General features: G+C 54.7%; 6 protein-coding genes across 7 annotated transcripts; 2 read left to right on the forward strand and 4 right to left on the reverse strand.

Moving 5' to 3' along the window:
* Positions 1–381: 381 nt before the first annotated feature.
* LOC104253831 (histone H5) lies at positions 382–1261 on the reverse strand. The gene has a single exon (XM_009807410.2). The coding sequence runs from the start codon at positions 1130–1132 to the stop codon at positions 557–559; it is 576 nt and encodes a 191-aa protein (XP_009805712.2). The 5' UTR covers positions 1133–1261; the 3' UTR covers positions 382–556.
* Positions 1262–6674: 5413 nt separating this feature from the next.
* TRIOBP (TRIO and F-actin binding protein) lies at positions 6675–20964 on the reverse strand. Its single transcript, XM_059816203.1, has 14 exons — positions 20940–20964; positions 17295–17351; positions 16871–16939; positions 16214–16303; positions 15245–15354; positions 14209–14767; positions 13452–13562; positions 11288–11435; positions 10761–10872; positions 10136–10295; positions 9667–9780; positions 9271–9357; positions 8193–8356; positions 6675–7471 (listed from the first exon to the last, which is right to left on the reverse strand). The coding sequence occupies exons 1-13, from the start codon at positions 20943–20945 to the stop codon at positions 8195–8197; spliced, it is 1785 nt and encodes a 594-aa protein (XP_059672186.1). The 5' UTR covers positions 20946–20964; the 3' UTR covers positions 6675–7471; positions 8193–8194.
* A 12454-nt stretch (positions 20965–33418) lies between these two features.
* Positions 33419–37141, reverse strand: NOL12 (nucleolar protein 12). Of its 2 annotated transcripts, XM_059816914.1 has the most exons (7): positions 37059–37141; positions 36858–36963; positions 36603–36651; positions 35993–36132; positions 35154–35159; positions 34906–35006; positions 33419–34255 (listed from the first exon to the last, which is right to left on the reverse strand). In XM_059816914.1, the coding sequence occupies exons 1-7, from the start codon at positions 37133–37135 to the stop codon at positions 34084–34086; spliced, it is 651 nt and encodes a 216-aa protein (XP_059672897.1). In that variant the 5' UTR covers positions 37136–37141; the 3' UTR covers positions 33419–34083. The 2 variants fall into 2 exon arrangements, with proteins under 2 accessions (XP_059672897.1, XP_059672896.1); XM_059816913.1 differs by lacking the exon at positions 35154–35159 and having other exon boundaries at positions 35990–36132.
* A 1284-nt stretch (positions 37142–38425) lies between these two features.
* On the forward strand, positions 38426–44829 carry LOC104258193 (arf-GAP with dual PH domain-containing protein 1). The gene is made up of 12 exons (XM_009813183.2): positions 38426–38490; positions 38628–38784; positions 39778–39908; positions 40823–40914; positions 41004–41086; positions 41802–41914; positions 42343–42489; positions 42926–43009; positions 43354–43416; positions 43928–43999; positions 44482–44713; positions 44801–44829. The coding sequence occupies exons 2-12, from the start codon at positions 38694–38696 to the stop codon at positions 44827–44829; spliced, it is 1137 nt and encodes a 378-aa protein (XP_009811485.2). The 5' UTR covers positions 38426–38490; positions 38628–38693.
* Positions 44830–48258: 3429 nt separating this feature from the next.
* Positions 48259–49449, forward strand: LOC132316958 (urotensin-2 receptor-like). The gene has a single exon (XM_059817094.1). The coding sequence runs from the start codon at positions 48343–48345 to the stop codon at positions 49447–49449; it is 1107 nt and encodes a 368-aa protein (XP_059673077.1). The 5' UTR covers positions 48259–48342.
* Positions 49450–51936: 2487 nt separating this feature from the next.
* LGALS1 (galectin 1) lies at positions 51937–55417 on the reverse strand. The gene is made up of 4 exons (XM_009812027.2): positions 55377–55417; positions 54062–54141; positions 52540–52711; positions 51937–52145 (listed from the first exon to the last, which is right to left on the reverse strand). The coding sequence occupies exons 1-4, from the start codon at positions 55383–55385 to the stop codon at positions 52002–52004; spliced, it is 405 nt and encodes a 134-aa protein (XP_009810329.1). The 5' UTR covers positions 55386–55417; the 3' UTR covers positions 51937–52001.
* Between the last annotated feature and the right edge of the window lie 12114 nt (positions 55418–67531).

A 67531-nucleotide genomic window follows, 5' to 3' on the forward strand; every position in this document is an offset into this window, starting at 1 on the left:
CCAGTTATCTCCAGCACCAGCCAGACCTCACACCCAGCAGCCCAGCACACCTCTCCTCGGCCCCATGGTGGGGACCCAGGGCAGTGGAGGAGGGAGTAGGGAGCCCCTTTTCATCCTCCAGGGAAGGCTGCGGCTCTTGCAGCCGTATGTTCCTGCTTCCCCTCCAACACAGGTGGAGTCTTTGCCTGGCTCCAGCAAACACACAACCTCCCGGGAGCTGGGGCAGGATCAGGAATTGAAACCCTGTACAGCCTCAATGGACACACAGTCATCATCACTCCCAACACACAACAAGCAGCCCAGCATTATAAAAAAACAACAGACACACAAGAAATTTCTGAGACATCGAAATAAAAACCCAGACCAGTAAGTCTTAAAAATGGGAACTCTCCGTACCAAAGATGTTCCTTTTTTCTTTCATTAACTGCCTTGTTTTAGCTATTTCCAGACAGGAATAGATAAATTCTTTATAAAACACAATAGAAAGGGGTAAAAATAAAGGCAAAAGCTATTTACAGAAACCAGCAGGGAAAGTACCGAAACGCCTCTAAACTTTTCACTTCTTCTTGGGTGATTTCCGGGCGCTGGACTTGGCTTTGGGTTTCGACCGCTTTGCCTTCTTGGGCTTGGATGCCTTCAGCGACTTGGCCTTAACAGTCTTTGGCTTCTTGGTTTTCTTTGGGGTGGCCCTTGACTTCTTCCTGGCTTTCCTGGCAGCAGATTTGGGCTTCTTTGCCGGTGACTTGGCTTTCCTGGGCCTAGCTGCTTTCCGGGGCGACATGGATTTCCTGGCTGCCTTCTTCTTCCTGGCTGGGGACTTCTTCGCTTTGTTGGCCTTGGCCAGGCGGAAAGAGCCGGAAGCGCCGACCCCTTTGGTCTGCTTGAGGACGCCAGCAGCGAGCAGGCGCCGAATAGAGAGCTTGATCTGGGCATCGGCGTGCTGGCCCACCTTGTAGTGGCTCTTCACGTACTTCTGGATGGACTGGCGGGAGGAGCCGCCACGGCTCTTCTCTGCCCGGATGGCTGCCGCGATCATGTCCGAGTAGGTGGGGTGGGCTGCCGGCCGCCGTGCTGCCCTGGCCCGCTTGGGCTTGGGGGCCGGAACCGGGGCCGGGACCGGGTTCTCCGTCATGGTCAGTGCTTCACCCCGCGACACCCCGCGATCGCCTCACGGTGGGAAGCCTGGCCTGCCCCAGCCGGGAGACCCACCCCTGGGCAGGGAGAGGCTGGGAAAGGAGCGGTGGGTAACAACGGCAGCAGAGCCGCGCCGCTGCCGCTGCCGCTCCCGCCGCCGCCTCTGCGGCCGCGCCCGCCGCACACACCCTTTAAAGGAGCGGTGCGGACCGCGGGGAGGACTGCCCCGCGCGCGCCACCCGCCCGCGGTGTCCCCGTGTGTTCCCCGCCACGCCCCGACCCGCCGGGCTGGGACAGGGGCCACACTGGGGACGAGGAGGGACACTGGGGAGAGACACTGGGAGACAGGGAGGAGCGCTTGGAGGGGACACTGGGTGATAAGGAGGGACACTGGGGTGGTCACTGGGGGACAAGGAGGAGCACTTGGGGGAACACTGGGTAGGGACAAGGAAGGACGCTGGAGGGGATAACAGCAGGACAAAGAAGAGCACTTGGGGAGACACTGGGTGGGGAGAAGGAGAGACACTGTGGGGAAATGGAGGAGAGAAGGAGGGGCATTTTGGGGGACACTGGGTGGGGACAAGGACAGACCCTGGGAGGGGACATGGGGATGCTGAGGAGCACTTGGGGACACTGGGGAGACAGGGAGGGACATGGCAGGGACACTTGGAGCAACATCAAGACACATGGAGGGACACTAACGGGGGGCGCTGGTGGTCAGAGAGGGACATTTGTGGGGGACACAAGGAGCGACACAGGGAGAAGCATCAGAGGACTAAGAGGGACACTGGGGAGGACATTAGAGGGACAAGGAGGGACACTAGAGGAGACACTGGAGGGGACACCGAGGAGAAAAGGGGGAGCACTGGGCTCAAAATAGGCTCAGCAGCAGTACTCCACAGCCAAATGCCTCTGCTTTGCTTCCTCCTCTGCCCTCTTTGCTCCCCACCAGGTGCTTTGGGGACATCAGCTCAGCCCTCGCATGCATGTGGCATGGGTCACAAATAACCCCCTTTTTGGGGGACACACACAGAAGTCTTTGTGAGGGGACAGAGCAGGGACATATAACAGTGACAATCAGCCATCCTTTGCCAGCTGGGTGAGTGGTTGGCTGTTCCTGGGAGATTAAATGTAGCCGCTATCATCACCTTGCCCATAGGATTTAGGTGTTGTTTTCCCGCTTATTTATTAAAAACACACGGGCGCAGCTGCTTGGTGCCTATCAACATGCTATGCGGTGTTCAGAGGTGAACCCTGGCACCTCCAAACCCCCCAGCGCTTCAGCGGGGCATTAAAACACATAGCAAACACTTGTCTGTAACCTCAATGCGCCCTGGATGCCCAGGGGCATGAAAACCACTGGCCAGGGACACACAGAAGTCTATGTAAAAATAGATCTAGATATATAAATAAAAATAAATAATAGAAATAATAGAAAATAGAAATAGAAATATTTGATGCCCTTCCCTGACATACACACATACTGCGTGAGGCTGCGGCATGCCCCTGTCCCAGGAGCAGGCACTCAGCCCCCTGATGCTTTCCCACTGGTGGAAGGGCCACTGGGGGCATCCCTTGTGCCTCCCTCCCTGGTGCCGCTCTTTCACATGTCCTGCTTCATTTGCAGAGCAGGAAAAGTTTGCAGAAGCTGCAAACTGTTTGATTTTATTAAGAGCAAAGAGCTTCTAATTGCAGGGAGCAATAACCACCCTCCCACCTCCCGTTTTTTTTTTTTTTTTGCTTAAGACCTAATGAGTACATCACTTTCCATCCCATATGGAGCACACAAGCGGTGAGCTCTGATGGCCTCTGTACAACGCTTTGGCTGGCCAAAGGACCTCTCATTTTTCCTAGCTGGGAATAAACCGCCATCACTGGCTGCCTGCACGTAGGCAACCCAGGCGCGAGCAGATAAGGCACCATCTGCTTTTATTTGCATCCAAGTTTTTAACCGTCAGAAGCGGCTTGCCCATATGGTGGGCTCTGAGGGTAGACAAGGGCTGGGGGTATAAGCATCCGCCCTGAGCCCCCAGGGTTGGCACAGTGCCATGGGCTGACCGCAGAGCCTCCAGCCTTAAAAACCAGGCAGCCATTATCAGGGCAGCACAGTGACGGGGATGCAAGAGTAGGGGGAGGCAGGGAGGGAGGAGGACAGATGCTTTACCTTACTTTAGCCAGCTGAAAATCGGGGGTCTAATCTCAGCCAGTCACCTGGGCAGCCAACCAGGGGTGCTCAGCCTCCTTCGGCAGGTGCTGCTGCCAGCGGGCAAACACCTTCTCCCCTACACATGGGGGTTCTGACCCTCTCATCCAGACTAGCTCCCTAATTTTTAGCCAGTCAAAACAGTGTGAAGATCCCATGCCCCCAAGCGACTCGGCGGAGGGAAGGCATATGGGTGGTCACAGCTCATCAGGCTGCTGCTGGCCTCGCACATGGGGGGATACCAGTCAAGGTAACACCTAAGAGCCCTGCTTGATATTGCAAAGCACCCCTTGAACACTGCACTGTTATACGGATGCATCCTTAATATGAGGTGGTCAAGATCGAGAGGAGTTTTCTGGCCCCTGGCGGGATGCTGGGACTGGAGGTGGGGTGCAGATGCTGCAGGGCAATGCAAGCCCTGCTGCCTCTGGGAAGTAGGGTCAAGTGCTGCTGGCACCTCACTGCAGGCAGCACGAGAGGGGGCTCACCCAGAAGGAAAAATTATTCCCATGGGCCACCCCGTTCCTTGTGCTCAGCTTGGGCTTGTGCCTGTGTTTTTGGCCACAGGAACCTGCCACTGTGCGCACGGTGGGGTGGGTTACCCCCTGCACCCCCTTTTCTCCTTGAGGATAGCTACCCAACTGCTCCAAGCCTCCTGTGCCTCCCATTTCTGGCATTAGGTGGCAGAGATTGGGAAATACTGCTTCTCCAATGAACCCCAGAGGACAGACCCTGGCAGAGGAATCCTCTCTGTAATCCCATCTACCTTCCCCTCCCTCCCCGTACTGCGTTCAACCAGACCCTGAGGGGATTTATGCACTTCCAGCTTCAGATTTCATCTTAAATGGTCAAGCCGCGTCCATCGTGGACATGCTACGGATCCGCCAGGTTAACAGCTCCTGCCTTGTAGGGGCAGAACGGCTGCTCGTTGGTATCTGAGCGCACCGGGGCACTTCTGACAACTAATGCCAGTGACAACATTTGATTTTACCTCCTTTCCATTTTCAAAGAGGCTCAAAATCTGCAGCAGTAGGACTTGGCCTTGCTGCCACTCAGGTCCAAGTGCTGCAATGCTTTTTTAGTGGCAAAACAAGGAAATTAGCTGATTTTCCAGCTGTGCTCATCAGAGCTTCAGCCTCAAGCCCCCGGCATGCAATGCAGTGTGGTCAGCCTGGCACGAGCGGTTGCTCAGCCCAGCCGCTGCTAACAGCAGAGCGGGCTTTAACAATGCCAATAAATGGTGAAGGGGTATTTCCTTTGGCTGCTGGACCAATTACCACTGTTTTAAAAGATTTATGAGCTGTTTTTTAAGGGCAAGCTCCTTATGCGAGTTGGGATGCTAGTTTTCATGCAACCAGGGTGCTGCATGGCTATGTGTTTTCCGCATGCTGGAGGCTGAGACGTTTCTTGCAGCCACAACCTGGCTGAGAGCAAGTGGATGGGGTAAAGGCATCACTTTGGGATGCTTTATGGGCTCTGCTGGCCATCACGCCTATTGCCTGCGGGCATTTTGGTCGTCTCCTCTCCCCACTGCTCTCTCCCCACCCAGCTCCCCTGCACCCGGGAGATAGCAATGCGGAGAGGACAGGGTGTCCGTATCGCCCTGCTGCAGGGGAGATGGGGGCCGCCTGATTAACACTGCGCCAGTTTGGGAGGCGGCGGTCCCCTGTCACCACAGGATGACAGAACACTCCTTCCCGGCCAGCAGCTGATCTGCAGCCGCAGAGCCTCAAGGAGGGGCGGCTTGACTGCATGTCAGGCACCCACACATTTCGCCCGCACTTACGCGACATGTTTATCAGGGTCAGCAGCCCCCAGTAAGGAAGGGAAAAAAAAAACCCACCACGCCAACAAACCAACCCAAACAAATACAAGATACTGAATCCCCTGGGGAAGGGCCTGGCGATTCACCCCTTGCTCACCCTCCACTTGCCCCCAGTGCCCTACTTTTGGGGGTTTCCTTTCCCAGGGGTAGGTTCAACCACACAGACTGTTGCTTCAGCAGTTGTTTTTTCTTAAAACAATGCACGCATCCCCCAACTTGCAACACCGTGCCCTGAACCCCACTTTTTTTCCTCCTCTCTTGGTCCTTACATCCCCCATGGCAAGACGAAGCCCTGCAGGCTGGAAACAGTTGCCCTGAGCTGCTCTATCACCTCTTGCCTTCCTTCCCATCCCAGGCTCCTGGCGTGCCAAATGCTTGCCCTGTCCCGAACTCAACGGCAACAGCCATATCTTGCTGGGAAGCAGAGGGAAAAGCCTGGACCTTGGGCACTGCAGGGACAAGAAGGTTTCTAGGCTGGAGGCAGGAGGCCAAGCACCATTGAGAGCAAGCCCTGTCTCTGCATGAGTGCAATTTGGAGCCATCTGCTGAGCTCAGTACCTGGCCTCTTGCACCATCCGCTGGGTTGCCCAAGGGCCTTGTGCACTTGATGAAAGCCTGCAACCCAGTTTTACCAGAATTTGTGACTTACAGAGTGGCTTGCGTTACTTAGGGCAAGCAGTCGCTGCAGCCATGCTTATGGAGTGGGTCTGTATTTGCCTGCACCCCACTGCCCCAGGGGCCACCGATACCACAGCAAGGTTATCACATGCTGATTGAAGGTGTGCTGCCCTAACTCTCCTCATCGCAGCTGCCACCACATCCTTACACCCTGCTCGCATCCCCACGTCTCGCAGTACTCCAGCCTCCAAGCCAATGCATCCATCACCTCCACCCTAGGGTCCTCCTTGAGCCCTTCACCTTCCCGTCTTCAGGCAGTGCCTCCAGCCCTGGCACAAGCCCCCAGTTAGGGCTCTTCTGTAATTGCCAGCAGCCTTTCCGCAGAGCGACAGCTCACATTCACATTGGGGTGGAGCTGAATGAGGAGCAGTCACCCCCCAGGTCCTCCATCCTGCCAAAAAAGCAATGTGCTTCACTCAAAAATAGGAGGAAAGCATTTGAGATACCTCTGATGTCCCCCAGGATCTATATATATTGTTTACTCTGCCGGTAATTTGCAGTGCCATCTGCCCCCCCAATACCAGATTTACTAACGGAGCCCAGGTTCAGCTCTTCCTCCATGGGGCTGAGGCTCTATGCAGGATTTTCAGTGGTGTCATGAAGCAGATTATTTTCCCCCCAAACCCCAAGGTGGAGCAAATAGCTGGATAACGCACTGCAGGGCTCCTCTCACCCTCCAGCTGGGAGCACTCCTGCTGCTTTCCCACCCTGAATCCAGAGGGAGGGAAGTGATGGGTCAGGATGCCCCGAAATCACACAGGAACCTGGAAAAACAACCCCTCCCCACCCCCACACTGGGTTAGGGACATGTTCCTCTCGACAAACACATTTTTCTCAGCGAAAAGGGAAGATTTTATTAAGTTAAAAGTTGAGGGGCGCAGCAGAGCAGCAGCAGCTGCCACCTTGGGAGGGTTGGCTCCAACGGGTGCAGTAGCAGCCTCACACAGCTCATCTTCCCCAGAAAGGAGAGACCCCGTGGTTCTCGGCTCCTGCCAATTCAGGTTCTTGAAGGAGCCAAATGACAGTCATGGAGAGAGCTCGATCATGCAGACGCTTGCCAAGGTCTCCTCTTTCAAAAGTCCCAGGCAAGCACATCCATGGCAGGCTGCCCTGGTGGCTACCTCCTATGGCTTGCACGTCTTCTCTGCAGGTCCCTGGGGGTGGCACAGGGGAGGGAGCATGGTCCTCGCCGTACATCCCAGGGGGACCGCGGAGACATTTGGAAGAGAGGGAATATGTGCCAAAGGTGGCTGTGTGGCCGGGAGCAATGGGGCTGGGGCAGGGGTGAAAACGAGATTCTCTTTTTTAGGTTAGAAAACAGTGGTGATGTAGTAAAAGTTTTCCCCCTCCTCTTCCCCTTCTTCCCAGGGGAAAAAATTCCTCTATAAAATATAATTTTCACATATAAAATCCTGAAGAAGGTGCATGTAAGGAGCCAGTCCAAACAACGTGTTCAGGTACACAGGCAAAAAGGGTTCATCATAAAAGCTTTGGGAGGGGAGTGAGGAGGCTGGGGGGTGGGTGGGATTCCTCGTCAAGGTGGTAACGGATAGGATTCAACCTCCCCCTCCCCACAAGTGAGGAATGGAGCAAATACAAAACAAGAACAGATAAACAAATGAAGAGCAGACCTAGAGAGAGACAAAACCAGAAATGGTTTAGGAAGACTCCACTGAGCACAGAAATGCTGTCCCTTTCTGCTCCCCTGGGAGATGGCTGTCTGGCACCCTGCTACAGACCCACTCATCTTGGTGCCCACCAGCAAGTGCTGGCGGAGCAGGGTGACCCCAATCCCGATAGCCACGGCATCCAAGCAAGAAGCAGGAGTGCTTCGGACAACAGGACGCCCTCATTCTTGTCACCCTGATTCCCTCCCCAGCCGCAGCACGGATGCCTGCAGGTGAGCGTGGGAGGAGGACTGGGTCTAGTCAGGGCTGCTTTGATGGAGACCTAAAATTTCCGTGCTGCCATAGGGAAACCCCTTCAAAGGTGAACGCAGCAGAAACATCACCTACGTAGGTAGCATATAACTGCCCCCATGCTGTCACCCACACCAGAGGACAAAGGCCAACATGAGGCCAGCTTCCACCTCCAGCTTGGTTGAGCAGCACTTGGTGCTGGCTGCAGGACCATCAAGAGCAGCATGGTGAGAAGGGGGCTGGTGTCCTTGGGAGGACATCAAGGACAACAGGGGTGTAGGACAAGAGGATGCAAGAGGCAGAGAAGGAAGGGTTTAAGACCAAAGTTTCAGTGCTGAGTGGAACCGGCAGCCTCCATCCCCCTGCCAAAGCAGGGCAGCTGGTCTCAGCCACCTGTGCCCGCAGGGGACCCCGTGGTACTCCTGGTGCTCACCGTTACTCACTGACGCTGTTGCACAGTGACTCCTTCTCCTGCAGAGCCGCCATGGCCAGGCGCAGGTGCTCCTTCAGCTGCTCAATCTCTCGCTCCGAGCGCACCTTAATGTGATTCAGCTCTGCATAGACATCTTGGTATTTCCCTGAGGCAAATCTCTTATCCTGCCAGGGGAGGGAGGTGAGTCAGCAGGTTTTAGGGCTGATACTAGAGAGGGGAATGGCAAGGAGAGCCCAGCGGGAGAAGGGCAAGCAGGTGAGGAGGGGAAAGCCAGCCCCAGGTTTGAAGCCCATCCCAATACAGGACACACAGAAACCATTCAGAAGACGACCGTGGAGGTAGTGCTTCCCAGACTCTGGGGCAGGAAGGAAAGAAGAGTCACTGGTCCCGCAGCAGCGGGGATCTGCAGCACCAAATCAAGGAGGCGATGTGGGCTTTGCTATGGTTCATGTGCATTTGGGCCAGCTGTACGGGGAAAAACAAACCCCATCAGAGGCGCAGGCCACTGAAAGGGCCGTACCAGCCACTTACACGGCAAAGAGCTTAAGTGAGAAAGTTATAAACTTCTGGGGCATCACTGAGTCTCAAAGCCTCCTCTTTCAGGTTCCCATTTGGCAGAGGTCTTTGAAAATCCCTCTGAAGGAGCTGCTGCCAGCGGAGGGAGCAGCACACCCAGCAGCAGTGCCCAAGGAAACACGTCCACCCAGCATGGGGACAACTAGGGGAAGAGAAGGTGGCTGGGGAAGTGGAGTGCTGGGCAGGCTTCACCCAGGCTTCCCACCTGGGAAAGAAGGGCTCCAGACTTATCTGCACTTATATGTACATACATCTGGTGAAACCAGCAGCTAAGTCTCTGTGACATTTCCCTTGTACAGGGTAAGTCTATGCTAGCCCATGCTGTTTGGAGCACGTGGCTGCTACGTGCTCGGGAGTGAGCAGGTATAAGGAGCACAGGTGACAAGAGTTTGGCTTGAGCATCCCATCAAACCCAGCCAAATCCTGATGACATGCAGCCCTGGTGCTCCCCTCCCCTTCCCCTCTCCTACTGCTTTCCCAATGGCTCCCAGAAAACACCGACCTTTTGCATCATCCGCAGCTCCTCCCGGAGGCACTGCACCTCTTTCTTTAGGTACTGGAGCTCGTTCTCCTTCACTCGCAGCAGCACCTGGGCCAGGGAGGGGGGAGAGGAACCAGAGGTGACTCAAGAGCCACCGCCTCGGAAAGGCCGGCGGGCCTCAGCGCAAGCGTGGTGGTGGAAAAGGAAGGAAGGGCCAGGAGGGCTGAGGCAGGAAGCGGCACAAGCGCCCCGGGAGAGCTGCGGTGGGGAAGCTTGCGTACCTCCTTCCTGCACCGGCCCGCTGCTCCATCCGGCACCTCCCTCCCACCCGCTCCAAGCCAAAACCGCCGTGAGGAGGAGACCCCCGGCACGGGGTGAGGATGGAGGCAGCAAGGCAGCCTGAGGGCACCCCCGTACCTCCAGCTCACATGAACTCCGCTCATTGTTGTGTGGAGAGCGGTCCCCAGAGCCCCGCGATGAAATAAAGCTTCGCAGCTTCCCAATCTCATCCGAGAGGCGGGTCTGCAGCTCCTGCAGGAAAAAATGAAAGATGTTAGGGTAGCCAGAGCATGGGCCTCTCCTCTGTCCTGACCTCTCCATCTTCATGCCAGCCCTACTCCAGCTTAGAGACCTCCTTGTAACCCCCTGCCCATATGCGACGGTGGCACCTACAACCAGCAGCAAAGAATACACTCACTGTATTTAACATCATAGTTAAGACAGGCCCACCTACAACCTCTAACTCTTAATTATTTTTCTTTCTGATGATAAAATCTCAGAAGGGAAGAAATATGAACAAATAGGGGAGTTTTAACAGAGGGGCTATGCCGTGCGAGGGAGGAACGCACTCCGTGGTCTTTGCTGGCAGGGAAAGCCCCTCTCTTGCCTGGTTTTTCCGGAGGAGCTCCTTCCCCTCCTGCTGACAGTGCAGCAGCGTCTGCTCCCGCTCCTCTGCCTTCTGGGTGAGCTCCCCAATTTCCAGGCACTTTTGGGAGTACTGTTCTGAAAGCACCTGCAGCTCCCGCTTCAGGGAATCCACATCCAACCTGTCAAAGAGGCACCAGCTCATCGCTGCCCCACAATCCTCGCTGGCCCCTGGCCACCAGCATCACCTTCCCCCCACCACAGGCAGCCTCTACCCACATCAGTCACTGGCACAAAATAATGCCCCCTGTGGACCAAGGCTTCAGTTCCCACCCTCCCACACACAAGCGTGGTGCTCCTTGGAGCTTCAAGCCATGCAGGAGAAATGGAGGAGCTTTCCGTAAAGAAAATAGAGGGAAGAAGCTATAGGGAAAACGGAGGTCCTATAGGGAAAATAGCCAAGCAGGGGATACAGCCCTACATCTCCAGCAGCCCTGGCAGTCACCGCTGGGCAGCCACCACCCCCAGGGAAGGAGCTGGAGAGGTGGCAGGAGGGACAGCTGGGGGCTATGGCCACAGATGGGGTGCGGTGACACCAATACAGGGTAGTAGCATCGGGCAAGGGGAGCGGGGAGGTGGTTTCTTACTGGTGCTGCTTCTGGAGGGCATCTGAGATCGAGCTGCACTGCTGGAAGCTTCGTGTCCTGCCCAGCTCCTTATTCATCTCCTCCCGGTGGGCTTTCTTCAGTGCCTCAATGGCTGCAGAGGGGGACAACAGAAGACAGGGGATCAGGCTGTGCCAGCTCTGGCATATCCAGGGAAACCACGCCAGGGAACCAGCCAAGCTCTCACTGCTGCAGGCTCCCAGAGCTGTCTTTGTAGGTTCCCCCTCCATCCCTTCTGCCCTCGGGGCATCCTCCACCTTCTAAACACACCAGGATCATCCTGACGCACCAAGTGCCGCCAAGGAGACTAATACAGGACAGCGTGGGAGCTCCCTGCCATCTCCGCTAGTTCTGCCTGCCTACAAGAAGGTGCTGAGCATCAGTATCACACCAGTAGGGTCAGCAGCGTGGCTCCAGATGACTGGGATGACTGGTTTCTTGCAAGAGACATTTGGGAGAGGCGGAAGGGACCCACCTCAGCAGGGGCACGGCTTGGTGTCTGCTCCTACCTGCTGCCGTTGCCGCAGCCTCCTCTGCCAGAAGCCGCTCCTTCTCTTGCCGCAACCGCTCCAGTTCCCGCTGGTGGTGCCTCTGGAGCTCCTCCATCACTTGCTGATGGGACGACTCCATCTCAGCCAGGCTGCGCTCGCAGGCCTCCTGCCATGCCGATAAAAGGAAGCATGAGGGACCAGGAGGGCAGGAGGAAGGGCTTGAGCCAGGACAGGCACCTGGCTGGGCTGACATTTGCCTTTGCAAACCTCAGCCGAGTCCAGGGCCATTTTGAGAGAAGTGAGACTGCTTACCAGGAGGGTCTGTTCCTTCTGAAAGTGAGGTGGCACTTTTATCACTGAACACAAACATTTGACAGGGCCATGCATCTTGCAACCCTCTCGTGCTTTGCAGAGGAAGAAATGTTCCTCTTGCTCTTCTTAAAACTGAAGCAGCAAGACAGGAACGTCCGTCCCTCTTGGGCCAAGAGCCGGGAATAATGTGCCTGACTCCCCAGTCCAGACTCTCCACCAGGCTGCACTGCCTGGCTGGAGGAGATCAACAGCAGGAACTGTGTCTCAGTATCTGCCTTTTAAATGAAGCAGCACTGCCCGCCCCCCCCCCATCAATGAAAACTGAGCCACTTCTCCTGAAAAGTGACACCCTGCACTGCCCTGCGGCCCTATGGGGGCTGCCAAAGAGCCCTCCCCAAAGCCTAACGGTTAGGGATCCTCCTCATACAACTCGCCCTCCTTTCTGACAGCTCTGAGCCCAAGGGGATGGTTCTTTCAATACCAAGCGCTGTGGTGTTACAGCAAAGCAAGTGCTTCCCACCTCAGATTGCACCTCCGCTCTCCCTGCGGACCCCGGCAGCACCGCCCCAAGCCCCTTGGAAAGGACTTGCTACCACCAAACCATGCCAGAGTATTATTTTAAAAAGCGTCTAAGATGTCAGCAAAGAGCCAAGAAGCCATTGCATTCCCTGACAGCCCCTTGCTTTCCCATTCCTTCCCCTGCTACTAAGGCAAAGTCTGCTATAAAGGGCACTGCAACACACTGCTGGAATGCAAATCCTTGCTGGCTACTCCTCCCTACTGAGACTGGGAAGCTGGGAAACTTCAGAGATCGACCAAAGAGGGGAAAAGACAAGGGATCAATTTGGTGATCTGCCCATGGGCTGGCTGCGAACCTCAGCAGACTGAGAGAGAATGAGCCCTTTGGAGAAAGGCCAAGTTTGGCCTCAGATGTGAAATGTTGGCCTTTTGAGCCAAGTTATTAGGAAGGTAAGGTGCCATTCCTCCCCACTCCTTTTGCTTTTTTTGACCATAAAGAAGCCTGTGAGCTGTCAATATTAAATCAAGATGACAAAGTGACTGGTAACTGGTTGGGCTGGGTGCCATGGGACTCATGGGTTTCTTTCTCTGGACTAAGTACAGCCGATCCACTGCAAGGGCTTTGCCAGCCCCAATTTCCTCCTCCACTCCCAGTATCTTTCAACACATATGGCACATCCTGAAATCCCCACAGTCTGGTGGAACAGCAGTCTCCCCCCAGGAAATCCCTGTGGGATGTGACCCTGCTTGCTTTGGACAAGTCCATGTCGGGGAAAATAAATAAACGAAGAGAAGTGAGAGGCCAAAGCCTGAGCAAACTGCTTTGCAGGCTTTCCCACGTGCCGTCCCAGCAAACAAACGGGCTGTGCTGTCAAAGTGACCTTCAGGGCTCGGGTGGCTCTGGCAGGGACACAAGCTCCCCAGGGCCTGATGCACTGCCTTTAACAAGGGATTCAGTAGCCCCTGTTAGCAAGAACCACATGTGGCAAGCTGCAAACCGCCGAGGAACATGCGGGCAGCTTGGCAGAAAGCTGCTGACCCACTCCTGCATGGGGGGATGGCTTGCTCCCCCAGCCCAGGCCAGCATCTCACCCACACACAAAGCGGGGCACAGATGCACAGGTCCTGCACCCATCCCCTAACTCTCCTCCTCTTCCTCTGCACCATTTATACTCTGGCCCCTTTAAGGCCAGGCAACACACACGCCTTTATGTAATTAACATTGATTACATGCAGGCCCAGTCAGGGTCACCATGGCAACCCAATGATTAGCGATACCTGCTCAGCAATCAGCAGAGTTCGAGTCCGGCATTTCCCTGTTTGTGGTTTGTGTGTCCAGCACCCCGCTCACCTGTGAGATGTACCCCCGGGGCACATGGCTGTCTCCCTGGGATTTCCCTGCCTCCTGAAGGCTCTCATTTCTGGCCCTGCAGGACTCCAGCTGCGCCCGCAGTGACTGGACCTGCACCAGGAAGGGGAGAGAGATGCTCAGCCAGGGGTGGAAAAGTGCCATGATCCAGCCGACGTGCCGACATCTGAACCCCAGGCCTAGCGATGGGGAGGACCATGCATGGCCAATGGAGACGTCTGCTTCCCATGGGAATGGCAGCCTGCCAAGGGACCAAACCAGCAAAGCCAGCCCCAGCCTGGTAAGTGCTGGCAAGGAGGGGAGGAGACATCCCAACTTCCAGAGGAGGATCTGTGCTGGAGGAAACCACCGTTGCACCTGTAGCTGGGAGGACAGACAAGCGCACAGCTCCTTTCAAAGGCTGGCAGGTGAAGCACTTGCAGGCTTGGGAACAGCCAGAGAAGAGAGGCTGCGGATGTACTCCCGGGAAGCACAAACTCCACACAAGCAGTGCCACCAACTCACTTATCCTGGACCAAAATGTAGCCTGGGAACCTCTCCAGGCATGTGAGAGCAGGTCTCTGGCCTCACATTACCCAGCTGCAAAAGCTCCCATGCACTCAAGGGGTGGCAAGTGGAGCCACAAAGAATGAACATCTCCCTGCACCTCTGCCTTGCTCTTCTGCAGAGCCTCCTGCTGCCAGGGACCACACTAAGGGGCCACCAGAATCCCAGTTTCAGAGAGAAGGAATGCTCTTACCTCCTTTTTCAGTGCTTCGTTGGTGTCTCCATGGCCCCCCTTGCTCTGGTTCAGCAGTGCTGTCAAGGGCACCCGCCTCGAGTCCTTCAAGGGCAGGTGTTCCAGCTCCAGCCACTTCTTCTCTATCTCCTCATTCAGCCGAATCCGCTGGTCCTCCGAAAGTGGGGGAGCGGGGAGGTCCTGCTCCCCTGCCTTGCGGGAAGAGTCCCCTGCCAGGCCATCACTATTTGGGACCCTGCTGTCAGGGGTCTCAAACCATTTCTGCCTCTCCTCCGAACCGATGGCCAGATCCCGCTCCAGCTCCTCATGCTTGGAAGTTCGGTTGGAGATCTTCAAGCTCCCTCTTGTCCTCTGTGGGGACCCCTGATTCCCAGGGTCCTGTGGCAAGGGAGACAGCTCCACGTAGTCAAAGGCATGGCGCTGCCCATCCACCTTCCAGTGACCACCCTTCGAGTTCCCCTCGGAGCCTGAGCCTGGCCGCTGCTGCTCCTCTGACCGGAGCAAGCCCTTCTGGGGGATGCAGTTACGGAAGGAGTTCTCCTTATCACAGTCGGAAAGCCTGAAAGCAGAGTGGCAGTGGTGGCTGGTGAAGGAGAGGCACTGTGCAGGAAAGGATGTCAGCGGAGGCAGCACCAACTGCCCAAGGCTCAGCCCTCGCTCAGCCCAGCCTTACAAAACCCCACCCCGAGTGCAGAGCTGTGCCTGTAGCATCCCATCCCTCGGGGAAACGGGCTCCCCCACAGGGTGGGGAGGATTTACCCCCAGTTCTAGCTACACTGGCAGCGAAACTGGGCTAAACTGACTTGGCAAGGCAAAAAGCGGGTGCAGGAGTGGGAGCCATCAGGCTCTCAACCCCTGCCACCAGCTGGTGTCTCCAGGCCACATTCAGGAGGAGCAGAAGGCAGGGGGACCACCAGGCAGGCAGGGCTGATCTGGGAGCAGCTGAATTTCCAGAGGGACCTTCCTGGTCCCTGCTTGCTGCGGTACAGGGGCAGCGAGACAGGGAAGAGGAGAAGCGGTGTGGGGCAGCTCTTACTTGGTGACATCCGGAGCGCTGACCGGGCGCACATTCTTCCTCAGGGCCTCGATCCAGTTGCGCCGGATGCCCGAGGTCATTGCTGACAGGGTGAAGACAGCATCTTTCGTCTGCAACAGGGAGGTGACGAAGGCTCTGTCAGTGCCTGGCGGAGGTGCAGGCAGCTCCCATTCGCTCCCCGAGACCCCCAGGCACCTGCTTGCATGGGTGGTGGACAGTACTAGAGAGGCCACCCGCTGTCTCAAAGATTCTTGGGGCCAGGTGGAGAGGTGGGAGTGGAGACACGCCCTTTGCGGGGAAGCCCATTACTCATCCTCCATAAGACCATCTCCAAACAAAGGCAAAAGAAACTTTGTCAGCACATTTGATCAAATGTGAGCTGGTGCAATCCAGCCGTTCAGCTGCTGGGAGCTGGGCACCAGCGCTGGGGTACAGCAGCAGGCCAGAGGGAAACCCAGACTGTGAAGTTCCCAACCCTGCACACCCACAGAAATACATTTTTTTTGTGCTGCCTCAGCAGCCATCTCCTGCTGCTACATCAAGTAGCCAAGGACAGGATTGTACTGGGGCCGGATCCAGGGTACAGGTTGTTACTCTGAGTATGGTCAGCCAGGCTACACTGAGATCTGCAGTGCTCACCAGTCCCTCCCCACAGCTCTAGAGAAGCTGCCTTGGCCAACAGGTCAAGTAAACACTCCTGGCGTTTAGCTTGGCTCCTGGGCCGCTTCCAGCACAGCCTTCGGCCAGCTGTGCAGCGCCTTCTCCTCCTCCTTCCTTTGCAGGCAGGCAGCGCTCACGTCCCTGAGCACTGCCACCCATACATCACCAATAAACTTTGCCAGGCCGCCATCCCAGCACAAGGTTTGCATGGCTTGCCTCTCGGCATCTCGGCACAGGGAAGGAGCGCATATTCCCACCCGGTGTCCCTTGGTGCCGCTGCTCTGTGTGGATGTGGCGCCAGACACTCACGTGTATCTGGAAGCCATAGTTGCGCTGTACTGCAAACTCCGTCACGTCTGTGCAGGAGCGGAGGTCGATTTCTCCATCGAGGTCATCAGCCTGCAAGCACAGCCACCCGCTAGGATGTCAGTGCAAACCCAGCTTTGAAAAAGCCCCTGTCACCTGCCAGCACCCTAACCAAAGCACAGGCCACCTCTGCCTTAACCCCACAGCTCTCTGGGAGGAGGAGGAGACCCAGCACAGCTCGTGTCTTTACAGGCTCAAAGCACTCACACAGCCCACATGGACTGGGGATGACAGAGGCCAAACACGCTACAGCTGAGTCCACCAGATGCTGCAGTCTCAGCTCCCCGGTACAGTGTGGCCTCTTTTAAGCCGAGGGGCAGCCAGCAGCATGGACAGAGATGTCCAGAGCCTGTGTCACCCCTTCTCCTCACCTCCCACCACTGACAGCCCCACCAAGCTTCGCCACCCCACCGGCCCGCCTTCAGACACCCATCCTCTTTGTCACCCCTTGGCAAAGAGCAGCTGCCTTTCAGGAGGAGAGGACGCTGCCGCTTCTCCCGGGAGCACACTGGCCACACCAGGGCTGCACTCCTCTCCCCCTGGCCATGTGTGCAGGGTCAGGAAGGACGAGAAGGCTGGAGAAAGGCTGGCTGTGCTTACCTCCTCTGCGTTCGAGTCCCGGTAATACCTCAGGCTCGAGTCGGTCAGAACGAACCAATGTTTCTTCCACTGCAGGCGGATCGGGCAGGGGGACGGAAGGGAAAAGACAGGAGGGAAATGAATAGGATGTTACTGGGGGAAGTGTAGGAACAGGGAGGGACGCTCTGCACTGTGACCTCTCAGCCTTTTCTTCCCTCTCCTCCGTGTCCCTTCCAGCCCCCCCTCACGCCCCTTGGCTGGGAGAGGGACGCTGGGTGAACCTCCGTGCCCACACACAGAGTGAGGCACCTCCACCAAAGGCTTCCCGCTGCCTTTCCCAGCAGGAGCGACCTCAGTGAGGAAGGGGGAAGAAAAACAGCTGCTCACCGGGGGATCTCTAGCAGCAGGGGCTGGGGGAAGAAGCAGACCCCCACCTTGGGCTTACCTCTCCTGGCTCATCCAGGATGGACATCCATCCCTTCTTGAAATTGAGGAGATCCGGCTGAAGAGGAAAGGATAAAACAGAGAGTTACTGTCTGGGAGCAACTCACAAAAGAGCTTTTCATGCCAGGGGGTGGAAGGCAAGTCCCCAGCAGCAGAACAAGTGGGAATAGCCTGGCACCGCTTTTAGGAAACTCATGGGGGTGTAGGACCCTGTGACAAAGGAGGACTGGATTTAGCTCGCAGCAGCAGGCCGTCATTCCTGTAAGAGGAAGCAGGAGACAAGGAAAGAGGTTTACAAAACATTAAAGGAAAATATGCAGCAGGGAGGTTTCCACAAGGTGCCTCAGAGGTATTTATTCAGAGAGGGGAAAGGCAGGGGCAAGGAGAGCAGGCAGAAGGGAGTGCTGCACTGCTTGTCTCGGAGATGGAGACAAAGTCGCAAAGAACCAGACAGGCCTTGTCCAAACTCTGGCCGTCTGTGCCTCAGAGCTACGTCTCTCTGCTAACTTCACCACTGATCATTTATTAAAGATGCAAGCAGCTCTCTACGGAACAGCCCTCACCGCAAATGTACAGGAGGCAATTTAACAGCTGTGAAAACACATTGCCTTTAAACGATGTGCCCTAGGGCAGAGAAGAAATCAGAGTCACAACCAGCGCTCTACCCTCTCCAAGACTCAATCCTCTCTGAGATGTTGGGGGCTCCTCTCTTACTGCCCAGCTCTTTCTGCTCCCTCCTGCTGCAGAGCCTGCCCTCTACCCAGCCTCGGCCACAGCTACTGAAGACGAGGATGAACAGAGTTTCACCCAGATCACCCCATGCTAGAAAGAAGCTTCCCCCTCTCCCCGCCTCCTCCTAACCTCATGCCACTGGTGTGGCATCCCAACCAGTTTATCTCCTTCCCAAGGTGGAGTGCCGGAGAGCTGACTCAGGGGAACCGCTGGCTTTGCCCTCAGCCAAACAGGCTCAAGCTGGTCCTCCTCCCAACGCTGCTGGCTCTGGAGAAGTTGCACCACCAAATAATTCAGCCCAATGCCTCTTCTCTCCCCAGGAAGCCAGAGTCTGCTGATCTGCCCCTTCCTCCGCAGCTGAACCAGGCGGGGACAGTGCCAGAGAGGTGACGGTGCCAGAGCTGGACCTCCCAGAGGTCTGTGCCAGACCCGGGGTAGCCACCAGTGGTCCCTGCATGCTGCAATCACCACCCGAAACCAAGCTGGTAAGAAAGGGTAGCTTGGCAAGCCGACAGCCACTCTGCACCCCCAGAATGAGCCTTACGGCTGGCTGCGGCTGCCCTGCAAGCCCAGCTCTCTGGCAGCCCAGCTGGGCTGAGCCTTCCCCTGCTTTCGTCTCCCCGAGCTGCCACTCTTGGGTTACACCCAAGGTTATGGGGCGGCAAAAGCCCAGTACATGCCGGCCCACCCTGGCACTCCGGCTATTGGTTCAAGCAGGCACAGGGAGGCCCGCCAAGGGGAGGGTCACCAGCTGCTACAGCTTCAGGCCCAGCCAGAAGCGTCCGACGGCGACCCTGAGCCGCCCGGGAAGGGAGGCAGGCAGGGAAACTGGAGCAAAAGGGCACAGGGGGCTCCCACGCCTCACCTTCCGCAGAGGTGATGGGCACTGACAGCAGCTGGAAGATGCGGGGGATGCACACATCCCAGTCCCTATGGACCCAGACCTCCCACCAGCCCCGCTGCCGCCCTGAAAAAGTGCCCCGAAACTTAATTCCTTCCCCGTGGCAGCAGCTCCACCCTTTTTCCCGTTACCCCTTCCAATCCGGTGACTTCAGCTCCAGCTCTGAACTGGGAGCGGCGGGAGGGAAGGAAAGGAGGCAAAACGTCAAAACGCAACCCTCCCCCCTCCCGGGACGCACGTGCGCTCAGCAGAAGAGAGCCGGGCAGGCTCCGTGGAGGCGGAAAAACACTATAGGGAGAGAGGGAGCGAAAGGACTCCTGGCTGGGGCTGTTGTACGGATCAGCTGGGTCTCGTCTTATTGAGGATTTACAATCCCAAAGCATTAGGCGCTGAAATAACAAACATTAATGGGATGTATGCCGCTGGGAAAACCAGCGCAAAGCCCTGCCAGAACTGCTGCCACTGCTTGCTGCCCTGTTACTGCCTCTGACGCAACACTGGGGCCAGAAAAAAACCCTGGAGGGCTTCTTCCAAGCAGGAGAATTGCACAGGGCTCCTGTTTTCCCTGCCACCCCAGATGCAGAGCCGCAGCTCTGGAGTTGGCTTTGAACTATTCTTGTCATAGCAGGGCCGGTACTGTAGGACAAGGCATCAGCTGGGGCTGCGGATGGCAAGGCTTCAGCTCTGGAGGCAGCGGCAGCAATTTTGCCTGGTTGTACCCATACCCACCAGAGTTATATGTTCAGCTCTGCAGGTGCCCAGGTAGAGGTAGCAGAGGAGGTCCCAAGCAGCCAGGGACATAGGTCACCTCTGGAAGGACTGGCTTACAAGAGCAGGTTAAGGAGAGGCAGCTGCCTGCTCTGGCTGAAGAAGGGCTACAGGGGAGGTGATAACAGCCTGCAAGTATCTGAAGAATGTAAACACCAAAGAAGGAAAGGGGATGGGGTGGGAGCGAAAGAATTGCTCCTGGGTGGTACAGAGGCGCCAGGATGGAGAAGTGGAGAAGAGGCTGCAGCAGGCTGAGAAAGCTCAGTGTCCAAGGGGAGAGATGGGATGGTCAGGTGTGCTCCTTCCAGCGCCAGCCTCTGCTGTCGCCATGCCTCCTGCTCTTCCCGCTCCCAAAAGCTCCTCAGGACTGCAGATCCTGGAGCACCGCCTCTTTTCACCTCCGAGAGATGGTGCAAGGGGCTCTCGGCCTCCCGGAAAGAACAATGTCTCCTCTCCTCCAAAAAGGGAACCCGCTCCACAAGGTGCGGGCCTCAAGCCAAAACACAAAGCAAAACCACTCCCAGGCTGGAGCACGCATGCAGCTCCCGAATCCATACGTGCTGCAAAAGCAAGTGGGCGACAGGCTCTCCCTTTCTCACCGCCCCCGTGCGAAACGCCGGTGGACACAGCCTGGCCTGTCACCTTCGTTACCCGACTCTGCTCAACAGTCTTCCTCTTGGGGCTGGCAGATGTCTGCACCAAGGAAGGCTCACCCCAGGGGTGGGACGCTCCCAGCCCCAAAACCGCATCAGGTTCCCACAGGGCGCAGGAGCTCCCCATGCCCAGGGCAATGTGGATTTCATATCTGACTGCGGTCACTGGTGCGGTGAGCTCGGCAGGCCTCAGCCCGGTCCACAATTACACGCAGCGTTACCTACCTCTATTAGATGGGGTGGTGCCAGCCGCTAACACAGTGACTCTACCGAGCGGCCACAGGGAGCCCTGGGGGGGAGCCCGGTGGTATAGGAAAGGGAGGCAAGGATGCACCGAGCCTCAGCCACAGCCTTGGATACCCGGCGGGGCCCGACTCCCCCGGGGAGCAGGGGTACCCGGGGCGGACAGGGAACGGAGGGACCCCGGGGAGACGGCGGCTGACAACTGGGGGCCTCCCCGGCCCTTCGCCCCTTCCCAGCCCCATGGGGTCCCGCCGAGCACCACCAAGGCCCGGCCGAGGGGGAGGAGAGCGGCCGGGTGGAAGACCCCCTCCCCCCAACCCCCGAATCCTGAGGGCCGGTCCCGACTCACCGTCATGGTGGGGGCGCCGCGGCCAGCGGCGGCGGGGCCGGGGCCGGGGCCGGGGCCGGGGTCGCGGCGGGGCCGGGCGCTGGCAGCCAGGGCGGCGGGGCGGGGCGGCTTCAGCGGCCGGGCGGCTTCCGCGGCCCCACCATGCCCGCTCCGCGCTCCCCCCTCGCTTTTTTCCTCTTTTTTTTTAATTAAAAAAAAACCCACAAGAAAAGGAGGAAAAAAAACCACCCCAAAACTTTTCTTTCCTCCCCCCCAAACTTCCTGGGAGGGCCCGAGCAGGCCAATGGCAGCCAGCCGCCACCGCCCCGGCCGCCCGCAGCCAATGGAGCCGCCGGGGCGGGCGAGGCCGTCGGGCCGCAGGGAAAGGGGGGCCGGCCCCGGGGCCAGGGGCGCTGGCGGCCGGCGGGACGGGGCGGGAGCGGTGCTGGGGCTGAGCCGCGTCCGCCTCTCTCCCCGCTGGCCTGGGCAAAGTTGAAGCCCGCGGAGGGACGGGCTGAGCCGCTCCTGCCCCAGGAAGGGACCGCCGGGAGCCCAGCGCTTTCCCAGGCAGGGTTTTCTTTCAGGCAGGGATTTTAAGCAGTCCCGATGTGTGTGCAGGCAGCGGGGTCCTCACCGTCGCTCCTGGAGCTGCTTGGTTTTATCGCCCGCCCCCCCAAACGAACCCCTAAAGCAGCGATTTGCAATCTTGGCAGAGGTGGTGGGGGGCCCGGTGCCCCCGGAAAGCCAGTCCGCATAGGGAAAGGGAATTGCTGGAGAGGGTTCGGGTGGAAAAGTGGCAGAGGGGTGTGCATCATGAAATGCCACGCTCCACTGCACAATTACGCTGAGGCGATGCTTCTTGCTGCAAGCCAAAGCAAACATGCCTGGCCCAGAGCTCAGCACTGAGGAAACCTGGGATAGATGGGGTGAAACTAGCCCCAGCTGTGCAGGTGGAGCTCAGGGCTCAGGCTCCCCTCCGGCCTGGGGCAGGGAGGTGAAGGGATGTCACCAGTTTCAAGTTTCAGAGGCCTTTGGGAGCCTCCTGCCTGGCTGCAGTTTGTCCCTGTATAAAGCACAAAGCCAGGCCCTAGCAGGGGACAACCTGGCCAAGATGACTGACGCACATGGAGGGGACTGGAGGGGATGGAGGCAGGCACTCAGGCACAGCTGCCAGCTACACGGGCTCCCAGGACACTTTCTGCAGCCCTCCAAAGCCACTCTTGCGCTATTTTTGTTAATCCAGGAACGCCAACACAATTGACCATATCTTCTTTCATGCTACTAAAGCCCGCTTCATCCCCGTAAAACCCTCAGTACCATCTTATCATCGGGCAATAATAAAGAGGAGAGCAGCTACGCTAAGATTTTAGTCCCAGGTCTCAACCCTCTCTGGCTTTAAAAAAAGGCTCTGTGCCTCAGTTTCCCCAACTGAGATAATGGGTGAAGGACAAAAGGAAGGGGGGGTGTTAGTGAGCATGGTACCCAGGAGGTCACGGGAAGGCAGCACCATGCTGAGCCCGCTCAGATCAAGGGCTGGAGACCCAGATGCTGCCCGCAGTGATCTCTGGGGAAGGGCAGCTGCCCTTCCTCACCATTCTCAGGGCCTGGCCCCTACCTTGTTGCACTTCTCACTGGCATTCGAGCGTGGCTGCAGGCTTCCCAAGGAGCTGGCACTGCTTTGCGGTGGGAAGGCACCTCCACCCAGCTGGGGCTGCAAGGACGGAAAGCAGGAGCTGAAGCCACGGGGGTTGAGTCCTCACCTCGGTTTCGCAGATCTGAGCATCCACCTCCTGGCGCTGGCCAGAGGGAAAAGCATCCTGCCTCCTCCCAGTGCCAGGCAGACAGCATGGCTCCCCTGGAGAAGCAGAGGATCCGGCGGAGCCAAGGTGCACAGAATTGCAACCCAGGGGACCCACCGACTCTATGCTCGCCAGTTTTACGCCTGGCAGGGTCCCCATCAGCTCTGGCTCCTGCTGTACTCACGTGATAAATGAGAAGCCTCTTGTTCCTCCAGTCGCTTTCCAATGGCTTCTCTGGGTTGTTTGTGTCTCGGGTGTGCTTGGGACCCTTCCGGTCATCCTCCAGCTGCTGTGCCGGACTCTCAGGCCTTATCCAGCTCTCATCCGGCTGTAGTCCTACATTCAGACATCTAGCAGGGCTTTTCCAGTCCCTTTCCAGCTGGCGCATCAAGTCCACATGGCACACGGGCTTCTCTTGGTGCTTCCAGTCTTTCTCCCATGCCTGTGCTTGGTGGGCATCCCCCCGGCCCCTCCAGTCATGCTCCAGTGGTTGTGTTGGGCTTGCAGGGTGCAGGGGCTTGCCTCGGCCTTTCCAGTCACTGCTGGTGCCCTTCCCGGGGTAGGAGGGTGGCAGTTTTTCCCAGAGGCTCTGCCAGCCGCATTTGGATGGTTTCCCAGGCCCCCTGAGGTGCAGCAGCTCCCCTGGTTTCACCCGTTGCCTCTCTGCCCCCCGCACCGGGCTGGGAGGGGAGATCTCCTTTTGGCTTCTCCACATGCTTTCCGTACGTCTCCCAGGACTGAGAGACCGTGGCGGCGGCCCTGCCCGGCTCAGCCTGCTGTTATCCAAGCCCTTCCCGAGGATCGCGGGGTGCAGGGAGTCCCCTCGGCTCTTTGCCTCCGGAGCTTGCCCTGTACCCTGGGCCTGCCAGGCAGCTCGGCCCCTCTCCAAGTTCAGGGGGCGGCTGGGCTCCCCTCGGCTCCTCCAGCTTTTCTCTGAGCGCCAGGGAGGGCTCACGGGCTCCCCTGCCCTCCTCTCTGACCGGCAGACTGGGCTTGTGGAGCGCGGGCTCTGGCTGCCTTTCTCCAACAGCCAGCCAGGGCTGGTGGGGCACAGGGGATCCCCCTGGTTCCTGCTGGCCCTCTCTGGATGCCGAGCTGGGCTGGATGAGCGCAGGGGCTCCTTGGGGTGTCTGCTGTGCTGCTCGAGGTGCCAGGAGAGCCGCTGGCCCTAGGGACACAGGGGAGAGAGAGCAGAGTCCTCTTAAAAAAAAAATGCCAGTGAGTGGGAACAAGACGGGATTAGGTCTAGGAGATGATTTTGTTAAGTAATTCCCCAGACAGCAATTGCATCCCTGTACACGGAGTCAGCCTGTACTGAAGAGAAGCCTCTTGCACCCAAAGGGTGAAGGGGCTGCTGCAGAGTCCAGGTCCGTGGCAAGGGGAGGGCTGGGAATACAGGGAAGGGGGAACAGGGGAATGGAAGAGAGAAGCATGTGGCAGAAATAGAGGAAAATATGGTAGGGAAAAGCAACCCAGCTTGGGGAGTTGGGATGGGGTCCCACCACGCGGGCAATCCTCACCTCCCTGGGCAGGCTGGGGCTGGACTGCCTCCGAACTAGGCAACCTTTGCCGCGTGGCACTGGGGTCTTGCCATCGAGCCGGTCCACGCGGCCCTCCTCCAGGGCCTGGAAGGCCTCCAGGGTCTCCGATTTCCTGTGGGCACACACAGTCTGTCCGGCTGCCGCGAGGCTCAGCTTGGAGGCAGAGCCCCCTTGGACCCTCCTCCCGCTGAGCCTGACCCCACAGACTTCCACCAGCCCCAGACACCGTGTGCACCGTAGCCTCTCCCTTGACCTGTCCCCATCGCTTCAACCACCCCAGCTTGTGTGTTCTGCTGCCTCACTCACATCTTCTTCACACTACTCCATAAGCTTCCCTCTATCTGCTCCTTCACATCTCACCTACCTGCCCCAGGATGCTTCCCTGGTCCCCCGTTTATGTCCCCTCCTGCCCTGTGCCACCCACACCGGAACCACTCAAGCCTCTCCAGCCAAGACCCAAGCAGCACTGGGGACTTCTCAGCATCCCCAATCCTTTCCTGTGTGGCTCCTACAGCAGACCCTGGATCCCTGGGGAGCCACTGACTCTGGGAGCAGGAACCACCTCTCTCCTTCCCCCTTTTTGCGGCTTGCCCCACTCTGCAGCACATCCTGTGGCTTCCAGGAGGCAGCTGGGAGGAGAAGGAGGGTGGACTACTCCCTCCACTTCTAGCGGTGCAGCTTCGCTCCACCTTTCCAGTGGCCTCTGCTGCCTGCATGCCGCACTGGGAGAGCTCCCCAGACCAGGAGGTGCTGAGCCTAAACCCAACCCTTGCTTTAAGGGAAATTTAAGCACAGCTTAAAGCTGAGCTTTTCCATCTAGCCCTGCTCTCTCCCTGAGGCACAGCGATTTGGAGGTGGGGGGCCCCCAACAGCATAGGGGTGTGAGCCCGCACCGCTTACTACTGCAGACACCCGTTGCTTCTCACCTGCGCTCGCAGCCAAATATCCTCTCCACCTCCACCCGGCCGGGGCTGAGCATGCGGGAGCTGCAGCGGTTGACAGCATCCCACTGGCCAAGGTGCTTGGGCTTGGGCAGGTTTGCCAACACCGTGTACTCCTGCCTCTCCAGCCCATGCTGCCCCTCCGCAGCCCCGCTGCTGGGGTGCCCGCGGGGCTCCTGAAGCCGTGAGCCGGCAAGGCGTTTGCCACTGCCCGCCGGGTCGCTGCAGGCCAGCGAGGAGCTGGCAGGGGCACGTGGCGGGGTGGATGCCCAAGGAGGGTTGGTTTTCCAGCGCTCCAGGGAGAAATAGCCGCTCTCTATGCAATGCTTCGGCCAGCTCTCCTCAGGCTTCTGGCTGGCGGGACGACGCTCTGGGACGGGGAGAAGGCCGTTACTGGGGGAGGCACGAGCAACGCGGGATGCCACCACGTCCACAGCAAAGCAGGTCTTCGGAGGAGAGCTAGAAACGGTCCAGGAGGGCAGACATAAAACCCAGACTCCCTCCAGGTGGGGTGGGAGCACTGGGACACAGTGCTGTGAGCCGAGGGCATGCCAAACCATGCAGACAGAGAATACCCGGGACACCCACGGTTCATGGTCAGCACACACAGAGATGCCCTCACATGGACTCTGAGCCTATCCCTTTGCATGGTGCCCACAGAGGTATCAAATGCCTCCTGGGACCAGAACTGGGTAAAGAGATGCTAAATCTAAATACAGATCTGCCGTGAACTTCAGAGACCCCCAGGTGGAAAGCAAACCAGAATAAGGATCTCACACGGGAGCAAACCAAGTGTACCTGCTTTCAGTGGGCAGATTTCTTTCCTAAAGCCCTGGGTCTCGGTTCTCACCCAGGATCCAGAGGGAACGGGCTGAGCCCACCTGGGTCTGTCTAACTGTGGGCCTTGTGGCTGCACCTCCTCCTTGTGGCCGGCGTAGCTCATCATGTCCTGTTTGCCTGATCCCAATGTGTTGTCCCACAACCGGGTCATTTCCCCATCCTGGGAGACAAGATAGGGCAGATCTCTGCAATAGGGACCGGTAGCTTTTGTGGGCTGGAAGGAGGTAAAAGCATATATGAGAAGTTACAGCCCATTCAGTCCAAAGCTTCTGGTAAAAAAAAAAACCTGGAGAAGAGCTGGGTGACCATAAGATGACCCCAGCCCAACATCAATGGGCATGGCAAGAAACAACATAAGAAGGTCTGCATGGGGGGGAATCCAGGAGCAAATCTCATATGCTCTTTAGGGAGAGAGCCTCCTTTGTGGGGACTAAGGGTCTCAGCTGATCTCCCGTTGCATCTCAGGACCTTCTGAATGTGCCCAGCAGAATTGGCATTGAAAGGCTGAGGGGGCTGGGGAGACCAAAATAACCCAAACCATGAGAGATCCCCATCTCACCCTGGCAAGCGCGGAGCTGGCTTCGGCACAGGTGCTGGGTTCGGTGCCGTTTTCTCTGTGCTCACCCTCAGCTCCCGGGCTGAGCCAGGGATATCCCCTGCTCTCGTGCCAGCTGTGGGGCAGGGAGAGAGGACAGCTGTTGGTCAGCACAGCCCACAGAGTTCAGGGGAGGGCAGCAGTGCCAGCAGCCCAAGCCATGCTGGCTCTCTATCCACTGGGTGAGCCCAGGTTGGGGAGCCCATCCTGGGGCCACCAGCCTTGCTCTAGAAGCAGTGAGGAGGAAGGAGACTCTTTTGGTGGCCCCCTGAGCTCTCCTGGGACAGCCAAGAGGAACTCGGTTACAGGGCAGGGTGTGGGGGTTGCTCAGCCCTTTTTCCCAGGCAGCGGTGTGCAGAGCATCAGGGAGAAGGCATCCGATTTCTCCCTGCTTGGCTTCCTGCTCCCCCTCCTCCGTTTTTCACACCAAGGGGGCTCATTGGAGCAGTGCGGCTCCTGGCTGGTACTCACCGCTCCGTCCCCTCCGCTGGGCCCACGCACACGTATACCTCGCATTGGGGTGCTAAAATGTGGAGGGCGTCCCAGGGCCCGCCTGGGTCTGCGTCGCTGCTGGCATCGCGTCCTGTGACCTCCACGGCATGCTCCTGCGAGAAAGAAGGGGATGCAATGGTGCTGTCAGCACGTCAAGGATCAGGAGGAAGGCTGCCCTTCGGAAATACCTGCTTCTTCTCTCTCCTCCGCGAGCAGCACGGCCTCTGGGGCTCTTGATGCCTCACCCAGCCCACTGTTGAGATTTTTCTCCTACTTCAGAGAGAACTAGCATGCTCCTATTTGATGCTGAATGTTGCAGGCATCCCAGAGACAGCACGTGTGGATGAGGGCTCAGGGACCCCCCCCCAACGTCAGCATTGATGCCGTGGCCACTCTCCCTTGCTGCCCAGATAGCCTGGGGAGAGGCAACGGAGCCAAGAGGGAGGGCAATTTTTGCAGGGAAGGCTGCAGCCCCAGCCTCTCTCTGTCAGGGCTTGCAGGCATCTCGGATTCCTCCCCAGCCCCATTACCTGCAGGGCTTATGAGCAGCAGGGAGGGAGGCTCTGGGGAGCCAGCTGTCCATGTCACCTTCCCTCCGGCGTCTTGCCCGTGCCGGGATTCGCTCAGAGGCAACAGCTCTGAGCAGATCACGGGTGAAGGGCTGAGGTAACCTTAGAGGGCCCAGGGCCAGGGGGAGAGAGGGAGGGGGCGAGAAAGAGAGAGGGAGGCTCATTACTATTTCATCATCCCAGGCCAGTTGCTCCTGGAGGACAGCGAACAACATGAAACCCTCCATGAACATGAAACCGTCTGTCGCCCGGTTGGAGGCAGCCAAGCAGCTTGTGTGTCCTGTGCTGAAGGACCATGTTGGATTGAGGTATCCGGAGCCCAAAGTCGCTGGAGATTTATCCCCCTCCTGCCTTCCCCTCCAGGAACAGCTCGCTGCAGATGCCCCAGGGACAGGACTCAGCCCCAGCCCTAAGCTGACAGCCAGGAGCCACAGGGACATCTGCCAGAACCATATTTTAGGTGAGGCAGGTTGTAAATGCCAGCAGGCATCAAGCAGAGATTAATCCAGGGTGGGTCCCTGCTCTGCCAGTCCCCCCTTCCCTCCTTGTAGCTTTGCATCTGCAACACCCTGGCTTTCCCTTCCAGGATCTATCAAGCCCCTTGTACTCAGTGTCCAGCCCCTCCCTGCTAAGGTGGCTCCCAGCTCTGGCCTGGGCACAGTTAAATGATGGATTCCCATGCATGGGAAGACTCTCTCCCCATGAAGCTTTCCCCCAAAGACATCTAGAAAGCCCAGCTGAGTCTTTGTCTTAGGGATTTCCATCTCTACAAAGGCACATGGAGTCCCAACATGGAACAAAGGGGTGCTTAATGAAGTATTCATAGCCTCCAGGTGGGATGGAGGAGCTCACCTGGATAGCATGCTGGTGAGCCCCTGCAGCTCGGAAACAGTGCTGGCACAGGCTCTTTGCAAATATGTTGGCTTCAAAGTTCATGCAGGGCACATCATCTACCGAACCAGACATAGTCCATAGCAGGGACGAAGATCTTTGGCTGATGGGCTGCTGGCAGGGGGCAGCCAGGAGGAAAAGGAGGAAGGAACAGCAGCAGCAGAAGAGACCTTAGGATCCCCCAGCCTCAGGCTCCTGTGGAAACAGGAATGTTATTCCCAGATGGAAGTTTGCTACTCTCAGCTGGCAATACTGGAATCAAAGGGCATCCAGGCGCAAGGTGATCAGTGTGATCCATATAACTATAGATAATGAAAGGGTATGCTCCAGCAGGAACCTCTTCTAGAAGGGAGAACCCTCAAATGACTACCGACACCCTGCAATTTGGGAGTCCCTGCAAACAGAGGGAATGATGCTCTCATCCCGCTATTTTGTTTCATGAAAATTTTCTTCCTTCAAGCTCTCTTAAAAGGCACAAAAAGGAAACCTTTATTCTTGACTATGTTGCTCATAAAGGGATAGCTGTAAGCAGCTTAGGAAATTTGGAAACCCACTGAGGCTCTTCCTAAACTTGTTGATCCCACCAAAATTTCTTAGTCCTGTAGGACAGTCAATTGCAAAACTGTGAAGGGCAACAAGCATTGCTAGCACAACAGCTGGGCTCCACACTTCCGTCCTGACTTTTTGCAAGCATTCTGCCCACCATCACCTCCTCTGTCCCGCATGGTTTGAAAGCGAGTCTTTGGATTTGAGGACGTGATCTGTGCTGGGAGGGCTCCGCTTAATTTTTCTGGAGGAGGCACCAACAGAAGGACAAGAAATCAGTGGGGGATGAGTCCAGCATCCTTGATCTGAACATGCCACTGCTCCCCTAAACATGGACACTTGAGTCAGAGCGGCTGCTCAAGGCTATGGCTACTACCCAAAACAACCAGATCCAACTGTCAATGCCAAAACCAAACTAAAATTTTTGTCAGTGCACTCATTTGCAACACAGCAAGTTGCACTGGTGCCAAGCTTGCAGCCTCCCTCCTTGTGTTGGGACATATTTTCTTGACTCGTTCATGCAAAATACCAGACAGGAGCCTAAGCACTCACCTGCCAGGGAGATAGCACAAAACACCCCAACATCGCTGCCCTCCCCTGCCATGGAGTGCCACCGTGGCCAAAGCCCATGGCGCCCCACTGCCTGATGGGCAAATCGTTGCTCCCCACATCCCTTGGGACCTACTGCCAGGACAGTGCTGTGATCCCCAGGGCCTCTGGCAGGCATGCAGGCAGCCAGCCATGACCAGTGCTCCCAGTATCCCCAGTACCTTAGCTTCCCTATGGCTCCCAGCACCTCGCCGCCTGCCGCGCTCCCCCCTCAATAAAGCTCGCCGTGGGAACCGCGGGGAGCGAGGCCGCGCCCCTTCCCCATCATTGGCTGCCACCAAGCAGTGATTTGAATATCGCCCTCTGAGTGGCTGGCGGAGGCTCAGCGTCATTGCACCCCCGGGTGCGGGCATCCACGTGTCGGTGGCAGCGGGCGGGCGATCGACCCGGCCGGGGTTGGCGGCCCTGGGGCTGGGGGGGAGGCTGGGCCTGGGGAGGGGGCAGCGGCTCATCCCCCCGCCTCTTCCCTGCCCTTCCTCCCCGGGACCACCTCACTGTCTGCCGAGGGACTGCCCTCCGCAAGCATCACCCCGGGAACTAGTTAGGTTAAACCTGAAACACGTGCCAAAGCAGTGGATTCATCTGCAAGCACCGAGGCAGCCCAGCGTCACCGTGTCCCCAGCACAGCTCCAAAGTGAGGTCATCCCTACCCACAGCACTCCCCGGAGAGGTTTGTCTAACCTGGGCTTTACCCACTAAGCACAAGCCCTGCCTGAGCCTCGCTATTCCTAGTGAAACGTGCTTAACATCTGTCCTCCATTGCCCCTGCTACAATTCAACTTCCTTCTCTTCCCGGTCCTGATGAGTGTTAAAAAAAAGCTTAATTTCACTTTTTGTTTACCAATTGAAGGCAGTCTGCAATTCACTCTTCAACCCTGTCTTTCCCGAACAATCCCAGTCACTCAGCTCCATTAGTCCCCAAAAGCTCTTGTCACTCTCCCAGTAACTTTTTCCCCAGTTCCTTTCCAAGCAGCAGTGGGACTGTACTGGGTACAGCCTTGAGCTTGATATGCTCCTTAAGAGCAATAAATACAGTGCACTGATTATCACATAGCTCGTGCACACACTGCAGCCATGCTTCCTTTGTGCTGCGCTCCTATTTTTCCCCAACTGTCTGACCTTTTTGGCTCCCAGTCTGGTTTTCATCCTCTGTAATCCCAATTATATTTTTGTGTGTGCACGTGTGCGGAATTGCAGTCTAGCCAGCGAAAGCCATCATGCATGGAAAGCCCAGCGTGGCAGCCCATGTTAAAGCCTTGCATCTCTCCGTGTGAGCCCTCAGGTGCAAGCATGAGTAACATGCAGGTGCTTGAGGTGGCCTAGCTGCAGAGCGAAGCATGAAAAGCCTGTGCCTAAGCTGTGGAAGGGGGAGCTGCTGTTCTCTGCTTTTCCTTTTCAGAGCAGTGGCTGCACTAACATGCTGATTTTTGCAGGTACCTTATATTCGGAAGTGGCTTCCTCCTGAACACCTGGAACTTATTTGTGAGCAGCTGGGGGGGGAGGGGGGGAACAACAAAAATGCTAAAACCCACCTTGAAAACAAGGGGAAGCAGCAAACAAGAAGAATTTTAAGCCACAGTCTGGTATGAACTGTGATCTGTCCAGCAAACACTTAATGCACTAACTTGCATGTGAGAGCTCATATCCTTGATCCAATATATCCTGGGGTAGCCCGACTGCACACCCTGTGCATAACAAAGACAGCAAGCTAGGGCTGAGTCAGTAATTTACATTACAAAATAAAGCTTTAATCGATCAAATGGAGAAATCAATAGTGCAGCAAACAATCCTGATGGTTAGCACAATATAGGATTTAACAGTTCTGTTCTCACTTTTTCCATATGCTTTTTTTTTTAATGTGAAAACACAACTTCCAGCAGGAGCTGGAAGTCTTCAGAACATGGAAGAGGCCGTTGGAGAATTCAGCTGACACTTGACAAAGGCTCAAGTTATTAAGGCTGGAGAAACAAACTAAAAGAGAGATTCTTCTAAAGCACCTAGCAGCAAAACAACAAACACTGAACTGCTATTGAGGTCACTCTTAACATCCCAGCAGGATTATTAAGAGGTAATCCAGTGCTGTCCCAACTACCATGCCAGGCTGTCTACAGGCTGCGGAAAGCAACCCAACCCACAGTTCACACTCCACACTTCAGCAGATTTCACAAACACACGAACTGTAGATTCCCTGAACAGCAGCCATTCCAGTACCAGAGGAAACTCCTGGGGTGGGGGTAAATGCCAGTCACCTCCTGCCCACGGTCACGCCACAAAGCACTACGTCCCAGAGAAAAGAAAAAGCTGCCATACGACCCAGACCAAGGGTGTCACACACTGTCCTCCAGCTTTGAGCCGCAGTCCCCTTGGCGTGGCGCACCACTCCAAACAGAAATTCCCTCTCTTTCCTTCCTACATACCTCTCAAATCCAACCCCTGCAGAACGGCTCTAGAGCCTGTAACTCCCAAACCAGAACAAGAAACATGTCGTGCTCCACACATGGCACCACTTGGACACTTCGGATGCATCACTTTCAGCCTTGCCCACAAGTAGTGTTTCTGCAGCTCTGAAGCACTCAACACTCCGAGGTGAGACAGAAGGGAAAGGTGGCGCATTAAACGCCATGAGCTTTCTGGAGTGGCATTTAAGGCAGAGTAAGGGAAGATCACCACAGCTATTTTGGAGGTGAGGAAACTACACACACTGCACTTTTATGATGTGACCAGCGTTATTCAGATTTAGTGCCTGAGAGCACCAAGCCTCAGCTCAGGATGGGACTAAGAGTCCAAGTGCACAAGGCACTGGTGCCACATGGGATAACAGTATCCACTTCGCTGCCATTTACCTTCTTCAGAGGAGAAAGGGAGGTGCAAAAGGACCCCATTCCTCACCACAAGCATGTGTGTCAGAGCTCCCTCCAGAGCAACATGCTCCAGCAGAAATTGTGTAGCTGCTCTCAGTGTTGAAATCAAACCCCAACCCCCCAACACACTCTGAAGAATTTCTGTGTGTTTGCATGTGCATGCTCCAAGATATGACGAGAGATACATCAGGCTGGTGCAGTTAGCTTTAGCAGCTGGTGGCCATCAGCATTGCTCTGATGTTCCTCCATGAAGCCTCAGGCACTGGTTTACTCTTCCCCCTCCCATTTCTGGCATGGGGAATCTACATACTTGCCCATTGCCAGGTTGCCAATTCTCTGGTGGGTTTTAGCCACACAGGTCTTTTCTCCCTTTGTCATTTCCCTGCCAGTACACATGCGGCAAGGGAGGGGGCATGCTGCCTAGGCTCACTCCCCTCCTCAGAGGATTCACTCACTCATGGTTTTGCCACCAGCATTTGTTACCCCCAACCATTCAAACCTTGCCCCCCCCGCCGAAGGTATCTATGCTAAAACACATATACTGAAGTCCCAAGAAGAAAAGCAATTAACTGGTGATGACTGCAGCAGCCCTGAGGTAAAGGGCAGCCTCTGCCACTCCCATCCCGGAGAGGGCCACACACATACAGCAAGGGCATTTCATACTCCTCTGAGCTATCGCAGTTAAGATCGGCACATTCAGCAGACAATGAAATGAGCCATTCCTGCTCTGGCTGGCTCTGTGTTACTGCAAAAATGGCTCCTAGCTATTCCATTTCCCAAGCGTCAGTGGATTTCAATATCCTTTAAGCACCAGGAATCATCTCCCCTCTTTCCAGCTGGTACTGGTGTTAGCACAGTTGCTGTTATGCTTCAAGCAAGTCCCAAATATTTTTCTCTTAGCAAAATAACTTCATAAAGATTTATTCAAAGTTACCAACTTTCACCTGGCAAAGGTACCAAACAAAAAGTAACCCTGCATTCAGGTGTGGCACTGGAGAAGAAACACATGAGACAAGATGACACCATGTCTCCATGGACAAAGGATTTACTGCACAGCAGAAATGCCTGGGCACTGATGCATGAGTGGAAGCAGAGCTCTTCCTAGTTGCATAAATTGCCCTGACAATGTGTGTGTTGCACTCAGCCCCAGATCCTCTCCTTTGATAAAGCCAAGTATCAGCTCGGGAAGGGGAGGCCCAAGGATAGAAGGGTTATGCCAAATAGAGAAACTGACCCCCAGCAGTTATTTTTAGAGACCATGGCACCCAGACACTTAGCTGAAGATCACTGCAGAAATAAATCGGTAGAGCGTCTAGTGATCCTGGCCAGTGCTCAGGAGGTGAGAGAAGGCTGAACTGGGCTCACTGCTGGTCAAAGAGCCAAGTAAACAAGGCCCTTGCTCACAATGAAGGAGCCCCAAAGAACGGCAGGCCAGATGTGGAGTGCTGTCCCAGCTGCTGGTCCAAGCACTAGTTTCTCCATTAATCTTGGTCGCGGCCCATTTTGCCCGTCAGCCTCCGTCGCTGAGTCTTAGTGGTTCGCCCTGTGATGGATTTCTGCGTTTTCTTGCGTGGGCCTTGCCCACGTTGGGGTCGCTTTCCTTTCGTCTTTTTCCGGCTGTGCATGTGCAGTGTAGCAGTAAGAGAAGAGATCCTGTGCAGGGCAGGAAGAGAGAAATGTTTGGGGACGAAAGTCTGCAGGAGCAAGGCGACACCACAACAGTAGGAGAGCCCTGTCTGGCCCAGCAGAAATGGACGCCAGCCATGGCAAGCCCCAGGGGAACACCACTGTACTGGGCATCATCCTGACAGGGCAGGAAACCTGCAAACCTGCACATGCAATAACAATCAAAATTAATTTTCTGAGCAGTGGGCTGGCCAGCCACCACAGAGTTAAGTAATTCTCCGAGTCCCGAAAGCAGCTGTAAATCCTGGATACTGAAAAAATGTGGAGAATGCCAGAGCTTTAGGGTATTTTGACCTTCAATCCTAGAGACAAACTCTGCACCCTACAATACACCCTTCCCTGCAGTATCTGGAGGATAACAGTTCAGGACAAAGCCCGCCCTGCACCACATCCTCCTCCTGCTGCTGCTGCTGCTGTCGCCAGGGTTCAACGCGATGGCAATGGAGCATCAGGGGCAGGCTTGTGCTCTGCCAGTGCCCTCTGCTGGCTCCTGCCCACCGGTGCCCAGGCAGCACAGCACCCCCTCCCTGCGACCACACCACTGATCAGGGAACGCAAGATCCTCCTGATCAGCTTGCAGAGCCTACCAGCAAAGAGTTGAATGAATTTATACATACTTTTCAGACAGGAAGGGGTTTCTGGACTTCTTGGGCATTGTTCTTACAGGCTTGTTCACCACCTCTTCCCCTTTCTCTTCTTCTGATCCATCACTTTTTCCCTTAAAAAGGGAGCAAAGGAGAAACAAATCCCTATCAACACATTAAAACAGGCAGTTTTGTGATTCCGGTGTTTCTGCCGCCTTCTTTGTTTCATCCTGTTTTGTGAACCATCTAGTCATGGATGGATTTTTTTTAATTCTCCACACCCCTTGCTGTCCAAATCTCAAAGTTTCTTATTGCAGCTCCTCAGAAAGCGACAACCAGTGAGAAGTCCTACAGTAATCCACCCTAAGATCCAAAAACTTCAGCATGATCTTAATGGCCATGCAATTGAAGTCTAAACTATGAACTGAAGGTTTCAGCTTTTTTCTGAAATTACTATCAAAACCTCTTTAAGTGGATTTTCAGATTAGATGACCTTACAAATGTAAAAGGTTAACAGACAGTTCCCCAAAGAGCTCAAATCCAGCCACAAGTCATGAACATCAAAAGGAACAAGTCAACCAGAGCCTGAAAGCCTCTATGAAACAAATATGAGATCTCAGTTACAATATGTTTTGAGAATAAAAGCAACCACAACCAGAACTGAATGGTTTCCTTATTTGTGTTCTAAGCACAAGATAATGGAGAGAGATATCCTTCCTCATGCTAAAAGTAATTTTTCCTGGACAGAACAGAGGAAAGAGGTTGAGGATAGCCCATGCCACAAAGTCTGAAATCTTGCTGCTTGTGTTGTATCAGCTTTTAAAATACTACATTCTCGCCATCTAGCCCTGTGACACCTTTCACTTACGCAAGGTCAGTTGGGACTAGCAAAGGATTCCAGGGAGGTTTGGAGTGAGCTGTTCACGTAGTACATTTCTTCCTCTTTAGAGGCCCAACGTAAGTTGTGTAAGAATGTGAGAGTTATGAGTTTCCCTTTTCATTCTTGCTCCCAGCCAGCTGCAAGTCTCTGGGTATATTCAGGGAGTACCATCCCTACCTAGCCAGCCCCAAAAATGTTTATGGCTGATACAATCAGAGAGGCAGCAAGATGCTTTACCACAGGCATGGTCAGTCCCAGCTGGCGCGCCCCCGAGAGGTCCAGGTCACTGATGGTTGTCACTGTTACAATGTGATTTGGGTGGTCGATGTTCACAGACTCTGTCTGCGACGTCACCAAGTGCTCCAGTTCATCAGCCTCATCTGGGGAGACAAGAAATCCTGTACTGCAAAGTGCCTAAATTTCACAAGATACGCTCTCTTGTTCCTGCACTGCCATGCTAGGGGCAGGGATGCAGCCTTTGCATGCAGGGTTAAAGGGCAGAGGGGCCTTAACACTGGCACTACAAGCACGAAGGGCAAGCTCCTTCTCCCAGCAGCGAGAACCTGGTAACACCTTGGAGATATCCTCCTGATGGTTCCTTTCTGTACAACCCACCCAACCCACTGTCCCACCAGGGCCAGAGGGCTGCAGAGGTCACCGCTCAGATCACTGCCGCCCCCCGTCCCCCCAGGGGGACATGACAGGCCCGAGGAGCCGATGTTGTGGGACAGTGTGCGAGCGCCCCTGCTCCAGCTCTTATCACCTAGCCAAGGGCGTCGGACCATGGGCGCCCACCTCCCGCCCCTCAAGCGACTGCCCCGCTGCCGGGGGCCGACCGGCCGGCACGTACCGAGCGCCTCCTCCCTCTCGCTCAGCATCTTCAGGTACTCCTGGTGCCGCTAAGGGATGGAAACAGGTCACTGCGGCGCTTCTGCCGCTCCAGCCGCGGAGCGGCTCCGTCCCCCTGCAAGCGGGGCAGGGGAGGCCCGAAGATCCCTCCTACCCCGCGGGCTGGTCCCCGCGGCCTGCCCCGCTCCTAGCCCGCCATGGCGGGAAGAGGGGGACCCTTCTCCCACGGAGGGCCGGGGGAGGTGTGTGTGGGTACCTCCTCCTTCATCTTCCTCTGCTCCTCCTTCAGCTTCCGCTTGATCTCCTCCAGCGCCGCGTTCCTCCGCTCCACCTTCCGCTTGTGGAAGCCGGTCAGGTACTCCCTGTCGCCAGCAACACAGAAACACCCCGGCTTTTAGCGACCCCGTCACCGGGGGATGCCTCCCTCCCCACGCCTCCGGGGCCCGCCCGGCCTCACCTCCGCCTCTCCTCATCGAAAGTCACCACCAGCCGCCCCTCACGGCCGCCCAGACCCTTCTTCTTCTTGCGACCCATGGCAGTCCCACGCCTCCGCTGGTGCCGCTGCTGCTGCCGCCGCCACCGCCCGCCCCTTCCGCCACCGCCCGCCCCTTCCGGCCGTGAGGGGCAGCCTCCTACCCCGGCCGCCATTTTGTGCCGCCGCGCCTCGCGGGGTAGAGGCGCATGAGGGGCTGGTTTCCTCACAAGGTCTCAAGCGGGCGGCCCTCGTCGGCTGAGCCGCTGTTGGGCTGAGGGCGGAGCGGTCTCAGGGTGTGGGGGGACCCTAAGCATCACCTGCGGTGGGCTGTGGGGTGAGTGGGAGGGAGGGAGGGAGGGAGGGCACACCAGGGCCACTGCTTTGGCTGCATGGTGGCTTGAAGGAGCAGGGTGGGGCTGGCATCGGGTTCTCTTGTCCCACCGCTGTGTGGGACCTGTGTGTGTCCTTTCACCTGCTCCTGGTGCACATTCTTCCCCAAGCTGGGGCCAGAAGAGAATCTGCTGACATGGACCTTGCAGGTGTCTGCCACCAGCCCTGGCATCCAGCCTGCCGTGGGCAGGGGGCTCCTTCAGGCTTGGGTGCCTCCAGCACCCACTCCTCTTCAGCTCCCTCCTGGCAAAAGGCTGTTATGGCACTGCCTTGTGTGGCCAGCGTAGCACCCGGTCTCTCACCCTAAGACCCGCTCTGTCACTCCTCCAAGTATTTTACATCTGCATCTTTTCAATAAAGGTCGTTCTTCCAAATATTTAACATCTGCATTTCTTCAATAAAGGTCTGAGAGTTTATTTCAAGCTATTGTCATTGCTTGCTGTCAGTGGCTCTTGTGCTGCTCTTAGGCAGGGGGGCAACTATGGGGATGGATTTCAGCTCTGACACTGAGTCTCCAAGATGCAGGACCTGGCTGAACAGCTGTGGTTTCTGTAGTCGATGGTGGAGAGGGGTACAGGCATGAGTAGGTGGGGGCATCAGGACTGCCCTGTTCTTGGCTGCTGGCTTGAGTGACTTTGGCTGAACTCTTGAACCTTTCTTTCCCTCCAGTCCTCACCTTAAAACTGGGTGTAACGCTTGTGGGGTGGCCACCTGACTTTGGTGGAAGCTCCTGAAGCACTGCGGGGCAACCAAAGCCAACCCCCCAGCCCACAGAGCCTGATGAGTCCTGACATGGCCTGGTGGCCCCTCATCCAGGCCCGCCTTGCCTTTATCAGTTCTCTTGCTGCTTGCATTCTTTTCCTGGCCTGTCCTTTCACCAGCAGAAATGCGGAAAAACCAGTTCTGTGGTTAATTGCTGCACTTCCCTCCACGCCCATGGGGTGGGTCTCGTCCTCCTCACTCACAGTCTGGGTGCACTTCAGCCTCCAGCCTCATTGTCCCTGCCTGCTCTCAGCTGGCTCAGGTGCACCGTCAGGCCTCCACGCTCCTTCCATTAACCTTACAGTTTCTCCTGCCTTCCCTTTTTTCATCTGTCTGCAAGAGTTTCTGGCTTTCTGGTGGCTGCTTCTCCCTTGGGCAACCCAGTGGGTTGGCCCACAGGTGCAGAAGGTGCAGGCAGCTGCCCACCTGACCCTGCCCTACCCAGAGGGATAGCATTTGGTTGTGATGGCTGGAGGCAAGGAGAGGAGCATGAAGACCCTGAAGGAGGTGTGGAGAAGAGCGGAAAACTCTTTGTGTGCAGACTGCGGGAAGCCAGGTGAGTCTCTGAGGGCTGCTGGGGGAAGAGTCAGAGGCAGGGAGCTGGTCTCTAGCAGCAGTTTGGTGCCAGCTATCTGACTGCACAGGAGCCTGGGGCAGAGAGGGAGGAGAGGCATTGCTCCGTCTGAATATTTGCTTCCTTTCCCTGGAGGTGAGTTGGCAAGGGAGGAGGAAGGAGATGCTGCCACAGCACTGGTGAGGAGAAGGATGGGGACTCGGTAGTGCCAGGTGAGCAGGGGCTGTGTAGCTGCAGCACTGTGGGTTGTAGTCATGTCAGATCTCAAATACAAATCAAGGTCATGCCCAGTCAGGACCTGACAGGAAAACTTCTGGTGAAATCCTAACTGCTCCAGAAAGAAGGCATGATTCAGGAGGGCATTGTCTCCTCCATGACTCAGCTATGAACTGACAACCTGCCACAGGCGCCTTGGAGATTTCTTTTACTGAAGGGCTTGCCCTCTCGAAAGGGTATCCAGTTTGAGATCCTACAAGCGCTGCTAAAAACACCCATCATTACTCCTCCCGAAAGGGGCACGTGGAGTGTACCACCCAAGCCAAATTAAGACTGGGCTAATTAGTACCATTTTATCTTAAATTCTCCAGGGAGAATTTTGGATTCAAGGCTGCTTTCCGCTTCCCGAGCTAAATACTGTTGGGGGTTTGCTGTGTTGCACTAAACAGCTCCTGGAGTCTTTTCCCAGAGGTGGTTTCAATTTCGTCTTGGGTGACACTTTATGCAAAGGGAGTTCGCAGAGCACTTTGGAGTTTTTCAAAGTTCAGGTTAATGGAGATTCAGATGAAGTGGTTGAAGCAGCAGGAATGGGGGACTAGTAGCTATGCTTTTTCCTGCCTGTACCTTGGGTGTTAATTAATCAGCTCAGATGAAACTGTGGTCACTCAGCTCCGTGTTTCACCAGACTACGTTCTCAGTTGAGGCATATCTTCCAGGGGAATTTACCACCTCTAGTCGTACCCTTTTTTATACCTTCAGATCCTGACTGGGCGTCCTCTACGTTGGGTGTCTTTATATGCCTCAGCTGCTCAGGAATTCACCGCAACATCCCTAGCATCAGCAAAGTCAAATCCCTGAAGATGGACCACTGGGATGATGCTCAGGTGCAGGTGAGATTTTTATTCCCACTAGTATGTCAGGTGGGCTGGGTCTAGGCCATGCACTAACATGTCCTGGAGCATGAAGGAGCAAATCAGCTCTTGGGCCTTACAGAGTTGGAGATTTAGTCTGGTACGTAGTCCCTTTGCTACTCATGCTCTAGATACTTAAGCGAGGGTAACTCCCCATAACCCACTGGGAGAGGGATGATGCCTTATGTGTCTCCCCATGTCCTGTTACTTTATGGCAAATGCAGAGCTTTTGCAAGGTATCTTGCCAAGGCTCAGGGTCTTTGTCACTCCAGATTACTCATTTCCCACTCGCCAGCACCATTCAGCCTCAATGTCTCCTCTTGGTTTCAGCAGTCCGAGGGGAAAATCTTGGGCAATTCCATGCTCCAAGAAGAGTTTCCAGACATAATGTGATCTCTTGAGAAAAATGGCATTTAAGGGAACTTGACTTCTCTCTGTTACACCCCTTTCAACGCATTAATCTTCAGGGGACTGAAAAAATTTTCCAGAGATCCAAAGAAAATAATCTGTATTTCTCTGCTTTTTGGAGAGGAGCGAAGAGGTTTGGAATGTCCTCCCAGACAGTATTGCAGAGCTGCCATTGAACGCAGTCTCCCCGGACTTGTGGGGCATGGCAGCAAATCCACCGAATGTGTGCACACCCAGCCCCACGGAAGTGACATTTATGGCATTCTGTTGATTAAGGTGCAGTCAGTGTAACTTCCGAGAGTAGACAAGAACTTTGAGACCCACCTTTCTCTAGCCAGACTTTGCTGGGATGTTGCAATGGACAGGAAAGAGAACTCTCCATTAGATCTCAGTGTGCATCTAGCCCTGTAGTGGGTCGGGAAAGAAAAAGCCCAACATCAGTCTGCATCAAAGGAAAGGCACTAACTCTCTGTCTAACTTTGCAGTTTCTGGCGGAGCATGGGAATGCTGTGACTAAAGCCATATATGAAGCTCACATCCCTATTTACTATTACCAGCCAACCTACAATGACTGCCAGTAAGTTGCTGCATACAGAGCAAAAGGGGGAAGGGCAGTTCTGGGTTCCTCTAGTTTGTTTCTGAGCTATCTGTCACCTCTCTCCCCAGAGTGCTGAGAGAACAGTGGATACGAGCCAAATATGAACGCAAAGAGTTCACCGAGCCGGGAAAACAGCTGCCATATTCTGATGGTAAGAGCTGAGCACAGCATCAAAATATCCTGCCTGTTGCCTTCGCTGGAAGCTTTCGTGCACCATGAGGAGAAAGCTCACAGTGTCAGTGTTGCAAATCCCACACGTAACCCAGCTGGTACTTACAGGGCATTGTTTTGGGGGATCTTAAACTGTGGGCAGCGTAGGTTAGTACTGCCATGGGTTGCTTCCAAGGTTGGTATTACCAGCTGGCATTTTTTGAAGGCATTTGCTGTCCTGGTGGAGCCAGACCTCTGCAGTAGGGAATTTCTGTCCTGCTGCATGCCACCCCCTCCAACCACAGCAGTTGTCTTTGAAATGTCACTGCCAATGCTGTGACACAAGGCACGGGAGCCCAAGGGCCTGCAGAGTCAAGTGGAAAGAGTTCTGGTCCCATGCCATGGTCTGCGTGGGCCAGGACTCTGGTGTTTACCAGAGAGACATGCTGTCAGAGACAGTAGTGGGAGCTGGACTAGGATGTGGGAAGCATCTGGGAATCTGGTGATCGTTTATCTGGGCTGCAAACCCAGGAACACCACCATCTTCAGTTGTAAGTCAGAGGCAAGACCTCTCCTTCTCAGGTGTTTGGTCTTGGCAATAGTCCATCATGTGCTTTATCCCAGAGGTGTGGCTGGGACCCCAGGCTGCATGCAGCTCTCTGATGCTTACCATGCCTATGGGGGAATGCTCTTAAAAGTGGCCTTTCTGCTCCTAGGGGTGAAGGAAGGCATACTCTGGAAGCGAGGCCGAGACAACGGGCAGTTCCTACCCCGCAAGTTCCTCTTGTCTGAGAGAGAGGGATGTCTGAAGTATTTCACCAAGCAGGATGTGAGTATGGTGGTCAACTCCCACCTCAGTGCATACTTCAGCCAGGGCAGCGGGGTCACGGAGACATTTTTATTTCCTGTGCATGTTTCTGAGGTTGCCTTGCTTATCTCAGACCAGGGATGATAACAGAAACATGTCACTGAGGAGAGGGGTCCCCTTTCTACTGACAGAGCGACATTTTCCCCACGTCCTCCCTTTGTGCTTCCTTACACCCTTCCCTCACTGCTGATAAAAGGGCTGATCTTTCACTTCACCCCTATCCATTTGCCTTGTTGTTTAATCCTGCACCATCTCTGGAAACAGTTTTGTTGGGAAGGGGCAGTTATTACCTTTTAACACTCTCTGACCCTGCCATATGCCACTAAGTCAGCTCAGGTGTCTTTCCCACTGGGATTGCTCATGCATGACCAATGCCATTCTGTTCTCAGGCCAAAGAACCCAAAATCAATGTTAAAATAGATGTCATCAATGCTACGTTCCAGCCAGTGAAGATTGGGAACCCCAATGGCCTGCAGATCACCTATCTCAAAGACAACAAGACCCGGAATATATTTGTCTACCATGAAAGTGGAAAGGTATCTTCTTTTAGCATCAAACACTGTAAAGCAATTGAGGTGATTTGAGAAGGCTGCTGGTATTAAATAGTTTGAAGCATGGGTAGGACGGGGTGTGCGTGTGTGAGTTGCTGTAGGTAACAGGGTGGGGGTTCTGGCTATGAGTTTGTGTGTCTGTGGGAGGGTTTTGCTGCAGGGAGCAGGGCAGGAGCACTGGCTGAGTCGGTTTATGTGGGAGGAGCTGCCATAGAAGATGTGCAGATGTGCTGTCTGTGCATGGGGGGAATGGGGCAGCCGTGCTGGCTGTGTGTGTGTGTGTGAAGGAGAAGCTGTAGGTGCTGGGGAGGAAGACCTGGCTGTGTTTGTAGTTAACATAGGGTTCGGTGCAGCTGCGTGAATTTAGATGGCTCACTGTTGCTCTGGCTAAGCTTTCTGTCCTGTCCTTTTCCGTTCTCAGGAGGTAGTGGACTGGTTCAATGCCATTCGTTCTGTGCAGTTCCATTATCTGAAGGTAGCATTTCCCATTGCCAGCGATAATGAGGTAAGGCAGCGCTAGGGCTCAGTGCTGAGTCTCCTGCTGGTCCTCGGTTACATGATAAAAGAGCCCATTAGTTACTGTTAGATCCCCAGGTACAGAAGTGGAAATTGCAGCGTTTAGATAGAGGGATGAGAAAGTGTGTGTAAAAGGGCCTGCCGTGGCCAGAGAACAACCACTCTCTGCTGTTTCTGGGCACTTTGGAGACAGAAGTGACTCCTGGCTAGGCAGTTTTGCAAACGTGAATTTAAAAGGCGGGTGAATTTGGGGCAGTAGAAGGAAGGGTAGGGGGTGAAAGTGAATAGCAAAGAAACGTGGCTAAGTGAATGTTACTCTTGCCTTTTTGCTAGATTAAAAATCGGCTGACAAGAAACTTCCTGAAGGAGGGATACATGGAGAAGACTGGTCCCAAGGTGAGCTGCTGTGGGAGAAAAAAATCTATCCGGGACCTGCCAGAGAGCCACTGACCTTCCCTACTTCAATGTTTTTCTCCTGCTGTTTTCCCCATTCCCCCCGACTCTTTAGACACCCGTGGGAACAGTGTCTGTGCACCAAGGGAGGGGAGAATAAAAGGAAGGGGAAGGACACATGTGAAAGTAGATGAAGCCAGAGTCCCTGCTTTCTCCCAGAACAACAGCTCTCTCTGCATGTGTCTGTATGTGCGTGACCTTACAGGTATTTAGCGTCTAGATTTCTCCTGTCTCAACTCTGGGGTCCTTCACAGAAGTCCAAGAGTTGGGGACAGCAGTTGGGACTGAAAAACCTGATACTGATCCCCACTCTCAGATCAGAAAGGGTGAGGAGGAGGTTGCTGTTCAGGCAGGGGCTTGGTTCGAGTGGTTGGGATGAATTTTGGGTATCCATTAGCATTGCTGACGGCAGAGGGCACTGTCCCCTTACATATGTCACCTCTTTCTTTCACAGCAGAGAGAAGCTTTTAAGAAGCGCTGGTTTACGCTGGATCACCGCAGGCTCATGTACTTCAAAGATCCTTTGGTGAGGGGGAGATCTGACCTCTGGCAGCTGCAGGCAACAGTGCTGAGGGCAGGGTCAAAGTGCAACCAGAGTCTTTGCTCTGCAGTAAGGGAGGCTTGCAGGTTCCTCAGCTGCTCTGAATGGACTCTAGGTCTTCCCCTTTCCATCCACCTTAGTTCATTCCATGCTTTCTGTGTTTGTTTCACTGCCTGCAGACAATAGGAACAGGGAGGGCAGCAGTGTAAAGGTGGTGATGGGGAGGAGGGTGACATGGAGAGGCAGGAGCAGCAGTTCCTCTCCCAGACCTCTTGAGATTTATGCTCTTAAATTTTCCTTTCTGCCACTGCCTCCCTGCTCTTCTGAATACCCTGAACACCTTCAAATCTTTTTGCTGGTACAACCCTGGTCCTCACCTATGCTTCTCCTGCCCTTAGGTGCACTGATGTTATTCCCTGGTTCTTCTGGGATTCTATAAATCCCTCTCTTTCCCTCTTGATGCGCAGGATGCATTTGCTAAGGGTGAGGTGTTTGTGGGCAGCAGAGAGAATGGCTATAGCATCCAGAAGGGATTGCCTTCGGGGACACAGGGCAACTTCTCTTGGCACTATGGCCTCACCATTGTCACCCCTGACCGGGAATACCTCTTCACCTGTGAGACGGAGACTGACCAGCTGGACTGGATTGCAGCCTTCACTAGCGTTATCACCCAGGCCATGACACCGCAGGAATATGCAAGTAAGTGCATGGAGGCTGTTTCCTTCCCCTCCCGCCACACCGGTTCAGGGTATTGCCCTAATGCACCACCTTTTTTCTTCACTACAGTTGAAGCCTACTTCAAGTTTAAATCCTAGGAAGCCATGTGGGAACCTCGCTATGACTCGACTCTACCTGATGCTGTTGGGTGGGCTGTCAGGAGAGGAGAGGAGATTGACGTCAGAGAAACACAGTGCTCTTGAAGCACCCTTTTAAGCACTTTTTTCCCCCATAGATGGTCCACTTTGTTCTGGGGACCAAATTAAGCTGCTTCCTTTCAAGTGCAAGACTTTGTGAGTCTGAATCCTCAGTGCAACCTGTCACTGTTAAATTGCTGTGATCTGACTGGATGCTGGAAGGCCTTGCCTGTCAATCAGGCCTTGAAAACTTGGCACTTGCTATGTTGGACATGGGACCTAGCATCACTCCTGCATGAAGCTGCAGACAGCCACCTACCTTACGCAAGAAAACAGCTACCTGCCTGGAGCTATGCCCCAGCGGGTTGCAGGGGCTGCTGGGCTGGGAGAGACAAGAAATGGCTTCTCTGCTGGCGACAGAGATGTGAAACATCTGGATATTTGATCAGTTAGAACTGCAGTTGAGAAAGGTCACTTAAAGATGTAATCTAACAAACAGCCAAATGCGAGGCCTGTTTCCTCCTGCTGTGTGTGGGCTTGAAAGCTTCTTCAGACCACATTTGTGTGGAGACCTTCCTCTGATTGCTACAGAGAATGTTAAGAGGTCTGCTCAAAAACAATGTGTGTGTATACTTGTGTGTATGTGGATAATGTGTGTGCACACGTAACAAAAAGTGGTGAGAGGTGGAATACTACCCTAAGGAAGATACTGTGAGGGATATTCATGCCATTGAAGTTCAGCTGTCAAATTTGCGTCTCTAGTCAAACCAATGGAGAGAGGTTGGGTCCGGCAGAGAGCAGCCTATGGCATGTCTGATACAGACTTTGGACTCTGTTGACTTTACTAGAGCATAGGGGTTGATGTCTGAAGTTAGTAATACCTGGATCTCTGCTCCCTCATTCTCTGTATATGTCAAAGGACTGGCATTTTCATTCTGCCCTATACATTACGTATGTGTATATTATATATTACATACACATACAGTTTTATGCAGTAGTAGGAAGTCTGTATGTTCATGTCCTTCTAGTAACAGTTAGTCCTAAACACTAAATCAACCCATGATTCATATCTTAAAGATCATCTCTTAAGGCTCTCCTGGCAGAGCTCTGTTTCACGTGCTGGAAGGACCAGCTGAGTTCTGCTGATGACTGTAGAATCTGACGTGTCTGCAGTTTTACACAGGCACTGTGAGAGTAGGCATCTAGTGTGTTAAGGGGAGCTAACTAGAATTAATGAGGCAACCAGTATTTTAATTAGCTCCTAAAGAAATGAATAAAAAAGTCCCATTGTAATTTATTTTAAGTTCCTAGATGAGCGGAGCTGCTAACTGCTAAGGCGTGAGGTTGTTTCTTGAAAAAAAGCACAGACAATCAGAGCAAGGAGTGATGGCTCTTCATTGCATTTCCTGGGGCATGTGGACTGTGAATCTTTCCATCAGAGCCAAATGGGCAAAGTCATCATCCCCTGCTGCTTCTCTGGGGGCCCCTCTCTGGGCCGAGACCCCCACAACCTATTGGTAGCATCAACTTCTGGGATGAGAAGCAGCATCACTCATGCTGCTGCCATGACACGATGGAGCTTTCCACCCAAAACTATATTTTCACTGCAGTTTGCTGATCTCTTCCAGTTTGGAGCATGACTGTCCTAGAAACCGAAGGCCATTGTAAAACTTATATTCCAAAACGAAGTGCCTTTTGGTTCTGATAAAGTGAAAGTGGGCAATCCATTAGAAAAAAAGCTCAAGCCCCATCTACACAACCTACACATTCAGTTCTTTGGGAAGAAGAGTAGTGAGCATGACCCAGCCATGCCAAGAGCTGATACAGATAACCCAGAGGGAGGCCTCTGAAGTTCCCTCCGTCAATGCCATATGTGCCATATGCCCAATCCTGTGGCACGGTCATGCTGAAGCTATTGCTGTTGCATGCAGCACATTGCTCTGGAAGGTGCTTGGGTTCTACTGCAGTGAGGGCAGTACCGGTGGGATGCTTCCTTCTCCTGTTTGCTGCTGAGTTATTGCTGCTGGAGATGAGTGGAGGCATTTAGCTTGGCCACAGCAAAGCTAATACAGCGAGGATGCAAAAGAGTGTGGCTGGATTGGCCTGAAAACCCCTGAGAACAAACAGCAGCATGCATTTGGTAATAGCATATCTGTCTCTGCTCTGCAAATTCTGTCCCGCTGTGTCTGTTCCCTGAGACAAATGAGGCTCAGATGTGGGTGAAGAAGGAGCAGGGTAGCGTTGGGCACAGAAGTGTGGGGGCATAGGTATCATGCAGTGATGGCCCGCTAGAAGGCAATGGTGCTTACCTAACACACTTCTGCTCCCTGCTCCGAGATGAGGCAGCAGGTTTTGGGGATTTGAGGGAAGGAGGGGGAAGGCTTAGAGGAGAAGGATGGTCTTTGGGGAGAGGGAGGAAAGAGTGGGTCTAAAATATCCAGCCCTTTGAGTCTCTAGGATCTTGCTGCTGACTGAGGGACAAGGATGGAACAGGGCCAGGTCATAGTAAATGTAAGATGTGGGCTTGCTTGCAAAACTGGGGGCTACATCTGTTGTCTACACCTCAAGGGCTCCTGCTGTCCTTGGAAGGGAGTGGGGGACAGCCCTTCTGAGCCTGGCTTGGCCAAGGAGAGCAATGTGGCAGCTCCCTGCCTATTGCATTTTCAGGGTTGGCGCTTGTTTCCCTTCTAAAGCCACAGTGCAATGCCTTCCCCCCCCTGCCACATTAGGGAGTCTTGTCTTTCAGTTATCATCTCTTTCAAATGAGGAAAACTGTGCAAGGGGAAATGGAAAAAAGAACAAGAAGGAAGAGGGAGCCGGAGGAAGGTGGAGGAAGGCACTGGGGAAGACGGAGCATGTCTGCAAGAAAGAGGAGGGAGTCAGCATGGCTCTTCAGCTAGTGCCTAAGAGCCCAGTGTAAACTGGGACTGCATTCACACCAGCGTGTGAAGCGGTGAGTCAGACACATTCCTCCATGCAGTGGGCAAGGCAACTCTCCAAGGGCTGGTTCAGGGGCTCAGAGCCCACCTCTCCAGAGTCTATCTGAGCAGAGAGAACACAGACCTGGGAGAAGGAGAAATCCACTTGTTAATCGAGTCTGCTGGTTTCTGTGGGCCCAGCGAATGCTGGAAAAACGACGAGCAAGGAGCTGAAGACCAGAGACATTTCCTCCAGGCTGGCGGAGGTTATTTTGCACCTATCAGTCTTGAAGGGGGAGGGAGGTATCCCCTTCTCAGCCCTTTGGTGGTTAAGGAAAACTACTGGACAGAGCTTGTGATGGACAAGATCAGCAAAATGGACTGGGTGGCTGGAGGTGAGGAATAGACTTCTCTGGAGTACCCTATGTCTGCTGAACTCTTGCCATTCTTACCTCTCGTGTCAAGGCTAGACGTGTCCCATACAGCGAGGGGGGAAGGCAGAGGGAAGGAACAGGTCTCTGACAGCCTGGCTTGCTCTTTCTTGCGCTACCCAAAGATGTCTTGTGATCCTTCTCCCATCAGTGCAAGGCCTGGAGAGGATCCTGAGGGTGGCAGCTTCTCAGAGGAAAGCAGTGGCGGGGGTGATGGCGGTAGTGTCCTGGGAGGGGACAGCCCGGTCACGGGGCCGCTGGGTGCAGTGCTGCTGGTCATGTGTCTCACTGGGATGGTGGGGAACATCTACACAGTGGTGGTGGCTTCCGGCAGGGTGGCAGGCCGCTCAGCAGGCTCCTTGGGGGTCTATGTGATCAACCTTGCCCTGGCTGACCTCCTGTACCTCTCCACCATCCCCTTTGTGGTCTGCACCTACTTTGCCCACGACTGGTTCTTTGGGGACGTGGGCTGCAGGCTTTTGCTCAGCCTGGACCTCCTCACCATGCATGCCAGCATCTTCTTCCTGACCGCCATGAGCCTGGAGAGGTACTGGGCAGTGGCCAGACCGCTGCGAGCCAGGCAGGCTGGCAATGCTTACCACAAACTGGCCAGCGCCGTCCTCTGGCTCCTCTCGCTTCTGCTTACGTCCCCCATGATGGTGATGACCCAGCTGCGGGAGGGGGGTGGCCCCCACAAGCGCATCTGCATCCCCACCTGGACGCCGGCGGCCTTCCGGCTCTACCTGACAGTCCTCTTCGCCACCAGCATCCTGGCACCCGGCATGGTGCTGGGCGTCGTCTACGCCCGCCTGGCCCAGGCGTACCGGTCCTCCGCCTGGGGCCCGGGGCTACCGGTGGCCGGCCGGGCCCCCAGCCGGCAGCTCTTCTCCAGGATCTCCGCCATCGTGGTGGCCTACTGGGCCTGCTTCCTCCCCTTCTGGGCCTGGCAGCTGGCTGGGCTGTACTGGGGCGAGGTGCTGGGCATCAGCCCCACCGCCCAGGCCTACCTCAATTTCGGCATCACCTGCTTGGCCTATGGCAACAGCTGCATCAACCCCTTCCTCTACACCCTGCTCGCCCGCAGCTACCGACGGCGCCCCACCTGCAGCGGAACGGGCACGCCACGGCCCTCGGCACCCTTCCGGAAAGCCATGCGGGGCCCAGCAGGAGGCTGTGCTATCCGCCCGGCTTTTGGGGAGTTGTTGGTGTCTGTGAGGGAAAGCAGTGGATGAGTGGCACCCTGGTTGGGGGACATCTCCCAGCCTTTGGCTGGGGTTGAGTTGTGAAATAAAGGCACATTGCCTTCCATGCTGGTGTGCAATGTCTTCCATCGTCATTGTTGCGGTGCCTTCCCCTTCATGCCTTCCCCTTTGTGAGGCTGCTCACCCCCCCCCACCATCAGCTGGTGGGGAGGGCACTTGTCCTGGGGATCCTGACTTCATCCTCAGGCCCTCCAGCCCTCACACGCCAGCCTCCATCTTGCACAAGGCCAGGGAGTGGGTGGAAGGGAGCAGTCAGCCTCGATACGTCTAAATTATACAGCTGGGGAGCCCTATCCACCCCTCACCTCCTCGCTGGCAACAGGGCCAAGCCATAACAAGGTCAGGACAACAGTGAGTCACAGATTTCACAGGACCAATGAGTCACTTCAAGAAGCAGCCATGCTAGCAGGAGTTCTGACTAAGGTTCATCCTCTTGTGGTAAAGCTCACACTCAGCTTTCTTCCCCCACCCTCCACAAAAAAAAAATTTTTGAAGAGTCTTTCTAAAAAAAAGACTCCCAAGTGCAGTTAAGAGACATTGTGAGATTGCCCTGAAGCACAGCTTGGAGAGGTCAGTACATCTGCTCAGCTTTCAAGATCATCCCAGGAGAGTGCTCCACTACATGTCCATCGTCACAGCTCATGGAAGGGGCCCTCACCCAGCACCATGTCCTTGCTGTGGTGGAGGAAATCCCCAACTCTGCAGCCTACCGAATATACGCCAGACTGTGTCAAAACTGCTGTGTAAACTGGGCCAGGTCTCTCGCCTTGAGGCCATCTAGCCTAGCATGGCTCACTTCCATACAGTTAAACTCTCTTCTCATCCCCAGAAAGGATGGCCTCATCCACATCACGCCATGGGACAAGTCCCCAAGATAGGCTGTCCCCCAGTCATGCCTATGCACGGGGTGGCAATGTTAGATGTCATGTTTACTATTACAGATGTAGCCCTAAAGAGCAGGATGTGATCATCCAGAGCAGACTGGCTTTGGGCAACACGGGGGTTCAAGAGAGAGGTACAGCTGCAGAGCCTCAAGTCGCTTGTATACCGTAAGTGTTCCTGCCTCCCAGCTCAAAAGCCCATCTTAAGCCCTTGTCTTGAACTCATCTCTCCCTTCCTCCTCAGCCCCCCAATTCCTAGCAGCCAAGCCTCCCTCTTCATGGGTGCCTGAGACACAGGGCCTGGCAGAGCCTCATGAATTAGGGAGCAAGAACGGCAGGTGCTGCTGCCATAAGAGCAAGTTCCTGTGCTCTAGCTGCTCTGCAACTGCTTAGTGGGAGGAATTGGCTTGACCAGGCCCACAGGGAGTCCTTGTAGGACATCAATTTGTTTGTGCTTCCTGTTGCTTATGGCCAAGCCTGGAATTGAGGACCCAAAGATTGGGTCTTTCCATCCCAGGCCTACCTGGTAACTGCTGTGTACTGTGGAAAGGGCAGCTCCCACCTTTCCTATGCCCACCAGGCACAGCCTGCCCAACAGCAGCAGTCATTGCTGCGGAAGTAGCATCAGACTGCCAGAGCCCCCAAGGTAGCTGCTGGCTGACACCTTGGGTAAAAGCCCACAGCCCAGTGAGAGCTATGCTGTAACATCAAACATGCCTCATCGTCTTCAGTCTCCTCAGAGGCTAGCCTTAGATTAGTCAGAGAAGTGCTCAGGCTCATTTGGGCTAATATGAGTGAAGGGGTAATAAAAGCATAGTAGACACATCCTCAGCATCTCGCAGCCCAGCTGGGCATTGCTACCTCTCCCAGCTCTAGATGGACCAGGCAAGGCACATGCAGCAGAATAAAACCAGTCCCCTCCAGCTTACCGCCCTCATGTGCGCTATAACTCAACAGTATTCATGCTTCTGCAGTCACTGGGAGAAAGGATTTGGATGAGAAGCACCCTGCATGCTCCACCACACCCAACAAAGCATCCTTTTCTACTGCTATCCCCATGCAGCAGCAAGAGGCCCCAAAAAGACATAGGAGAGCTGTGTCATGAGTGGGACCAGCCTCTACAGAGGGGTACAGGGCAAAGCTAGCACAACTGAGGACTTTCCCCTCACTCCATGCCCCACTAGGTTTACCTAGCACAGTGACTCAAGGCTATGTCCAGCCAGGGATGGTTAGTTTAGGGAGAGAGAGAGATTTCATCAACCCACTTTACACAGGCAGGGTAAGGTGTCAGTCTAAACCTCAAGAGCAGGTAACTTTGCCTAAGGGACCCTTCCACCCTCCCCTCTAGTCACATCTAGCCCCAATGTTTCCTCCTGAGATTCTCCTTTGGCCTTCCCAGGCTTTTGGCCCTCACCCTCCTCTCCATCCATGACTCTAAGGGCCAAGGCTGGCACCACACCACCCACATATGGTACTGCAGCAAAGCTGGCTACCCTCCTCCCTCCCCACCCCCCCCAGCAAGGTGACCAACCCATGTAGACTTGCAGTATGGAACAGATTAGATTTTGAGACTGGGTAGACCAAAACTGTTATTTATTTATTGCTTTTTCTGTATGTTTGAGATGGAGGTGTCAGATGAAGTTATTCCCAGCTGATGGACTGGAGTGTGAAATCCCCTTGTGTATCAAAGTAGTCAAAGACAGAGAGACCAAGCCGGTTAGGGAATGTGAACTGGTGGCCTGGCAGGTGGACTGTCAGATCATTTTGGTTGACACTGAAAGTGATCTGCAAGACAAATGGAAAAGTCAAAGAAAGTTTCTACCAAGATACCCTCAAACCTTTCCCCTCCACTGCATTGCTGTGCCACCCTCCATTTTGCAGGGTGAACATGCTCAGCAGCATAACCTGCTCTTCAACAGCAGGAGTGTTATTCTAGTCTCCCAAGAGATTCCTATTCCTTGCTCAGTTCAACAGTAACATCCCTTTGAGCTAGCTGGAGCTTGCACATTTGATCCCCACCCTCCATCACTGCTCAGAGCCCTGGATGGTGGCACTGGCCAAGCAGAAGCCAGCCACCACCTGTACAGACAGTCCTGAGACAGCCCCTGCGGTTGGGTGCCCTGTGCCAAACACCCTCCCTTCACCAGGGCAGGTGCAGAGAGTGCATCCCAGGCCTCACCTCTGCTATGCCTCCCTGCTGGAAAGGGAAGACAGTCTCCCTGTGCTCTGCACCCCACTCTTCCACCTTCTTTGAGTTGCACACAATGGTGTTCACATCACCATGAGCATCAAAACGGGGGTTGAAATGAAGGCCAAGGTGGGAAGCATCCTTCCCCAGATTCATCACAAAGCTGCAGAGGAACATCAATACTGTGTTAATCAATACTACGGTAGCATGTTGCTCATTACTATGAACATCTCTGGGTCTGTTGTTTCAAGCCGAGCTGAGGGTAACCAAAGAGAAACCCTTTGCTAAACTGCATAGCTTCCCTAAAAAGATGGTGCTGAGTCAGTAAGGGGTACTCTTCTCTGCTGAGGTGTAGGCCCCACAGTGCCATCCTGGGGAGAGACACCACTTAGTTTCCACAAAGCTTTTAACAAGAGGAAGGTTCAGCACTTAGCCCGGAACAGGGAGTTATCCTGCACCCAAACCAGCTCCCAAGGAGTCAGTTGCTTTTCATAGATTTCCTTTCAGCCCCAAACAGTTAGCTGGTGCTGCACCCTGCCTGACAGCCATTGCCTTCTCCCCACCCTGCAGGCAGCTGAAATAATTAGCATGTCATTAGCTATCCCAAAGCATCTGCAATGGCAGTGGGAGGAAGCAGCTTCCCAGCCCAGTGTCCACCTTGCCTCCAGGCCTCTTACCCAGGTGAGAAGAGAGGAGGCATATTATTTGGCAAGGGAAAGCCCAGGAGGCTTCAACTCAACACTATCAAACTTCAAAGGCACTGGGAAGAGCTGGGACATGTTTCCTGGAACACCGCTAGTGCTCATACAGCAGCTACAGGCTCCACCTTACCCACCAAGAGGCCCCACCAGCCACAGACCTGCACAAGGGCTGGGGTCTACTGCAGAGGCTTCCCCGGGGGCCCCAGCCACCCTGATCCCTGCAGAGTTAGGAGCACCTTTCTACTTACTCCAACCTGCCCCCTCACCACCTTCCCCCCTAGCACCTGACAGGCATCTCCACTAGGTGAAAGCAAACTTCAACAGCCCAAGACAATTCCCTGCTGCAACATGCAGCCTTTCCATTTGCACCATTAGCTGGAGCTGTGGCTTGGATCATCAAGACCTCCCAGCTACTTGGGCTATAATCTCCTCCTGCCCAGTGAAGCAAGGTACTGTAATGGTGTTCCTGCTCCTGGGCCACCTTCGCACAGGGGTGAGGATGTGGCTATGGGGATGGTCTCAACCCAAATCTCAGTATAGACACAGCTTCCATTTCCTTTACCCTGCACTAGAGAGGATGTGGTCACTGCCAGTGCATGCAGCTGGAGCTTCACATCTGCTTTGGCTTAGCCCCTTGGCAGTAGCTGTGTCTGCAGTGTGCATTAGGCAATGACTCACTGGGAAGCACTGCTGGTGTTAACCCCTTCCAAAGCTGCTCCTCTCCCACTCAAGGGATTCCTTCTGTCCCCCACCAGCAGAAGACAACTCAGTGTAGTGCCTTGGCCATGTCTGGGCAGTGCAGCACAACATACCTCTTGGCACTTGGTGCAACTTTCCCCTTGACAGTGAGGCGCTGGCCAGGCTTGAGACCCAAGTTGGTGCACACTGGTCCCTGGGGGATACAGAGGCAGAGATGTTAGCTCAGTACCTGGTGGCTCACTTGCTCTGACTTGGCAGCTCTCCCTGCTGCCTTGCAAGACAGTGCATTGCTCTGGATGGCTGGAGAGACAGGAAAGCTCCCTTCCCCTAGGGCATTGCACCACGGGACATCCCAGAGAAGTTACTCCAGTCACATGTGCCTGCTTTCCCAACCTTTCTTCTGCTGCTCTCATCAACATATCTGTATTTCACAGCAGTGAAGCGTAAGTACCTGCAAGCTCCCATCACACCCACCCTGTCCCAAACACACCCATGTGCCTTGTGGGTCTCACATCATCCCACACAAGCTTGGCTGCGCAGAGATGGAGCCTCCACTCCCTTCCCCTGGCTTGGATTCAAACTTCAAGCTTTGCCTAGGTCCAGGGGCTCAGACACTTTGCTCCTCAGGCCTTGGTGGCGTGTTTTTTTTTTTTGTATGTTCAGCACTTGCAAGAACATCCTCCTGCTCCATGCGCACATCTTTCCCCACCTTCTCAAGGAGAACTAAAATACCCTGGTAAACCCATACACACTCACTTTCTATCACACCAGAGGCAAGGCCCCAAGAATACCAAGAATCTTTCCCCCATCCCACTTTAATAAATAAGCCTGCACTTGGGACACTCCCTGATTAATCACCCTCAGTCTAATGAAAGACAAATTAATCAAAGAAGTGCAATCACTCTTCTGACACAAGCATCTCCCCGGCTGTCCTTGGCATTCACAGAATGATGCTTCTGTATAGCACATTTCCTTACAAGAAAGAGAGAGATAACAATTCAGTGACTCATGAAAACTTCAGCCAGGAAGCAAGTAGCAAGGCTGCCCAGAAGAGAAGATGCTCACAAAGCAATAAACATTACTGCAGCTGCTTCCCCAGAGCAGAGCTGCTGTAAAACTGGTTACCCCAGCTCAGGAGCCAACCCCACAAGGATGCCCCACATACCTCCCCAAGGGATCCTGCAGGGAAAAAAAAAGCATTCCTGCCAGAACAAGAAATAGCAGCCACCCCTCTGCAATGGATGCAGCAGGGATCCTTCCTCCCCAGCAGCAGGCACCCAGCTCTAGCAGACCCTCTGATACAGGGGCTGATGAGCAGATGGAGGAGGATAATGCAAGCACCCTCACAGCAAGCTAACACATTCCCTACAGTCCCACTCCATGAAGCACCACCTCCAGCAAAGCTGCCCCATCCCTTTCTCTACTCACGCAAGACATGGTGCTGCTCTGCAGGCTAATGCCTCTCTCCACCAAGGTGCTACAGTCCCAGGCAAGTAGCTGCAGGGGCCCCACCCTTGCCTTTAAATAGACGGAGAGCTGGGTTGTCCTAGCCCTTCTACACCCCACCCGCCAATCAGACCGAGGAAAGCATGGGAGGGGTTGGTTTTGGGGGGAGGGAGGGCCTGTCAGGCAGAGCTGGATCCTCCCACCCTCACCCAGGCTCCTTTCCAGGATGCTAAACCCAACCCTTCCAAGCAGGCTGCTGGCCGCTCCAGGAGGAGATCCAGCTGTGTGTGGCCGTGAAGCCAATGGAAAATAGTTTTACAATGAGTGTTTTACTATCCAAGGCTTTTATCCCACATGGAAAATTGTCAGATGGATTGAGACTTGGCAGGGAGGGTCTGGGAGGAGGGCTGGGCTCCTCAGCTCTGGCTAAATCAGGAGCAGAGGAATTATCACTGAGTGCACACAGCACCTCAGAAACTCTTTGTGGTGCAGGTGAAACCCCAGGAGCAGAGGACTGAAGCTGGATCCAGGGTTGCCCAGCTGCACTATCAAGCCTTGCTGACCACAAAGGCTGCCCAGCTGCTGACCCAGCCCTTACCACCTGCACTTGTAGGTACAGGAACCAAAGGAGGGAAAGTAGTCCTTATTCTGCAGAATCCCTAGCCACCCTCAAAACTGTGCAGTGTGTCTTGGCTGCACAGCAAACCAGGAGGAAGCTGTCTTGTAGGGTTTGGGAGGAATTACCCAGGAAAGCTCAGTGCCTGGCTCTTGCACCTGCCCTGGGCACACCTGAGGGGCTGAGGAACAAGGGGATGGGGGCAAAACGCTCTCTCTCAATAAGCCATAGGCTCTATATGTCTTTTGTCTGCCTCCATGTTCTTTTTGTGGCAAGTATGATTCACTCCGGGTGAAAGGATTCCTTTGGAAAAAGTTACCCAATTACTACATGGCTCAACTGTAATTACACTGAAAGAGGAGGGAAAAAATTCAGGCAGTGGGCCAAGCCTGTGGCTTAAAGTTCTCCTTGTCTTGCATATTTGTCTCTAAATCACAAGACGCTCTGTGATTTCCTTAAGAGGCCCAGAACTGAAACTCACTGAAACACTTTCTTCTTCCCTTTCTATGAGGCCCATCAGTTCCCCATCTCCTGAGGACGTGATAGTCCTTATACCTCTTACCCCCATAAAGCAGAACCCCAGAAGCTGTCACATCTGGCGGTTTCCAGTTGGTGCTATCAATGCCAGCAGAGGTAGCAGGGAGGCCCTCCTGCCTGCTGGAGCTGGGGAGGGCCTGGAAAGGATCCAGCCTTCAGCCAGGTCACTGATCACCCCGTGACACAAGGAGGCTGGAGTAAAGGCCAAAGTGGGCTTCTGTGCTCTGATGTGTCTGTTACCTCTTTCCCCCTCTGGAAACCTGCCTCAGGGTTCAGCCCTTGAGCCTGACACCTTCCATGTGGTGCGGGACGAGGAGGAGTGCTCCACACCAGCAGGAGAAAAAGTAACTACAGCTAGCTTCCCTCTGCTTGGGTTGTGTGTGTAATTAAATAAATTCCTTTCAATTGCAAGATTCTGTGAGACCAAAACCCTGCAAGGGACCCCAGACACCTCTCCAAGGAGATGAGCTGCTGCTGGAGCCACGGTTGCAGGGGTCTGACTAGGAGGGAATGTTCCCCTGCAAGAAATGGTGGGTGGGGAAAGGGAATGTGTAGATACCTGCTCACTTAGAGCTGGAGATGGGGGAGGCCATTTAAAAGGTCAGGGGTAGGTTCTGTGTTTCCTGCAGTGTTTCTGGCAGCTGGGGACTGTAACCCACCCAGCCTTAGCAGCCACCAGCTCCTTGAGTCACACCTTTCCAGGGACCTTCCTCCAAATGCTGCTGAGAAAATTAGAGACCAGCTCATGGATAACAGGTGGTAACGAGGGAAGGGATACCATCGCAGAGGAGACACTGGAAGGGCTATTCACATCAAAGAAATTAATCCTTCAGGCTTGAGTCTACCTTGGGCAGCCTGTTGGAAGTCCAGGTGTCTCTGCTGGCTTTCAAGGAGCCTTGAATTAAATGGCATTAGCATGACAGGCTAATACTGCGGGCAAGGGTCCCATGGGGAGTCCCGTTGCCTGTAGACCACAGGCTACCTCCATCAGTACAATGCCATGTCTCCCTTCCTACCTCTGGATTGGAGCCACCATGATGAGGTAACAAAATCTAAAGCTCCAGGATCAGCGTCCTGACAAGGTATGGCTGGATTCAGGGGAGGGAAAGTCCCTGCTCACCATGATGGCAGACCAGACAGGGATGGTATCCCCAGCCACACTGACTCCTGCTCCACCACACTGAAGATGCAGAGGTGCTTGCCCATTATTTTCAGGAACAAAGTCGTGTAGGAAGAGCCACTGTGGGCTGAGAAGGGCAGAGCCAGGCTGGTTAAAGCTGGCAATAGTCACCTCCTGTCACCTCATTTCTTATCAGTGTCTGGTGGGTCACCCAGCTAGGGGATGTGCCAGCAGCTTATCAGCCCATCCAATCTGCAAAGGATGGAGATGAGGAAGATGAGGACAGATCACAGCAGACCTTGGTGGCACAGGCTTATCCCGCTGTGTGGGAACTCAGCAGTGGGATAGGGCTCTTCTCTTCCACCCTTCCAGCCAGGCTCTTCCTCACCAGGAGAGCTCTCCCGCATCACATTGCAAATCCTTACTTTGTATTACAGGGAGAGACGCTGATCTGCGTCATACCTTGGGAAGCAAAAGATCTTCTTTGTCCAAGCCAAAGGGACAGACTGGACCTGATCCTGTTGCTGCAAACAGTGTCCTTGGTCATGCCAAACTCTTGGCCAGAGAGAGCCACAAGTGTGGAGAAGGGAGTAATGTCTGTGGGATCTAACTTTAGCAGTGCCTCATCTCTGGTTATGAGGGTGAGGCAGGTGGTGTTCACATCTGCACCTGCATTCTCCCAACTGAGATCATGTGTCCCAGACAGGATGGGGCCAGCAGAGCCAGCTGCCATGGCAGGTGCAGACCAAATTCACAGCCAGCACACGTGTTGCAAAGCCAGAAATCATAGCAAAGACCCCACCAAGTATTTCCTATGCTAGGGGTTAGGCACCCTGTTCAGGTCCTGACCCTGGGCACCTCCCCTGTGGCTTGCACTTTGCAGACAGCCTGGCTCCTGGTAGCGACTCGCTGCCCTCTCGCTAGCCTTTCCTTACACAATGTCCCTGTCTGCTCACTCCTCCTTGGAAAGCGCAAATTGCCCTTGTACAGTGAGCAATCCCAGACAGTCCTCAAAGAACTGCTGCTGCCTTTGGGGCCTGAGCTCATCCCCTGATGCTAGCTGTGACCCATCATTCCTGTAGAAGGGACCAGACACCCCCATCTGTTGGTAGGGCTGCCCATGATTTTCGTTGTAGCTCTTCTCCCAGGGCCTCAGCCTTCTTCCTGCACTCACCTTGACACCCAAAGAGCCCATGCTGATCTCTCCATGCTGAGATGGCACGTTTTCTTGAGCTCCCAGTTTTCCTTGTGGACATCCCCACCCCTCCCAACCTCCAAGCTGTAATTCAGCTTAGGTTGAAGAGGGAAACATGATTGTTAAGGGTGAGTTTCATAATTGTGAGTAGCTTTGATATAGAGCCTGCCTTCTGGTCTAGCTGATAGGCATTGGTATGCCTCAGCATATCCAGACTGGTCCTGTGTGTTGAGGGCTGACGTCCAGCTACTGCACACTGTGGGGTTGAGTTGAACTGCTGGGCTGAGCTGTTGGGTGGCTCTAACCCAGCTGGTTAGAGCTGGGTTAGAGCTGGCTCCGATAGCTGCCAGAGAAATAGCCCAGTCAGACAAATGTCTGAAGCAAAAGAGGGAAGATCTGCACCCAGATCTGCTTGTGAGGGATGCAGCGATAGACAGGGCATTGCAAGTCATGACCTTGGAGGATTGGGAAAGGCCCTGTCTGAAAAGCCCATGGACTACGTGACCAAAGTCCACCTGTATACATTGCTCTCCAGCTGGAAAAAGCCTGTTTCAGCTGCAATTACTCCTTCAATGATTTGCAACATCTTTCCACTGGGAGAGTGGCTCTGTACCTGTTCAGCCACTTTGTGTTATGTGGGTTGTGGTATTTTAAATTCAGGATTAGGTGCGCTAAACTCAGATTTATTATCTTGTGGACACAGAGCCTCACATCAGGAATGAGCCACAGCAGGATCTCCCAAGCTTTGCCTGCTGAAACATTTCCAACCACATCCAATTTCCTGGATTAGGAGCCATCTATGGGGCTCCGGCTCCTGCTGACTCTAGAATCTCTGCTTTCATTAAATCACTATGGAAATATGTTCCTCAGTGGTGAAGATAATCCTGCAAGTGTTATCAAAGGGTACCTGGACAAGGTGATTTATCTGGGTGAGCCTGAAATTACAGCTTGGGGAAGCGGGAATGACTCCTGCTCATGCTAATGACACCGGGATTTGCTAGACACACTTCAAAGTGCATCCTGGGAGCTCCCGAAATCCGTGCTCCCCACCTCCTCCCTTGCACCTCTGGCTACTCACATTGGGCTCCATCTCACCTCTGGGGTGTAAACCCTCCTGGAGCACAGTGGGGAAGGGAGTGCTCCTGGTCTGCCAGCCGGGGTGGTATCCCTGTGGCTGCGGGATGGGCACAGTGCCCTGGTCAGGAGGGCAGGGAGGGAGCCAGGTGCTGGGTCATGGCCACAGGCAGCACGGATCAGCTTGCGTCAGCCCATGGAGATGGCTGGCCCAAGCTGTTCAAGTGCCCTTCTAGCATGCGAGAATGGCGAGAAGTCACCCACTGATCTGGGTTAGCTCCTCCACATGGGTGATAAGCAGGAGGACTCCCCGCCTGACAGTGCTAGAAATACTGACAGCACAGCAAAAAAGCACCAAGCCTTCTATTAACTTGGACATGAAGGATCCTGTCAGTGAGGCGGGAGCAGTGGAGTTAGCAGATCTTTAATCCCAGCTAGTCACTGGTTGGGAAGGCTTCAGGCCATTTGCATTTCAGTTTAGGGCACTTGGCCCAGGGTGGCACAGCAAAGGCAAATCAAGGAGGGGCAGCCTGATGCTTTAGGAAAGCACGTTCTTGGTTTTGACACAGAGAGGTTGCTCGCAGCGGTGCAGCCCGGACTGGGTGGTTGCTGCACGTAGAGGATTTCCAAAAGCTGCAAATGCAGGTTAAGAAAAGCCTTGCAGCAGGTCAGGTAATTGCTGCTGAGCCAGAGGGGGATAGCAGGCTGGGGAGAGCTGGAAGGTGAATGGAGCAAGGCTTAAGTTCTCCTGTAGGCAAAGTACAATTAGGGACCATGTACAACTCTGCCATGCAGTTTGAAACTGATAATATTTTTCTCGTTTAAAGAAAATGGGAAATCAACTTCTGACCAGTAGCATGAATTTCCAATTTTCTTTAAATAAATCAAGTTGAAGAAATAGAAAGAAGGGTAAAGATAGAAGTGAAAATGAGCTGGGATGCAGCACGCATTGTTCAGGCTGTGCAGGCTGTGCAGGCAAGGCTTCAGACCTAACTTTTAAGAAATGGCATGTTTTGAAAGCAGAGCTACAAGCTCAGCAAATGCTGACTATAGAGGGGAAAACATTGCCACTGCTTTTCTGGACGTTGGCTAATGACTTCCAGAGAGCCTGCAACATAAGCCCAATGCCACGACTGCAGGAGAGAAAGGGAATATTGTGCTAAAATATGATGCTAAGGAGTATTTCTGGGCTGCAGGTTAGTGCTGGGAGTTCAAGGGCAAGGAAATGCAGCTCCACGTGGGATGGTCAGATGTTTCGGCACTCGTGCTGGAGCAGGAGAGCTGCAGGCTATCAACTGATTGTGGCGACCAGCTCTGCACTGCTGTAATACCCAAATTGGTGTCCTTGCAGTACCTTAGAAACCTTCCATTTATTGAGCCTACTTCAAGCCTAGAAATGACCTGCTGAGATATATTCCCTGTCTTGGGCTGTTGTCTGTTAAAGTGACTTTTGAGATACACTGTGCAGAGGTTTGTTTGCTGTACTTAATATGCAAACTGTAAGTGGATGCCATGTTTGAACATGTTACAGCAACACAGATTCTGGTTTCAGCTCTTCCAAGAAACAGTGCTCAGGAGAAGTATGTTCGTGGAATACAGGCATGTTCTCCTGCAACACCCTTGGGACCGAAACTCAGCCGCATGCCATTTTTCAGCGAGTGATGTGTGTAGAAACCAGTCTGGAATGATAATCCTGAAGAAAAGGGTTGCCTTGAATAGGCTTTGCTGGCAGGAATGACAAAGAAGCCTGAAAACACCCTTTTTTTGTACATGCAAAGTGGTACCTAGGGTGTGGGATGGGATATTAGTCTCCACACACAGAAGAAATGGTATCAGAGCTGCTCGGGAGGTGAGGCCAGCAGGGAACCTGGAGCACGTCAGGTTTTTCTCACTGAAATGTACCCTGCATGGGCCATTGCATATGCTTTGGCAAACGTGTTCGTCCGCAGCCAGCCCACGGGCACATCTCGTGCTTGGACAGCCTCCAAAGCACATGGGACCACAAGGCATCAGCACAGCCAAGCTGAAGCCAAGGCAGGCAAAAGGCCAACTTGGCCTTTCCAAGGGGCAATGGGGCCCCACCAGGCAGCAGGAGCTGGAGAAGAGGATTGCCTTGGGTGGACAGGCTCCTGCCCTCCCTTGGGGTCCTGCAGGTTGTTCAGCTCATCATTCCCCAACACATCCTCCTGGCCCCAAAGCCAGCTCAGCCTAGGACTCCCCTCCACTTCTTGACTGGGGATCCCCCAAAACTCCCCTGGGAGTTTTGGCTGCATGTGCCTTCCCTCACTTGGTGCCCCAAACAGTTAGGCGGTACTGAGCCCTCTTAGGCAGCTGCTGCCTGCTACCCTACAGCCAGCTGGTACAATTACCCTCTCGCTTGTAAGCTGTTATCCGCTGGGATCGGCTGCTGAAATGGGACGGTGTTTTGGCAGGGCTTGGCACCCTCCCTTCCCCAAGGCTCGTACTATCTGTGGAAAGCAGGGTGCTCCTCTCCGATGTTATCGCAGTTTGGAGGCAGTGGAAAGTGCTGGGATGCGTCATCCCCTGCAACACTGTTCGTTCCCACCCCCTTGCAAGGGGGCCCAGGCATCCTCCAGGGCTGGTGGGTACATGCACATCACTGCTGTGGTGAGGCTGTGTCACTCTTTCAGGAGTTTTTGCAAGCGAATCTCTTCGAGGAGGCCCTTTGCAGAGCCATCTCTACCTCTGCCAGCAAGCACTCCCATCCCTCATCACGTCCCACACAAGACCTTGCTGTTCCTCACCTCTGGCTTCTCTGGCTTGCTTTGCTCCCCAGGCAGAGAGCAGGCGCTGAAGCACCCCACCGATGCCAAAGCTGGGCTTTGACTGCCTGCAGCACTCGGGAAGAGCCGGCCTTGGGCTCTCAGCGCAGTCTGGGTGTCAACTGCCCACACCTTATGGCAAAAGATAGGGTCCACACTGGGATGTCCTTGGTTCCTTCCTCCAGATCTGGAGGTGGGGCAGGTTCACACAGCAGCTGATGGGATACTCTATATACCCCATAGGTAGCCAGTCTGTGGGGCATGCATCATGGGGCAGGTCAGTGCTGTCTGTTCAGCTCACAGCAGGTTCAGCAGGTACACCATGAGGCCAAGGACTGTTGCACCGGTGGGAGGCTCAGACTTTACACCCCAGGGTGCTGATCCCTGAGACTCCCCCAGAGCTGGGAAAGGAATTCATGCATTTAGCTCCTCTCTCCGCAAAAGCAAAGTAAATGGCTGCAAGGGAGTGCAGCCCAGAAGGGAAGGGCAGAAGGCACTGCCTGAGGATGGTGGAAGGCGCTGGGCACACCCCCATGGGCATGACAAGAAAGAAGTATTGAGGAGCAGAAGTGGGACCCTTGCAAAGCTCCCTGCTGTGCAGAGAGGCATTTATCACTTCCCCTTGGCTTCAGCTACTGATGATGGTTACCCAACAGGGTTACTAAACCTGCCTGTCTTCCCCTCCCACCCCAGACCCTGGGCTGGTGACAAGGTTTCAGAGATCACACTGACATGGCTTGCGTGGTGTCCCCTGTGCCTCTGGCTCCAGAGGGCTTGTTCACGCCTGTTCACCCTCGCCTCAGAGGTCCATGGTCTTAAGTCCTACAATCTAAGAGTTTTCTTGTGCAGGGTGGATTAGCTTCAAAAACCCTGGACATCTGAGAGGTACCAGCCTCCAGGCCCTCGGGCGTTTGCTCAGGAAGCAGGCGACAGCTGGGATGTGTTCTTTCCATTCCCACCAAAGCAAAGGAAAACCAGGGAGGTTCTACTGGCCTCTGCACTGGCTAAATTTAGTCAGGCAGGTTCAAGCTGTAATATAATGCACCTCCTCCCATTCAAAGGAAAGATGGGGAGATGAGAGTAGTCCCCAGGTCAAGCCCATGATAAGGAGGTAACCTTAGAGGGAAAGCAATGTCCCTACAGTGTCTGCTATTGTGTAAACTCACCCTGAGGGGGACAGGCCCTTTGCAGCACCCAACCCTAAGCCAAGCTCTGGGTGAGGCATCCCCCAACCCAGGCAGGGTGAGCATCCTGGGCTTGTTACGCTGGCTCTGCCACCCCCGAGCTCCTGGAAGGAGCAACCCAAGGGGCACTGCTGGGTGCAGATGTTGGGTTAGAGCAGTGTGAGCTCAGTGCTGGGCAGCCCCAAGAGAAGAACGCTTCTTTTGAGCTCAGTTTTGGCACCCTGTGGAGTGCCTGCCAACCCAGAGGCACATGGAGAGGTCCAGAAATGGGGGCCTCTCTGCACACCCCTTGGCGAGTGCCAAGCTGGTGCCTGTTCAGGATAAGAGCTTTTGGAGAGGGAAGTCTCCTTGAGCAAGCAGGCATCAGCCATGACTTTCCTGGAGAGAAACAAGCAGAAGGCAAAAGCCCCAGTCCCCCAAAATGTACCCCTTCTTAACAATAGCATGGTCAGGAAGGACTTGTGCTGTGTGGCAGGGCTCCCTGTGGCCCCTGGGGCCTTGTCTAACACCTGATGAGACGCAGGGAGACATGCCATTCTGACAGCCCTTCCTGCTTTGGAAACCAATATGTTTGTCTCTCTTTGTGGCAGCCTGTTTATTTGGGGGAAAGGGAAGGAAAAACAGCAGAGAGCAGAACAGGGCCTTCCCCCATGTGGTGCTTTATTCAGCTGCCCTCGGGGTGTGAGCTCGGCTTCATGGGCAGAGAAGGTTTTACCTGCTGAGCAAGTCAAGGAGGACCTGCGCCCATGATTGGGACTGAGCAGTGCGGGAGGCACTGGGAGAAGGATCCGTCAGGGCTCGTGGGGCAGGGTGGCTGGGGGACCAGCCCTACAAGTGGACAGGACTACTTCTCCAGCCATGAAGGTTTGAATCCAAGAAGGGTGCCAAAAAACACAAGGGGCCTGCTGGCCAGGCTGCCAAAAACTGCAAAGACACTCAGCCTTCCCTAGCTGGCTCCCCACCAATGATAAGTGGTTACCCCACTTGGCCCAGGCACCCACCCCACCTTCCCTAGGTGTTGATCCCCTCTCCAAATGGCCCAGCCACTCTCTCAGCTTGGATGACACAGAGGAATCAGAGCTGCTGCTCTCCCTCTCCTCCTCCTCCTCCTCCTTCTGCTGTGCTGAAGGCTGCGGTGGGATAACTGCCTGCCTGGCCTCCCCAAGGTGCTTAACACTCCTAGTTGGTGGGTGAAGGTAGTCCCGGACTTGCTTGACAGGTAAAACCTTCCCTCCCTGTGAAGTCTTCACCTGCGTTTATGACTGCCTGCCTCTGAGCCAAGGATGCCTTTTAGGAGCCCTGTTTTTCTCTGGGATTTTATTACTTGCTTCATTTCTCAGAGTGTCTCAGTTGGACTTCCTTCAAACTTTCCATTGCTTCATTGCTATCTGCTCTCTTCCTTCCCCCAGCCCTGCATGTACCCCATGCATGGCAGGGAGAAAACAGATGGCACCTGGCACCTCCCAGAAATATCTCTGGACAAAACACCCACTACTGAGCTTCGCTACAATCTCCATGTACACTGAGCCATGCAGCATCCTTGTAATGCGGACGGTGGTTTGGGGATGAGATGGGCGCTCATGCAGTACCTCTGCTGCTGCTGTGCTTCCATGTCCTCCTGCTCTCTGGCTGTGCTGGGAGCCTGTCACATCAGAGCCAACACTATCTTTTGCTGGGCAATGGGGCTGAGCCCCCCCCCCGCCCCAGCGCCAGGCCACCTAGCCACATGTCCTGGGCTACCTGTTCCCTGTCCCTCTGCCTTGGAATTACTGCTTGTCTGCAGGGACCCCTCAGGGCAAGGGAGTGGGTTGACATCCCTGGGCCCAGGCAGGACCCTCCAAGGAGCACCACTGAGGCCAGTGTGTCCATCCTTTCTGCTCAGACCCTCCAAGCACAGCCCTGGGGCTAAATCAGAGAGAAAGGAGCAGAGAGCCCAGGACTGATGATGTTTGTCTCCAGATCTCTGGGGCAGCCCTCTGGCAGAGCAGGGTGCTGTGCTACAGGGGTCTGGTCTCACCGAACACCAACCTTCATCTCTTCTTGCATTGTGCAAAGTCCATCAGGCTGAGGCTTCCTGAAAAACACTTCCTCAGGTTCCCAAGACCAGCCAGGGAAGCCCTGTGAGCTGCGACTGGATTGAGAGGATCTTTAGGTACTGCAAGCTGTTAAAGAATTTGCAAAGACAAAAGAGGGGATGAACCAACAGCAGCCTTTCTTGCTTTGGAGCAACTCTGTCTTTTAGGAACAGCCAACCTGTTGCTCCTGGGCCCTGCACGTATTGTGGCCTGAGCAAGTTCAGGATCTGTGCTGGGACCAGTTCACTCAATGCAATGGGGCTGGACAGGTGGCTTCAGGGTTGTCAAACCCTTGACCCAGGGAAGAGGCAGGCCAGGCCACTCAATCACTTGGTTAGGCTGGATTCAGCTGCATGGGGTGGTGGGATGCTGGAGGGGCAGCCATGAGGTGTCTCCAAGCATCTGTTCCCATAGTTCCTCAGGCCTGTTGGGCACATAAAGGGATTTGGGATGAAGACTGCTCCACCTGTAAAGCTGCTAGCTGTCATGTGAAGCAGATGGCTTGCAGAAAGACTGTATCTCCCCAAAGAACGATGTTTAATGCTGAGAAGCCATCACACCCCATGCTTTGGGATGCAGGAATGGGGGATGAAGGGAAGTGCCATTCAGCCCTGGAGAAAAAGGTCCATGGAAATGGGGGTAAAACCTTGTCCCCAGAACCGAGGCCTCCTCCTTCCAACCTAATAATAAGCTCCTAGTCGAGCAAGGGTAGTCCCAAAGTGCATCTGTACAGCTCTGCGGTGAAGCCCAGGGCACTGGGCCAGCTAGAGCAGCCCTGCCGGAGGAAACCTAGCCCCTCCGCACACATACCCACGCTTGGGGAATCACAGGGTTGCTGCAGTTTGGGTCAGGCCAGCCTCAAAAACACTGAGCTCAGCCTTCTTGAAAGCAGGCAAACTAAGTGAAGAGCCTGACTGACCAAAGCTGGTGGGCTGCAGCTGCCCAGAGGATGCTCTCGAGGACTGGACCTGGATGCTAACCTGCTCCCCACCGAGTCACCATTTCCCCTTTGCAAAACCGGCGCTCTCCCACTGCAGAAAGGTCAGGCTGTGCCCAGTGTGTGGCTGCGTCTCAGCTCGGTTGGGGGACAGACAGTTTACCCCTCAGAGTGAAACTGAGATGCTGGGCACTGTGCTGCTGTTCTTGGAAACAGAAGCTGGTGAGGGTTCCTGTCCATGCCATGAGCCGGCCATCCCTCTTGCAGGCAGGAGGGTGGATGCTGGCTCAGAGTGATAGTCCCTGTGGGGAAATGGGACGCTTTCCGAGAAAGGCAGGCTCTCATCAAGCAGCGTGCCAGCAACAATCTCTGGGCAAGAGCAAGAGATGCCAGAGATAGGGTGGCCTGCTTTGCTGGGCATATGGTCACCCTTCTCAGGGGAAACTGGCAAATTGCTCAGAAAGGTTTGTTTTTTACATTTTTTTGGCCCAGCACAGGTCTGCCCAAGGCAGAATAACACCCCTGTGTGTTTGCAGGGCCTCCCTCTGTCCTGAGTGCCCAGGGAATGGCATCTCAGCCTAGCTCCGCAGAGCCCCAGCACCATGCCAGGGTGCAG

The sequence above is a fragment of the Gavia stellata genome, chromosome 4, assembly GCF_030936135.1.
Source record: "Gavia stellata isolate bGavSte3 chromosome 4, bGavSte3.hap2, whole genome shotgun sequence".
Classification (NCBI taxonomy): Eukaryota; Metazoa; Chordata; class Aves; order Gaviiformes; family Gaviidae; genus Gavia; species Gavia stellata.

Excerpts from the sequence above, each read along its gene's own strand:
- LOC104253831 (XM_009807410.2), bottom strand. The coding sequence starts at position 1,132 with ATGACGGAGAACCCGGTCCCGGCCCCGGTTCCGGCCCCCAAGCCCAAG.
- TRIOBP (XM_059816203.1), bottom strand. Across the intron at positions 14,768-15,244 it reads AGCGCTCCGGATGTCACCAA|GCTTTCCGACTGTGATAAGG; the intron begins GTAAGAGCTGCC and ends CTCTGCTTTCAG. Across the intron at positions 13,563-14,208 it reads ACGAAGCACTGAAAAAGGAG|GTCCAGTCACTGCGGGCGCA; the intron begins GTAAGAGCATTC and ends TTCCTGGTGCAG.
- NOL12 (XM_059816914.1), bottom strand. The coding sequence starts at position 37,135 with ATGGGTCGCAAGAAGAAGAAGGGTCTGGGCGGCCGTGAGGGGCGGCTG. Across the intron at positions 36,964-37,058 it reads TTCGATGAGGAGAGGCGGAG|GGAGTACCTGACCGGCTTCC; the intron begins GTGAGGCCGGGC and ends TGCTGGCGACAG. Across the intron at positions 36,652-36,857 it reads AGAGGAAGATGAAGGAGGAG|CGGCACCAGGAGTACCTGAA; the intron begins GTACCCACACAC and ends TCCATCCCTTAG.
- LOC104258193 (XM_009813183.2), top strand. The coding sequence starts at position 38,694 with ATGGCTGGAGGCAAGGAGAGGAGCATGAAGACCCTGAAGGAGGTGTGG. Across the intron at positions 38,785-39,777 it reads TGCAGACTGCGGGAAGCCAG|ATCCTGACTGGGCGTCCTCT; the intron begins GTGAGTCTCTGA and ends TTATACCTTCAG. Across the intron at positions 44,714-44,800 it reads GACACCGCAGGAATATGCAA|TTGAAGCCTACTTCAAGTTT; the intron begins GTAAGTGCATGG and ends TCTTCACTACAG.
- LOC132316958 (XM_059817094.1), top strand. The coding sequence starts at position 48,343 with ATGTCTTGTGATCCTTCTCCCATCAGTGCAAGGCCTGGAGAGGATCCT.
- LGALS1 (XM_009812027.2), bottom strand. Across the intron at positions 52,712-54,061 it reads GTTGCACCAAGTGCCAAGAG|CTTTGTGATGAATCTGGGGA; the intron begins GTATGTTGTGCT and ends GTTCCTCTGCAG. Across the intron at positions 52,146-52,539 it reads AGCAGGGAGGCATAGCAGAG|ATCACTTTCAGTGTCAACCA; the intron begins GTGAGGCCTGGG and ends TTTGTCTTGCAG.